The sequence below is a fragment of the Nelumbo lutea genome, chromosome 4 (genome assembly GCF_056320005.1).
Source record: "Nelumbo lutea isolate HS-2025 chromosome 4, American lotus-T2T, whole genome shotgun sequence".
Classification (NCBI taxonomy): Eukaryota; Viridiplantae; Streptophyta; class Magnoliopsida; order Proteales; family Nelumbonaceae; genus Nelumbo; species Nelumbo lutea.
In genome coordinates this window covers 29,828,842-29,899,321 of record NC_142687.1, presented here as the reverse complement: position 1 = coordinate 29,899,321, position 70,480 = coordinate 29,828,842, and the positions used below count along the sequence as shown (strand labels likewise).

The following is a 70,480-nucleotide window of genomic DNA, read 5'->3' as shown; positions in this document are numbered from 1 at the left end:
TGAGTGTTTTCGAGAGTCATCCCAAGATCTCTCTTAGAAGCGGCCATACTTCACACTCACTTAGGATAGTTATTAGTGTGCACTGCTCACACTATTCCTAATTAATTAAGAGCCTCATGCTCAACCTCCTCAATCTGCAGTGAGCACTATCTTACCTCGGCATCTTAAATGGGACACAAATGATAGTGCTTTCCCAAGTCATCTAACCACTCGTTTTTATCCATTCAACATAATTCTAGGGATCGCCTTTCACATAGGTTGGATGTCCATCACTAATGACTTCATAACAGGCTTCAGCCCCATTCCTACCGATGCCTCATAAACCACCTTAGAAATTTGTGGTTTGGTTAACGAATCTGCAAGGTTCCTTTCAGACCTTACAAAATCCAGAGCGATCGTACCTTCGTTGAGGTATTGTCTTACCAGGTTATGCCTTAAGCAGGATGTGCCTTCTTTTATCGTTGTACATCTTGTTCTTGGCTCTGGCTATTGCTGTTTGGCTATCACAATGGAGAGATATGGACGGAACCGATCGCGGCCAAAGTAGTATATCTGCTAGCAAGTTCCTTAGCCACTCTACCTCGGACCCTGCCAATTCTAGTGCAATGAACTCGGCCTCCATTGTTGAACTTGTATTGCATGACTGCTTTACCAATTTTCACGATAATGCTCCTTCACGTAGAGTAAATACATATTCACTGGTGGAAGTACTATCTTTTGAAACTGAAATCCAATTTGCATTAGTAAAGCCTTCTAAAATAGGAGGAAAACCTGAGTAATGTAATCCAAAATTTATGGTTCCTTTTAAATATTTTAATAATCTTACTAAAGCCTTCCAATGTTCATTTTCGGGATTATGAGTATGCTAACTTAATTTTCCCACAGCTATAGTTATGTCTAGTCTTGTACAGTTCATTAAGTAGGATACAGATCCAATTATACTTGCATACTCCTTTTGTGAAACAAGTTCTCCTACATGTTTCTTTAAGTGAATACTACAACCAAGAGGTGTTTTCACCGGTTTACAGTCATAGTGTCCAAATTTCCTAAGAATACTTTCTACATAATGTGATTAGGAGATAACAAAGTTTCCTTATTCTTTATGGATTTTAATCCCCAAGATTACATCAGCCTCACCCAAGTCATTGGTATCAAATTTGGACATTAGAAAGTGTTTTGCTTCTTTTACTACCTTTAGACTAGTTTCCATTATTAGCATATCATCAACATATAGACAGATCATGACTCCTTTATTATTTTCAAATTTGCTATAGACACATCTATCAGAATCATTTCTGCTATATTCATTAGTTACTAACACATTATCAAATTTTTCATGCCATTGTTTGGGAGCTTGTTTTAAGCCATACAGAGACTTAATTAGTTTACATACTTTATTTTCTTGTCCTGGCATTATGAAGCCTTCAGGTTGCCTAATGTAAATCTCTTCCTCTAATTCCCCTTTAAGAAAGTTGTTTTCACATCCATTTGACGAACTATCAGTTTGTAAATGGATGCTATAGCAAACAAAACCCTAATTGTTGTTAATCTTGCAACCGGGGAGTAGGTGTCAAAGAAGTCTATACCTTTCTTTTGTTTGAACCCCTTAGCAACTAACCTGGCCTTGAATTTATCTATCGTATCATCTGGTTTTAGTTTTTTTTTTTTAAATCCACTTACAATCTACTGCCTTAGTTCTCGGTGTGAGATTTACAAGTTCCCAAGTGTGATTAGTGACTAAGGAGTCTATTTCACTTTTTATGGATTCTTTCCAAAATACTGCATCAGGTGACGTTATAGCTTCCTGATAGGTTACTGGGTCCTATCAGGTTCTTCTTTGTCTTTTACTTCTCCTTAAGTTTGGATCTTGCCTAAGTGAAATACTAGTTTCTTGAGCATTCACTAATTCTTGGTTTCTAACTTGGTTTTGGGAAGGTTCCCTATTTAATGTTTCTTTCCTCCAAGGGAAGATATGCTCAAAGAACTCTACATCTCAGGACTCTATTATTGTGTTACTTTCGACAACATTTCCAATTGTTTTAATTACAAGGAATCGATAAATCGCACTGTTTTGTGCATAACCTATGAACACACAGTCACAGGTTTTTTGTCCTAATTTCTTTCTTTTAGGTTCAGGTATTCCAACCTTTTCTAAGCAGCCCCAAACCCTTAGATAGTTCAAACTAGGTTTTCTGTTATGCCAAAGTTCAAAGGGAATCTGTCATTTCTTCTTAGGTGGTATTCTATTATATAAGTGACAAGACGTTAGAATTGCTTCCCCCCACAAATTCAGAGGTGCACCTAAACTAATTAGCATTGCATTCATCATTTATGTTAGTGTTCTGTTAAGTCTTTCTACAACTCCATTAGATTTAGGTTGATTGGGAGTTGTGGTTTCATGTATAATTCCATTTTCTTCAAAGAATTTTCTAATGGTTTGTCCATCATACTCAGTTCCTCTATCTGTTCTAAGTCTTTTTATTTTCTTTCCTAATTGATTTTCTACTTCAGTTTTGTAGTTTATAAAAACTTGATCAACCTCATATTTTGATCTAAGTAGAACTACTTTTGCATATCTAGAGAAGTCATTTGTAAATGTTATATATTATCTTTTTTCTCCTCTAGCTTCATGACATTTAAGGTCTCCTAGATCACTATGTATAAGTTGTACCAATTTAGTTTCTCCTTGTACACTTTTATGAAGTTTTTTAGTAAATTTTGCTTCTACACATACTTGGCATTTTTCATTTGTAAAATTAATAGGAAAATTCAAAACTCCTAATTTACATAAGCGTTTTAAATAAGGAGCACTACGATGTCCTAGTCTAGTATGCCAAATATCAAAAGATTCAACAATATAAGCAAAAGAATAAGCAATTTTATTCATAATAATATCAAAGATGTTCAGTACAAATAATCCACTAGCATTGTACCATTTTCCAATAAATACATTATTTTTAGTCAACACGGCCTTGTCTACTTCAAATGTGAGTTTTAGTCCTACTTTGTTGAGGAGTGTTCCCAATACCAAGTTCCATCGGATCTCCGGCACATGCAGTACATCATTCAGCATTAGGATTTTTCCTGAAGTTAGTTTCAAGGGCACCATTCCTTTGCCGATGACCTTCAAAGTTTGTGAATTTCCCATGAAGATTTGCTCTCCTTCAGATAGAGTTGTATACTCACAGAAGGAATTATGGTCTCCATAGATGTGCTTGGTAGCACCAGTGTCCAGTACCCACTCCTTCGGCTTATCAACTAAGTTTACCTCAGTTACCACTGCTGCGATAACATCCTCAGTCAAATTAGCTTTCGGTTTCCCAAAGTCCTTCCGGTACTGGCAGTCCTTTTTGTAATGTCCGGGTTTGCCACATACATAGTAGTTCCCTTTCTTTTGTTGTTTCTTGAATTTCTAATCATTTTTCACATTCAAGTTCTTTTTGAATTTTGTAATCTTTTCCTCCACCAGATTGGTTTTGGAAAACTGATCCTCGTCTTTCTTTCTGTTATTTTTTTCAATCTTAATTTGGACTACTACTTGGTCCAAAGTAGTGTCCTTCCTCTTATGTTTCATACTAGTCTTGAAATCATTCCATGTATGTGACAGTTTCTCTATGAGAGAACCGATAATGAATTCATCTGGCAGCACCATGCCTTTTTTTGCTAATTCCCCCACAAGAACCTGGAACTCATCTATTTGAGCGAACACATCCATGTCTTCTTTCATAGTGAAGTACAAGAAGTTGAAAATTACATATTTCTTGTTTCCAGCATTTCTATAGCATACTTAGTGTCCAAAGCAATCCAAATTTCATAGGCATAATTGTAGGAAGAATAAACAATATATAGTTCATCGGACAAGCAGTTTAAGATATGGTTGGTGCAGAGGTGGTCGGCTGTAGTCCAATGTTCTGCAACAATAGAATAGGCTGATTCCTCCATGTTTAATGGGTTTGGTTCAGTCAAAATGAAATCTATCCCTAACTGTTCTAAGGCAAACAACAGGTGTTGTCTCCAACGCTTGTAGTTGGTTCCATTGAAGGGTTCAATTTTAGAGAAATCAGGAACTGTTGATAGTATCCGGTTCCTCATGAAGGGGTTAACAGAGATAGGTTCTATAAATACGGTTCTAAGAATGTTGAAAAATAGTAAAGAGAGAGAAAATGGAACTCATCGGTAATCGCTTTCCTTCGTCAAAGTTGCAGTGATTTGAAGTTGTTGCAGGAACTCAAAACTGGAAATTGCAAGAAGATGGAGGGTTTAGTCGTGCCACTTGGTCACTCTCCTTAAAACCGTATTTTCCCCCTACGGTGTAGTCGGGTGATCACAAACTGGTCGCCAAGATAAAACAGCCCACAGGCCACTAGTAGGCGTGCACTCGCTTACCAGACCTCTGCGAACCACTAAAGATTGATGCTCAGATTTCTTAGAGAAAAGAAAGTCAAAAATGGTGTGTCTTCTTGATTGGGTCGGCCAACACTCCTTTTATAGAGTGCTCTTAGACCCGAATGGACACAAATGTGTCCTTTCAGACAGGAGCCTCTTCAGAATAGTACACCTGTTCGAAGAGGCACAAGGAGGAAGAAGAGACATGAAAAAAAGGAAAACAATTTATTTAAAAATTAATTTTGAATTTGAAGAGACGTTTTAAAATTGAAAATGTGTAATTCGGATAAAACTAATGATGCAGTGCATCTTGCGCGTACATGTACACGTACACGCGCACCCACGCCCCGGCTCGGCTCGGCTACCCATAGAGGGAGCAAAACTACAAATATACTCTACTTCCATTCCTTTCCCAAGCAATGTGGGACAATGAGTCATTCAAGGGAGGAAATGACAAAAATAAAAGAGGGATGAGAGAGATTCTTGTAAATTTGAATCTCCCTCCAACAATCCCCCACAAGATTCAATATTACAAGAAGATCGAACAATCTGAGCATCGCAATGAGAAAAGTATTCATGGTGATGTCTTTTGGACTTCAATCAACACTTAGGTATGATAGGTTATGTTACAGAGTATGGGTGGATTCAAACTCCTTCAACCTTTCCTCCTTATCGTAATTGGCTAACCAACCAACCAACCAACTCAACTCACCAGTTCTTTAGTGGTTCTTTCGTTTTGGAACATTTCGGCCTTATTCCCCTATTGGAATCATGAGTGTTTTCGAGAGTCGACCTTAGATCTCTCTTAGGAGTGGCCATACTTCACACTCACTTAGGTCAGTTATTAGTGTGCACTACTCACACTATTCCTAACTGATTAAGAGCCTCATGCTCAACCTCCTCAATCTGGAGTGAGCACTATCTTACCTCGGCATCTGAAATGGGACACAAATGATAGTGTTTTCCCAAATCATCTAGCGACTCGTTTTTACCTATTCAACCTAATTCTAGGGATCTTCTTTCACATAGGTTGGGTGTCCATTACTAATGACTTCGTAACAGGTAGGCATGTTCATGGGTCGGGCTGGATTGGGCTCGGGTTGGTCTTTTACTCTTCATTAATGGAAATATGTTAGGCCTGAGCCTGAAGCCCGACCTAATAAAAAAATTAGAATTTTTCTCTATTCAATAATCAATATAAATCAGAATTTATTTACATTAAAAAAAGAATATAAATTCAATATAAATTCGGAATTCAATAATTAATATAAATCAGAATTTATTTACATTAAAAAAGAATATAAATTCAATATAAATTCTAAATTCAATAATCAATATAAATCAGAATTTATTTACATTAAAAAAAAAGAATATAAATTCTGAATTCAATAATCAATATAAATCAGAATTTATTTACATTAAAAAATAATATAAATTCAATATAAATTATGAATTCAATAATCACTATAAATCAGAATTTATTTACATTAAAAAAAGAATATAAATTCTGAATTCAATAATCAATATAAATCATAATTTATTTACATTAAAAAATAATATAAATTTAATATAAATTTTGAATTCAATAATAAATATAAATCAGAATTTATTTACATTAAAAAAAGAATATAAAGAGGGGAAAGAGGATGTGAAGAAGAAGGATTTGGTAGGAAAAAGAAGGGAAAGAGGCAAAGAAGTTAAAAAAAGAGGGGTATTTGATTAGGGCTTTTAGGTTTAATTATAAGTCGGGCCGGACTACTTTGACAAATCCCGTGCCCAACTCGAATTTATTGTGGGTTGGGCTTTTTGGCCCGAGGTTAAGCTCGCGTGCCCATATACCTATTCATGCCCGTCCAGGGGCCGAGTTCCTACCAATGCCTCATAAACCACATTAGAAGTTTGTGGTTTGGTTAACGAATCTGTAAGGTTCCTTTCAGACCTTACAAAATCCAGAGCGATCGTACCTTCGCTGAGGGTCTCATATACTTCTGTATGTGATGCTGGTGGTGGTGCTTCTGAGTGAAGCACAACTCTCAGTGTCTGTTACCTGCAACTTTTTTGCAGTTGAGTCCATGCTCAAATGCACTCGTCAACAACAGCCCTCCCTCCAAGTTGTTATGTGATTAAGTTAAGGGAGCAGAGGCCATGCTTTTGCCAATACCTGAGAGATCCAAGCCTCGGTCAGTATGTTAACTCCCCAAATGCCAAGAAGGTAGTCAGCTCTTGTGGTGTTTCCATCCCCAACTGCTAGGTTCGATTTAGAGCTTCCATGCTAAGCTGGGTCAGAAAATAAAACAGTCCCTATGAAAGTATTTGCACTTAGTTTGCTTTTTACTTGTACTGTTTTGGTAGCTACATGGAATAACTGTGGGTCTGTGGCAGGCTAGAACCATGAACACCTGGTTTAAGGTCTGTGGCAGGTTAGAACCACTTAGTTTGCTTGTCCTCTCTCTTTCTCTCTTTCTCTAAGACTGTAAGATGGTTTGAATAAGATCACTATTTGGTGACTCCATGGTAGTAAATACTGCTTGCACCTCCTCAAATTTGTCTCCAAAAGAATATTTCCCACTAAATATTGAAAAGCAACAATGCCATGAACAAACAAACAAGTGAAGCTAGAGGGTAAAGATTGCTAACCGAATTAAGGATGACTTCAGCAAGTATATATATAGAAAAATATATTCATTGATAGAACAGAGAAAACAAGGAACAAAACAATACAACCAGCACGGGAAACACAAACAGAAGAAGAAGAAGAACAAAACAATACTTCACTCTCTACCTGCCGTGAATTGCTGCCACACATCTTTATACATCTCTCAATTCATAATAGAGATGTGTGGCTCCAATTCACTGTGGATAGAGAGGGTAGGAAAAGTGAGTAGGAAATCCCGAGTGCATTGTGCGATCAAGGCATTCCTTGACAAGATTAGACAAACCCATTTGTTACACTAGGCATAGATTGGCCCTTTGAAGCCCTGGTCCATCAGGTTGTAGGTGGCCATCAAATCACGCAAGTGCTGAAAATAAGAAGTTACAGGTGGCGTTTGATAAATTTTAAATCTGAAATCTGAAAAGTTAGAAAAGATATTATTTGAATTTGAAATGTAAAAAGAAGTATAAATTCTTTTCTATTTTCTAGAAGCTCTGAATAGATAAATTTATTTGTGTTGAATCAAACCTTCAACATCTAAAATTCTATGATTTTACTATTTTATCCATAGAATAAAATATTTGGTAAAAATTATAAAAATAAATAAAAAAATTTATTAAAATAAAAATAATATTGAAAAACATGAACAAGTTGTAATGAAAAGGTAATAAAATAGTTAATACTTAATAAAAAACAAAATATGTAACCAGCCTTGGCAATCTTTTAGTCAATTCCTTCTTCTTCCTCCCGATTACAGTTCCGCCATTAACCGGGTATCAAGTTCTGACAAGGAGAAAAACAGAGCTCCATGTTTGCGTCGGCTAGAGATACGTCAGCCGTCCAATTAGAATGATTTGCAATCGGTTCAACGACTGGGTCTTTTCCAATCTCTTCGTTATCATCTTCTATGGTTAAAGTGACACTAGGACTGATGGATTCAATGGCTAGCGAAGAAGCAACCTCCATTGTAGACTACAAATGCCAAGGTTGAAGATTTTGGTGGGCGGGACTAGGAGCATGTATGGATTTCAAAAGACTGCGACTTCGAGGCAAAATGAAAAGGTAGACTTCGAGGTTGATGACGTTCTCTGAGAATGCGATTTGTAAATGATCATAGTCTCAGAAGCTGCAAGATTTTTTGGCTTGCCTTGGAAGCAATGGCCCTTCGTAAAATGCAAATCACATTTTCAATCCATTCGAGTCTTGACATTTAGAGAGAGAGAGAGAGAGCAAAGAGGAAGAAGAAGAAGAGGAAAGAATATATATATATATATATATATATAGAGAGAGAGAGAGAGAGAGAAAGAAAGAAGGCCATAGGAGTCACTTGTTGTTGGTTTGTCGCTATATCAAGTGGAGAAGATGAACAACGGGAGGGAGAAATGCATGTCTTTAATTAAAGGTATTTTGGACTTTTAGCTAAGTCTAAACACGTTCAGTGCCTAGCCTGGATCATATTACTTCAGATCTAAAAATTCATTTCAGGCACAAATTAAGATACACTTCTAAACACCTCTAGATCTGAAAAGCAACACTTTCAAACTTTAGAGGCCTGACACTATCAAATGCCACCTTAGACTTTTTTTTTTTTTTTAAGTTTTACTCCAAGTGACTTTACAACAAGGGGTAGCCCATCCCATTAACCCCCAACCCAGGTGTAAGCGGGATACGATCCCAAGTATCTGCTATATTCAATAGGAGACCATGCCAACCAATTGGTTGGCACCTTGCAAAGAATTGCATTAAAGTCACCCATTACAAGGGTTGGAAAATGAGCATTAGGCTCCGTTTAGTTACGGTGCAATCTTATTTGCATTAGTAAAAATGCATGAGAGTGCAAATGAAAAGAATGCAAATTCTGGTCTAATTTTGTAATGGGTTTTAATTCATTCTATTTCATATCTTATTTTACTTCATTTATACTGCAATCAAACAAAAATATATCAGATTTTACTCCCAAATCTTTTGCACTACCATAATTTTAAATCAGTGCAATTTTATATGCACTACAACCAAATGCAACATTCGAGTTAAATTTGCAATTTCTTCAAAGACTTCTTGTCGTTTGTTAGCATCCGGGTGGCCATAGACACAATCAAATGAACATCAGAATTCTACATTAACCATAAACTGCCAGGCATACCAATGCTTTCAACTAGAAAGTAAGTGAAATTAGAAAATTTATTGAGAATTGAATCTCAACGACTTCTACCACAATGAGTTTTTGTAAGGAAACAAATATCAGTGACTCACACTACGCAGTAGTTTCCTTCCTGTTCGTTTACAAATTTCTTACTTAATTTGGTAAGTGCACTTACCCATGTAAATGCTTTTTGGGTAACATTTATCTGGGTAAGTTCACTAATCCATGTTCTTTTAATTCCAGGTAAGTGGTATAATGATTTTTTACTTGGGTTACCCAAGTAAATGTTTCTTGGGTAACATTAATTTGAATAAATTCATTTACCCATGTTCTTTTAATTCCCATGTAAGTGATATAATGATTTTTTACCTATTAAATACAAACGTTAAAATGGACAAACTTGTCCAGTTATGTTTTATAAATTTTTCTCTTAGGTGGAAAAGTTACTTACCCATTTAGGAGATGGATAAATTTTAACCGGGTAGATGAAGCTCCCTTTACCATGGGGCCCTACTACTAAATGCAAAAAGAACACTGTAAAGTTGGTCAATAGAAAAAAGATACCCGTTTATCAACTTTCCTCCTCTTATTTATAAGTAAACAAATGAGGACCAAGTGTCGAACTTTCATGGGACTGCCCCCTCCATAACAATTCCATGCTAGTAGCTTCATGGCAATTTTGGTGACTCTTTAGGCCTGCCACCTCGATCTCAATGGTGAAAGTAACGGGAACTGAATCTAGTAGGCACAACATGATAAATACGTACAATGATTGAAATCTCGATTGGGGAATCTTCAGGCAGCTCCCTCTCAGAAATTGAAATCTCGATTGGGGACTACGGAAATCAAAACCCATGCCACTCCCACCCAATCGAAATTTGTTTCGGCTCCTCCCCCCTCCCCCCTGTCAGTGTAACTTTAGTGTTATACCCGTTATACCCCTCTACGAAACATTAAACGTTATCATTAATCATCTTTTTCCCCATTTCAAACCTATAGCATTTCGAAGCTACAACATCTTCTCCATTTTTTCAAAGTTGTTAAACATCGGAGCAACAACTACAGTGTCTTCCAGGATGTCGTTAATGAATATTTGAATGTTGCTTAGTTCAGTGCTAATGAAAATGAAGTGTTTAATCTCCGAGTAGTTTGAAATATGATACTAAGTATTGCTATTGCAAACGGAAATGCATCATTCAAGTTTCAACAACTAGGAATAACCCACAGAAGTTGTTTTATAGCTGCCGATTAAAATCTAAAGTAATATTTTTAGTGGGACGATATTATTTGTTAGCATTGATATAAGGCATGTATATTGCTAGTGACATGTGTTGCACTTGTAGGAGTAGGTGTTGGATAGCCCGACTAAAAGCGGTTATGTTGGCGTTGCAAATTTTTTGAGTGAACGATTCCTCGAGATTGGTCAGATGAGGTTATAACGGGAAATAATCATGGCAATGTTCTAGAATGCTTTGAAAATGTGGAGAGAGTAGTTGATGCTTGCATAAGGCAGATTGAGTCTATGAAATCAATCCATGAGTTACCTATTGAAAGGATGGTTATAGTTAGGCGACTTGTTTTTCTTCTTTTTTGTTATTATTCTCCTTATACCGGTCTTGTGGAAATAGTTTATCATTATTGGTGAATACGTAGGTTTAGTGTTCTTACAATTGTGTTAAAAGACTCCCCCCTTACGTTCTCATGTTGGTGAACTATTTTGGCGTCTTATTGTAGTTATGTTAGACTTTTAAATATAAGTATATAAACATAAATTGCTAAAAAGATATTTTTTTGTTGACTAAGAAATATTTGTAAATTCATTGAAGATACCTTCTGGCAGGAGGCAGAAAAGCCCAAGCCCAAGCCCACGGGGAAGGCCGACGGAGCGGCCTCTGGGTGATTCTGCCATTTCTGGATGGTGTTGGGATGCTCGATGGGTGAGTGGCAAAAGGAGGGAGTGGTTTTGGTGGCCATTGAACCCCTACGCACCCACCGGAGCAGCCTTCGAGTGATTTTGCCTTTTTCGAAAAGCGGTCCCGGAGGGAAGTAAAGGGGTAGACAAGCAACAGAACCACCTCTGCGGGGTAGAGAGAGATCTCCTAGACGTCCCAAGAGGAGTAGGAGATGCCCCAGGCCAACGGGGAAGGCCGACGGTGGGAAATAGTGCTTTTGCAGAACCACCATTTCCCACTGTCAAGTTAATGGTTGACCGGAAGGTGTCGGGATGCTCAGTGGGTGACTGGCAATTGGAGGGAGTGGGTATGGTGGCCATCAAACCCCTCTACACCCACCGGAGCGGCCTTCGAATGATTTTACCATTTCTGAGAAGCGGTCCCGAAGGGGGGATACGGGGATAGATGGGGGGTGAAACCACCTCCATGGAGTGGGGAGAGATCTCCTAAACGTTCTAGAGGAGGGAGAGGCACCCTAGGACAATGGGGAAGGCCGACGTAGAACCACCGTTTCCCACCGTTTCCCACCGTCGACCCGGGCCATCGAACCGATGGGCAACCGAAATGTGTCGGGGTGCTCGATGGGTGAGTAGCAGTTGGAGGGAGTGGGTTTGGCAGTCATCGAACCCCTTCACATCGGCCGGAGTAGCCTCCGGGTGATTCTGCCATTTTTGTGAAGAGGTCCTGGAGGGGGGCGTGGGGTTAGATGGGCGGCGGAACTACCTCCACGGAATGGGGAGAGGTCTCTTGGACCTCCCCAGAGGAGGTAGAGACACCCCAGGCCAATGGGGAAGGCCGACAGTGGGAAGCGGTGCTTTTGCAGAACCATCATTTCACACTATCGGCTCAGGCCGTCAGGCCAATTGGCGATCGGAAGGTGTCGAGATGCTTGGTGGGTGAGTGGCAGTTGGAGGGAGTGGGTTTGGTGGCCATCAAACCCCTCTGCACCCGTCGAGAGGGGGGATGCGAGGGTAGACAGGGGGCAGAACCACCTCCACTGAGTGGGAAGAGGGATCCTGGACGTCCACAGAGGAGGCGGAGATGCCCCGAGGCAAGGGGGATGGCTGACGGTGGGAAACGGTGGTTCTACAAAAGCACTGTTTCCCACCGTCGATTGAATGACCAAGGCCAATGGGCGACCGGAAGGTTTCAGGATGCTAGGTGGGTGAGTGGCACTTAGAGGGAGTGGGTTTGGTGGCCATCGAACCTCTCTACACAAGCCGAAGTAGCCTCCGGGTGATTCTGTAATTTCTGAGAAGGGGTCCCGGAGGGGGGGTACAAGGGTAGACGGGCGGCGGAACCACCTCCACGGAGTGGAGAGACGTCTCCTAGACGTCCCTTAGAGGAGGCAGAGACACTCCGTTTCCCACCGCCAGTCTAGGCCGATGGGAAACCGTAAGGTGTTGGGATGATCTGTGGGTCATTTAGTGTAGATTGTCCATTGACTCATGAACTAATAGATAAATACATTTAGTTTCATTTGACGCCCCTGTAAAACCATCAACCCAAGTGTACGTGTAGTTGGGCCATTAGGGCATGGTACTAGCTTAAAAGAGTTCCACAAAAAAACTAAAAAAAGCAATGATAAAGGGAAATTTCCAACACTCTAGGCTTTCAACTTTGTTGGACCTATCCCTACTCAATGGGTGCCTTGCACGTGCTCCTATAGTGTCCTGTGTTACCACATCGCTTGCAATGAATCTCCTCTCAATAGGCTGGGACTCAATCCATTTGGTCCGGGGCCGGCCCGATGGTAGTTTGGTCTTCGGTGGGTGAAGTGTAGATTGATGTCTGCACTCATAGACAATGACATGGCTGTTGAAGGCAATTCATCGGACAACATAGGGTGTATCGGCTAAGAGTATATGACCCTATGTTTTTCAATCATGAAGGGTCAACAAATTCATACACATTCCACTCCGTGTACAATATGACCATGCATGCATGTGCACATGGGAGGCCACTCATTTGCCACTCCTTACAATGGCACATCTACGGGTCCAATCGAATGGTATACTGCCTTCCCCCTTCATGACCTCGAACTCATGAACAGACGCACTGATAACTTGGAACTGGATGTGTTGCGAATTGTCACATGCAACTTCTCTTTGGTCATTCTCCCGATCGGTGTTGTGCGGTCTCGGGATTCATAATGTCACCTCCAAAGAAGTTTCATCAATTTCAACCGAAATGTTTTCAGCATGGTCATCATAGGCTAATCACGAGTGTTTGACACCCATCCATTGAACATCTCTACAATATTTGACGAAATTTGGTCATACCGCATTCCTAGAAACTTGGAGTTTGCCTAATGCTCAGGTTTAGTGGCCTTTACCCTAATGCCAACGCGTTCATTCAATGTGAAAAGCCTCCCCATTAGTGACTCCTTCGATAAACAAACCTGGATTTTAAACATTACAACATTTATTGCATCATGCAACTCCTTCGATAAGCGAAGCCGTGTCATGTCAATTTTAGATTTTCCATGAGGTGTCGACAACAAAAGGCATGCAAATCTGGTTGAAAAATCTGCTAGACCGCACCCACCAAGCTATTGCCCTTATCTGAAACAATCACAGCATCTCTGTCATCACTGATTGCTGTTTTAAGATCCCCAATAAACCATGTGCAATCCTCAACAAACTAAGCGGGGACAACGGAAAATTCCATGGGAAACATCCCATTGTTGGCATCTATCGCGGTGGTGGCTAGTAGCTTCCCTTAGTATTTCCCATTTAAGAGCACCCCATCTACAAATAACAGTGGCCGACACCCATAGCAAAATCCATGGAGATATGCATGGAATGCTAAGAAGAGTCGCTTGAAACGGCCATCTTCATCGATACTATAAGTGACATACGAACCTGGATTAGACTCGACAATCTTCTCACAGAACCATGGAATACGTGAGTAAGAGTCATCATCGTTGTCATCAATTAGAACCTTTGAAACCTCTTTCCCTCTCCAAGCCTGTTGATACGTTAACTGCAAGGCATGGAGGTGGTTCCGCTACCTGTCTACCCCCGCACCCCCCCCCCCCTTTGGGAATGTTTCTTGGAAATGGTAGAATCACCTGGAGGCCGCTCCAACGGGTGCGGAGGGGTTCAATAGACACCAAACCCACTCCCTCCTACTGCCACTCACCCACCAAGCATCCCGACACCTTCTAGTCACCCAACAGCTCGATAGCTCGAACCGACGGTAGGAAACGGTGGTTTTGCAAAAGCATCGTTTCCCAATTGGTCTGGGGTGTCTCCACCTCCTCTGGGTATGTCCAAGAGACCTCACCCCATCCTGTGGAGGTGGTTTCGCCCCCCATCTACCCCCACACCCCCCTCTGGGACCGCTTCTCAGAAATGGTAGAATCACCCGAAGGCCGCTCCAACGAGTGTGGAAGGGATCGATAGCCACCCAACCCACTCTCCTACTGCCACTCACCCACCTTGCATCTCGACACCTTCTGGTCACCCATCGGCCCAATAACTTAAGCCGATAGTAGAAAACAGTGGTTCTACAAAAGCACTGTTTCCCACCGTCGGCCTTCCCCGTTAGCCCTAATGCATCTCCGCTTGTCTACCCTTGCACCCCCCCCTCTGGGACCACTTCTCAAAAATGGAAGAATAACTCGACCGGTGCGGAGGAGTTCGATGGCCACCAAACCCACTCCCTCCTACTACCACTCACTCACCGAGCATCCCAACGCCTTCTAGTTTCCCATCAGCTTGACGGTGGGAAACGATGGTTCTGCAAAAGCACTGTTTCCCACCGTTGGCCTTCCCCGTTGGCCCAGAACGTCTATGCCTCCTCTGGGGACGTCAAAGAGACCTCTCCCCACCCTGTGGAGGTGGTTCCGCTGCCCGTGTACCCCCGCACCCCCCTCCAGGACCGCTTTTTGAAAATGGCAGAATAACCCGAAGGCCGCTCTAGCGGGTTCAATGGCCACCAAACCCACTCCCCCTACTACTACTCACCCCCCGACTCCTTCCGGTCGCCCATCGGCCCGACGGTCAGAGTCGATGGTGGGAAATGGTGGTTCTACAAAAGCACTATTTCCCACCATTGGCCTTCCTTGTTTGGTCTCCACCTCCTCTGGGGTCGTCTAAGAGACCTCTCCCCACCCCGTGGAAGTGGTTCCGCCACCTGTCTACCCCTGGCCCCCCCTCTAGGACCACTTCTCGGGAATGGAAGAATCACGTGGAAACCGGTTGTAATTGTTACTTCACATTGCTTTGTGCCATTACATGTTGAGAGCAAAAATTTGATCATAAGTCACATCACACAATGGGACAATACTTCTATGGAAATAAGGTTTCGCCGGACAATATAAAAAAAAAAAAAATTTGTATTACTTTAAGCTATTCATCTGTAAATTTATATAGTTAGAGATGCTCAACCGTTAGCTTCGGTTTTCAATCATCCTCATAACATGTGCAATTAGCTTCGGTGATGAGACGGCTAGAAATTAGCTCCGATGATCAGATGATTAACGGCTCCGAGAAACGGCTTTGAAAAAAGGAGAAGAGATTGTAGTTTCGAAATGTTGTAGGTTCGAAATGAGGAAGAAGAAGATGAAAAGACGTTGTAGCTTTTTGTAGAGCTCCAGTGATCCAGTGATTAACAACTCTGTGAAACAGCTCTGATGGAAAAGAATATATTGTAGGTTCGGAATGAGAAAGAAGACGATGAAAAGACGTTGTAGCTTTTCGTATTGCTCCGGTGATGTGGTGGTTAACGGCTCTAAAAAACTGCTCTGAAAAATGAAAAAGAGGATGTTGTAGGTTCGAAATAACGAAGAAGACGAAAAAAAGACGGTGCAACACTTTTCGTAGAGGGGTATAATCGATATAACACTAAAATTACGCTGACGTGGGGAGGAACCGAAACAAATTTTGAATTTATTAGATGAGAGTGGCGTGTCCGTACGTATCCCAATCGGAATTTCCATTTCCAGGAGAAACTGCCTAAAGAAACCCAACATATTTTTTAACGTGCTTTCAATGCTGTGCCTACTCATCCGGAATGAGGAGGTAACATCAATTTCAGAATAATTAATCTGGAGAGTCCCGATAATCTCGATCTCTCTCTTTTTCAAATTAGTTCGGTTGCCAAATGAAATTTTTTTCTTTGTTAGGTGAAATGGTGAATCAAGATGTGGACAGTTTCATCCATTTTCTATCCGAAGTACTCAGCCTAGATTTCCACCTCGAGCCGGTTTTCATCTCAAGAGAAAATCATGATTTGAAATTATGTCTTTATAGTCTTAAGATGAAGATAGATTAGATAGGCTTATGAATTTATCCTGCAGCCGGGCTCACTGTTGGCTGACAATCAAGCCGTTAATAGCTTATATTTTATATTATTTTGTATGTATTTATTCTCTTCCATATTTATCCTCAAGTAAAACTTCAAACATGTATATGAAAATATTTCTGTACTAGATTCCGACTGTTTTTTTTGGTACTGAACTCGAGACTTGAAAGAGACGTTAACTGTGTTCTTTGGTTTGCTTACGTCTATAAATTGCCAATAAATCCGAGCCAAATGCACCATACCATCTCCTCAGTTTTTGTTTGCGAAGCTAGCCTTTCTCTTGGTTATTTGCCTTTATTTTAGCCTTTCTATTTTTCTTTCTGTGAGTGAAGAGCTGAAGATGAAGGTCTCATATACTGCTGTGTGTGTGGTGCTGGTGGTGCTGCTTCTGAGTGAAGCACAGCTCTCAGTGTCTGTTACCTGCAACTTTTCGCAGTTGAGTCCATGCTCAAATGCACTCGTCAACAACAGCCCTCCCTCCAAGTTGTGCTGTGATAAGTTAAGGGAGCAAAGGCCATGCTTTTGCCAATACCTGAGAGATCCAAGCCTCGGTCAGTATGTTAACTCCCCGAATGCCAAGAAGGTAGTCAGCTCTTGTGGTGTTTCCATCCCCAACTGCTAGGTTCGATTTAGAGCTTCCATACTAAGCTGGGTCAGAAAATAAAACGGTCCCTATGAAAGTATTTGCACTTAGTTTGCTTTTTACTCGTACTGTTTTAGTAGCTGCATGGAATAACTGTGGGTCTGTGGCAGGCTAGAACCATGAACACATGGTTTAAGGTCTGTGGCAGGTTAGAACCACTTAGTTTGCTAGTCCTCTCTCTTTCTCTAGAACTGTAAAATGGTTTGAATAAGATCACTATTTGGTGACTCCATGGTAGTAAATACTGCTTGCACCTCCTCAAATTTGTCTCCAAAAGAATATTTCCCACTAAAAATTGAAAAGCAACAATGACATGAACAAACAAACAAGTGAAGCTAGAGGGTAACGATTGCTAACCGAATTAAGGATGACTTCAGTATATTTGCACCAACAACCTTTTAATTAGGGAAGCTAATACTCTGATCAGTTTTGCTAGTGCATATATATGTTGAAAACTATATTCATTGATAGAACAGAGATAACAAGCAACAACACAAAGAGCTCCATATTCCACTTAACAAGAGATTCAAAAAGGATTTGCAACCACCTGCCAACAGAGGGACACCCTCTTCCTTGTTCTGACTGTAGGGGTGTAGGCCCACACTTGAAACTAACCAAATACATCTCACATTATCACACAACAAAGAACATGAAAAGCATCTTCATCTTCTCTTCTACACCTTTCACAGATTGGAGAAGATACAAACCCTCTCTTAGGCTATGTTTGGTTTGCTGAAAAATGCAGGGAAAGATAGGAAAACCCTTACAAACGTTTACAAACATAGCCTTAAGAGATTATCTCTAGGTACTACAACCCCATTCACACATCACCACCAATCCAAATAAAGTGTTTAACTTTAAGCTCCACCTAAATCTCTCACAAAAAAGAGGCTCCACCATTTTGTTTCCAAATTAGATGTATTCAGCCTATCATTATCAATCACCGACAGATTGTAAGCTAGTGCATGTATATACCATTTGTCAAATGGATCTAATATTCTTCAATGGGATATCCAAATTTGAAACTGATCTAATATTTGAGCCTGTTTTTCATTTAGGTGGCATTTGACAAAATTGTGGAGGGGACCATTTTGGCATTCAATAATGTGTAAATATCGTGGAGGAGACCATTTTAGTCCTGTCCACAGTAAGATATGGTGTTATGTTATGTGTGGACAATCTCCATCCTCAAAATAGCATGGACAGGGATGGGCCACACCCCAATTTATCATCCATAGTATTTTCTCGTAGATAGTGTGGACTTCAAAGTATCGCACCTCCATTACATTGATTCAATTACTCTCATTTTGTTCAATCTTTTAATACTTTTTAAATTTTTAATTTTTAATATTTTATCAATAAAATAATAAATTTTAATATTAATTCTAACACAAGTTTGACCGTTCTCCTCAACTTTTTTTTTCATTATTTAAATATAATTTTTTTAATATTTTTATCAATAAAATAATATTTAAAATATTAATTTTTTATTTTTTTAATATTTAAAATAATATTTTTTAATTATTTAAAAATACAATTAATATCCACATATTGATGCCTTTTCAATTCATTTACCATATAAATTGCAAAAATTAGACATTTATGATCGAATGTATAGATCTCCCATAAAATGTATGAGATACATGGAATCAAAAAGTGTGGTATGGACGACTCCACACCACACCTACAACGCCACCGTGGGTGTGGATTAGTCCGGTCCACACAATTTATCCACACTCACCACAGGGTGTGGTGTGGATCAATCCACACCCACCAATTTCTCATCCACACTACAAAGCACCCTCCAGCAAAATTCTTTTTATATATAAATTCAGTATCTGAAAATAGCATATCTGGCTCTTTTGCTTTAAGAGTCATTGTAATATTAAAAAAAAACGAAGGCATTTTACCCACCATGAACCATCTAAAACTAAATCAGAGGTATGGTTTAGACGTTAAGACAAATGAACCCGCTCAGTAACTACATCAAAATTAATACTACAGCTGAGGTAGCGAGGGATGTCAATGGACTAGTTTTGGGTTAGACCCCATCCAAATCAAAATCAATTTGGATGGATTGGATGAACCAATCCAGACTGAATGGTCCAATGTATTTATTGGGTTTGAATGGACATGGCCCATCCTTGATGAATTTATATTGGATTGGATTGAGCCAATATCTGGTCCATTGATAAAATTCAGGTAGCAATTGACAATGATAGGGATAATTTCATTTGGGCCATGTTTGGTGCTATATATATATATATATATATATATATATATATATATATATATATATATATATATGAGGCTTGCTAGGAACCTATCGCTAAATCTTATCTGCCTCTCAAGAGTGATGCCCAATCAGTTTAAGGTACTCAATGTAAAAGGTAATGTTTGTACGATTTAAATTTAAATTATAAATTTTGAACCATATAATGATAATCTACATATTAAGTTACTCAATTTAATCGATAAAGATAATATATATTATATTTATTAAAAAACATGATTTTAAAGAACATACTTCTTTCTTTAAGGAGGGAGTAAAAAATAAAAATAAACAGATTCCACATGTAGACCCTGAAACTAACCCCGTAACGACCAAAACCAGAACCGACCCCTACATGCTAAGTTTCAGGTTCTGTCAGGAAACCGAATCAAACCACTAGTAATAGGGAGCGTATCCTTTATAACACCTCATGAACAAGACACATCAATACCAAGAGATATCCTTTGCAACCATTGCATATCAGAAAAATTACTTAATGCTTTTATCTCTGCGTGTGTGTTTTTGGACAAATACCCAAACCTCTACGTTTTCACTTTCTTCTCTACAAAAACCTCCCTGTTAAGTTTCAAATAAATATGCAAACTCTGTTAATTCCTGATGATAAATAAATGTTAACCCAATTGTGAAGAATTTCTTTATATTCCACAATACTCCCCCCCCCCCCTCCCCGAAAGTCCTGAGGTGCGTGCCCCACAATGGAGATTTATTAGATCAACACCTGGCTGAAATAACGACTGCAACTGTAATTTTGCTGCTGCTAATTAAGAATTTAAGATGGTGAAAAATCATAAGATCTTGCCGGTTGCCTTTCATCAAGATAAGAACTCCATTTAGTGTATTTCTGTTTAGGCCTGGGTAACGAATGCTGAAACAAACCCAACCCAAGTTGCATTACTAAGTCAAGAGTGAAGACTGCTTTGTCATATTATACTAGGGTCTCCAGTATAACAAACAATTAGAACTGAATTCCTCTTGATTGATGGAACAAACCAACGTATAAGCAGCCAAAAGTCAAAACAGCTCATGAGAATCTCTATATGTTCCGTTTCTCCCCATTCCCATATCCAAGGGCAAGCATTAAGAAAACTTGTCGACTGAATAGAGAGGTAAATTACGGTGACCATGGGGTTAGTGGCAACTAGCCCACCTTAACTTTCATTTGCTAATAGAATCTACATCTCTATCTCTTCCCTTCTCCCCATAATATCCAAGGCAAACGGCTTACAGCCTTTTGTCAACAGCAAATTAGGGGGACCATGGAGTCGGTGACAATTGCCCCGAGTTTTTATCAAGTGCATGAATGCTCGTCTCGTGATGCCAAAGTAACCCGACCAACCAATAATATGGATCAAGGAAGCCAACCCATGCCATAAAATAGTAACTTTATAAGAAAAAGACGATTATAAATAAAATTTCTTTAAGATACATAATATTTGTATATCTTCCTTACATAGGTCGTCAATAAGGACCGCTTGATTGATCGAATCATAATCTCGCACACAAAACTTGGAGCCTTACTTGATCAGACGATGATCATTGCTGGCACAAACAAAATGGAAAGGAATAAAGAACCCCCAGAACTCTCTGCTTTGGCTTTATAGTTTCAAATCAAATCTTTTGGAACTTCGCTGCTCATTTGCTGTTCGTGGGGGTGCAAACCACCTTCATTCTGGTGCTTCTGCCATCCACCGGTGTCAGCCCTGGCGTGGGCCCAGTAATACATGATGGATCCCAGTAAAGACAACAACGTAAGAGCGGCCGCAGCGCCAAACACGCCCTTCCGGAGAGTGGCGCACGAGAAGTCTTGTGCGCCGAAGTATCCTCTGTACTTGGTGTGATACGCATTTCTGGCCGACCCCGCCACTAAACACGCCTCTGCCCCCAAAAAGCTAGCCCTATAAAAATGTTTTTGGTTTAAGTTTAATTAAATCAAATTGTCAGTTTTAAACTTTTAATTAATTGTCACAAGTTACATTCAAATGGTCACCATCACGAATAATGTACTCCACAGAGCACCGAAAGCATCAAATAAATCTGACATCGCGTGCAAATCAAAATCTTCTGATCACCCTGATTCAGGCATTAATATTGTATTGCTGGATGGGGCCATCCGATGGTTAGAGACTTATTAGAGGTTTGTCAATCTCGGCAATTAGTGGAGTGGACCCTACGCCCTTGCAACAAAAGAAAGGAGCCCAGGCCCAAAACCCAAGATACTACTCAAATCAAATCAAAGCGTTCACGCTCCACTCGTGGGCGTGACTCGAGTCGAGTAGCGCAAAAAGCCATAGCCACAAAGCCAGTCCCCGGCAGAAGGCAGACGCCGCACCCACCGCACCTCTCCTTTGGGAGTGGTGTTTCAGACTTTCAGTTCAGAATGGAGCGAGAACGGTGTCTTCTTGCCGATTTGGGGTGCAGCGGCTCGAGCTACACGCACGACTATATGCCGCGAAAAAAAAAAAAAAAACTCACTATGAAAACGACGAGTCTGCCGGGAAATGGATCGATTCAACTCAAGCAGTGAAGTGGCAGAAAAGGAAGATTTGGTGGGATGGGAGACTCACCAGGAAAATACAAAGAAGAATATGGCACAGGCGGTGGAGCTCCTCCCGCTCATGAGCCCTCTCCCGAAGCAGAGGCATTTCGTAATGCAGTTAACCAAAAATTGACTAATCAACAAAAGACCAAACGCCGTCAATCCGTACACCGTCGACACATCCGAATCGTATACGCAGAACGTGCGTTCGTCGTACTCATCCGGTTGCACCTTACCCTTCAGACAGAGAGAAAAAGGGGAAAGGGGGGGTCAATTAGCTCACTGTACGTTCTGTAAAAAATCAGGAAATAAGAGAAGAGAGTAGGTTGTTACTGTGCTCCGACGACGTTCGGCGCCTACAGCGAGGACGAAGGCGACGAGATGGAGGGACGTGACGACGGCCAAAACTGAGACGGAGACCGCCATCGCTGGCTCTCCTCTTCTCTCTCGATCGATCGATGGATCGGCTTAGTGAGATGAACGGCGGGATCTGCTTTTGTTGATGAGATGACCTTCGTTTTCACTCGCTTCCTGCTTTTCGCCTTTTTCTGCAGTTTTGCTTTTTCTTTTGGGAGCATTGCGCTGCGCGGGTTTTATTTTGATTTTTGTTAGTAAGGCGGGGGGGTGGGGCCATGGTGATTGGTGATGATATGAGAGAGAGATCAGAGAAGTGGGGCCCAGCACTAGTGACCCTGAATCGACAAGATGATGGAGTGGACTAGTCTAGTCTGAGGTCTGAACATATAGCTGGACTGCGGTTGTGTTGTCGGATTGCCAATTGCCAATTCCCCCGGTGTGGTTACCGGCTTTAGCAGGTTGTTCATCTGCTACTCATCAACCACGCCCGTCTATTTGTCGCCTTGTCGGTATGTTACTATGCTCTATGAGAGTGTGAGAGAAAGTGGAGCTTGAATCACCTGCCAACGAGATAAGATCATTTGATACAACGACACATTTCATACATGTCCCACTTTTTATAATAGACCCCAGTAGATATGCGGTATCAGATCAATTTGGTAGGGTGTAAGAATTTATTTTGTCGGCAGGAAATCCCAATTCGAGAAAATGGGCCTGTGACCTACTAATTACTGGCCTCTCTGTCTTCTAGTACAGTCCCTCCTGCCCGTGATTGAATTTGTATCCGCTGAAAGAATTTGGATTAAGTGGGATGGGGGCCCATTTTCTGAAGTATCCAAATTGGGCCAGCCACGGCCTGGGATTAAAATACTAGCCTAGTGCAGTCCCCTGTGGGCTGTGGAGGCCAGGCCGAGGCGGAACCACCAAGGCTAAAGATATAACACAGTAGACCTGGCAATCGGGTTGTGTGGTTCGGATTCGGGTTGGGTGAAGGTATTTCGGGTTGAGTTGTCAGATGCTAGACCCTAATCCTAAATGTCCGGGTTAGGGTTGACCCATGGGTCAATTCAGGTCATCTCAAAAAATAATTTAAATTTTAAAAAATAAAGAAATTTGTCAAAATTAAAAGAATTAATTTTAAAATTTCAAATATAAAATAAAAACTTATTTAACAATTTAAAGAGTAAACAATAAAAAGTAAAGACTAAATAGAAAAAATTAAAGAGTGAAAACTTCTAACAATGCATAAATAATCCCAATTAGACTTGACAATCGAGTCAGCGGGTTGACCCATGACCCAACCCAATCCAACCCAGTTCTTTCGGGTTGCCAAGTATAATGTATAGGAAACATCTCTAGTGCTTGTACTTGTCATGGGAGATGTTCGTAATACACATCTGGGATATGCTGTGGTGTGCGCTCAGTGGGCCACTGATGTGAATTCATAAGGTATGTAAAAAAAGTGTACCAGAAATCATAGTTTTTGGCAATACATGTGAAGTAGAGGTTTCTATGTCATACTTCATTCCCATTTATATCTATATCTATACAACTATTAAAAGTGTGAATGGATTTATTAAAATACTTTTATTTTTTAAATTTGGTCTCCCTATATTATCAAAGCAAAAAATATATTTGAAACTACTACTTTTTATTAAATTCATTATATCATTGTCATTAAGTCTTATATTTAAGGTATTAACTTCTATTTTCTTCCATTAAATCTTATATTTAAAGCACATCAAATAAATGAGCTTTGTGGGATTTTCTTGACTAAAACACCCATATTTATGAATTTAGTCCCTCTTTGATTGTATGGGCAAAAAAGATAATTTCAAGTAGTATTACTTTCCACTTCGTTAAATTCTCTATCATTAAGGTATTACCTCTCATTCTCTCTCATTAAAAATTTCATTTGTAGTATTTTTGTTTCTCACCAATAAACTCTACAAATTAAATCTATGTCCAATATTTTTAATAATGCAAAACACATGTTCAAAACTAACATGAAAATTAATTAAATAAACCACACTTTTGTCTAAGTGGCAAGCAAATAGTTCAACCATTTGTGTCCAATGGGTCAACCAATGTTCTCATAGTTAAATAATAAAATTTTAAAAATAAATATAAATATTACAAAAATTATAAAATATTTGTAGAAAGTTTTAGGTACATCTCAAATATTATCTATTTATCATATTAAATAACAATAAACATGCTAAATAAAAGTATTTTTATTTGATTGAAATAAATTACAAGATTTAAAATTGACCAAAAAACAAAACCATTTTCCTATTCAAGTGGTGGGTCAATGGTTCAACCTTTTAGGTCAGATGGGTAAACCCATGATATCAAAAAATAAATAATAAAATTTTTAAAATAGATAGAGACACAAAATTATTAAAAACATAGAAATTCTCCAATAAAAAACAAGGCGCATCTTTAATATTTTGTATTCATCATATTAAACAAAAACAAGTGTGATAGATAAGTGTTATTTTTATTAATGAACTATATGATTAAAAAGTAAACTAATTTAAAAAGAAATTTATTTTTACATCTAATTGAAGGTCAATGGTTCATAAGGAGGCAAATTAGGTGGGCTTAACTCAAACTCAAATTGACCTAGCTTGTAATTTTATATAGACTAGCTTCAATTTTTAGTCCTCAACCCAGGCCTAAGCCTAGACTCAAAAGTTTGGGCATTTTTATTTTTTAGGTTGGGCCCAAGCCTAGCCCTTAGGTAGCCAAAGTTAGGCCTAGTTATATACATACAATCATAAAAACTCAAAAAACAGATAGAAATAAAAAAAAAAAAAAATAGGTGTAGTTTGGCAAGTCTTTTTGTGAAAGATCTTCTGGAAGCTCTGATAGCCAAAAGACAGTGAAATTTTTACAAAAGATTTTGACAGCCACATACCATTTGGTTGGAAGTGTGCCTTTCTATGCAAAGATAAGATGAAAAAAGCCGAAAAGCTTTAATTAGAACTTCCCAAATTTAGCCCAAAATTGGCTTCTCTTATCTTTTTGGGAAACAATCATTCACCAGCTAAATCTACTCCCAACCAAAAAGGAAAAGACAAAAACACGGGTTGCCATGCTTCTAAACAATTGATACCCCACATGGAAATATGTGCCAAACAAGGCCATAGAAAAACAAAAAAAAAATGTCTATAAAATCTGTGCACATCTCTAATATTATATATTTATCATATTAAACAAAAGCAAATGTGATAAATAAAAAGTATTTTTACTAACAATGAAAATGAAATATAAATATAAATCCACTAGCACACCATGCTTTAATTACTTATCCTTTTTAAATGGTTCTAATAAGAATATTGAACTTATTAATGTTATCTAAAATTGCCACGTGCAATACGCGTGCATATTTACTAGTATGATAAAGTTCCACACATTAATTAGCATTTTACCATAAAAATGTCCATGTGAAGCTGATGTGGCATATCATGATTGGCCCAATATCCCCTTTTCTTGTAGGTTTGAGCTATTCAACAACATTTCCACCTTTAGCCCAAGATGTCAAAACATATCCGTGATTTTCCCCATTCAGTAATTAATTGGAAACTTCAACATATGCAATTACTAGGGGCCAAGGTGTGTGGTGTTCTTTTGGTAAACAACAAATTAAAATTCACTAGAACCGATAAGGTTACCAAGATTAATATAATTTGATTTTCATCCTTGGGGCAGTTGTTATAGTAAGGTTGTAGATCTGATTGATCATGCTTCTCATTCATGGAATTCTAGGTTCCTGAGAACTATATATGTAATGGTCCTCGGCTTGGCCAATTACTGATTCTTCATTTGTCCACATGTCAGCCCAACTTGAGACCAATGTACAATCTCATCACCAACTAGTTCAACCATGCCTTGTGTTATATGCACGGATATAGTGGAGACCCTTCCCTTGGGGACGGGTGTAGTAGATCTCCTGGGGTGCTTTTTTTTTTTGACAAATTTCTTAAATTATCCTTAAGGTTTAAAAAATTAACTAACTATACCCTTACTGTTTTAATATTATCTTAAAGTACCCTACCATTTCTGACAATTGTCACACAATTCCCTTCCCGTTAAGTCTCCATTCTAGACCGTTTACATGTGAATTCATGTGTCTGATTTAATTTTATAGTATACCCAAAATATCCCTTTTTGCAAAGATCATTGTTTTCTCTACTCAAACAACAACTGCGACTAACCTTCCATCCTCCTCTCTCTCTCTCTCTCTCTCTCTCTCTCTCCTTCCCTATTTTTCCCTTTTTCCTTTCTATCTTTCTTTTCTTCCATTTTCTTCCACGAGACCAACGAATCCTCAACGGTGATCTTCTCTTAGTCTTCCCTGTCATCACCACCGGCAAGCATTGATAAGGTTTGGTTAGATCAATAGAGGATTCCCTGGGATCCGTTGTATCCGCATAAACTATTATCGTATCCCCATCGGCAACAACTTTCGCATCCACCTAGGGTTCAATTGTATTGATTCTAGCATTAAATTGGAGACAAAAAATACTCACTTGAAAAATGAGTGAAATAATTATAGGAAGAGTTATGTGATTGTAAATACCCAAGACTCCAATCCTTGATTGAGGCCAGGACATTGCCTTTCCGTCTAAAGGATCGAGCCTGCTCCTTTGACCGGTTATAGGAGGAACCCTCTCTATCGTCGATCGTCATCGACATGACAAGAGCGCTTGTCTTTCACAAAGAGAACAATGAACCTAGCAGCAAAGGTGATTCTCATCGGTTCACTCTTGGACCTCATTTATCTCCCTCAGTTGAAGGAAACACTACAACGTCTAGCATCTTCTCTATACCGGTGTCCGAATTTTGACCATTAGACATCTTGAATTGGCATGGATTTGCAACAATCAACATGAGGTTCTCAAGCTCAGCAACAGATAGTTCACCAGTTCTTTCGTTCATATAGATGCCAGCTTTCTTGTATACAATATTGGCGAAACAACAACCAACACCCTTGATCGAAGACTAACTCTACCCTTACTCTTTGAAAATTGACTAAGTGTATCCTTACCCTTACTGTCAATTGACTAAGTGTACCCTTAACCGTTAAATGAACGGAAAAGATCTGACCTTTCCTTTTCTAGCTGTCAAATTTATTTTATTAATAGGCCACTTCAGAGAAAATATTTCAGAGTCAAGGTGATTTTTAAGTTTGGTGATCTATATTTATTTCCTGACATTACATGTAACAGGCACTGCACGAACTTCATTGGTTGTGACAATTGCCCCAATAACCAGTATGCCTGACCAGCACCCTGGAACATAGTTCAAGGACAAAGAGAGTGCAAACTAATCTATACCTATATTATATAGAGGAAAGAGGAAGGCAAAGAATTCTTTTACCTCAATGTTTGCAAGCACCTCTTCCTCTCCTTTCTCATACATGTGGTTTATTTATTTATAAATTAAAAATATAAAAAATCAATTAACTATTTTTATCAGTAACAGCATAAGTTTTATTAAAATTATGAAAAAGAGGAATTACAAACATGGATAGCTTCAGCTAGCCACAGTATCAATGCAATACATGAAGAGTAGGCAGTAGGTTGTACAATTACATCACCCCGAAACATATTTTCTCTTGTTGCCTTGCTTTGCCAATCCATCAACTATGCTGTTTGCCACTCTAGGAACAACTTAAGCTAATTTCCAACTGCCCCAGGATACATCTTATTTCACTTATTGCATGTCTGTAGTGCCATGATCCCTCCTAACTATTCTTCAGCCAATCCTGGAATCACCTTCAATGATGACATTTGAGCAGTTCAGAGTTTTAACCTTTCTTAAACCCGTTAGCATAGCCAAAAGTTCTGCTCGTGTGAGAGTCCCCTACCAATTGGTCCTGAAAAGAGAGCAGGTATATCTCCTGCACTGTTCCTAATCACTCCCCCAACACCTGAAAGCCATGGGTTGCCTAGACTAAAGCCATTGAAACTCAAGTCTTAACTATCTATAATATTATCTTTCTTAACACTCTTGCTTTCTCCAACTATCAATGTTTGTAACCTCTCCCCTCTCCCATTAAATCACTCTTTCTCTCATCTTAAATCTCTTTGAATGAATGAATTCCCCTACTCCTAATAAAGTAAGGGTATACATTGGATGGATTGGTAGAGTTAAGGACAGACCCAAGCGGCCAAGCCCATCCAGTCATCCCTAGACATCAACCTTGGGCCTGGCCATAGATTGAGGTCAAAGCCCATTTGCCAACTCAAGCCCCACCTAAGCTAAACCCACAACTTAGGATGCCTCAGAGTGATTTAGTAGGCCTTAAGCAGGTTGTTCAAATTTGAATGTCTTTTCTTTTCAATAAGTAACTTCAAATCTTATTAGGAAAAGTCAATATATACATAAGTACAAGCACCCCAAGGAGAGGTGTGAGATGCACTTCTCACATTACTCATAAGAGAACAGATTACAACTGAGCCCAATAAAAATGATCCCTGTTCACTCCTTTCTAAGCTAAGTTATCAGCCATCCAATTAGCCAATCTTCTCACCCATTGAATATTCAAGATCATACTGCTATTTAGCCATTTAAGCTACTTAATCTCATCCAATAAAAATATACCCATTGAATCTTCGACAATCAGCTTGTTCAAATTCCCCCTCAACGATCTCACTCATAGTCTTCTCACTAGGGATGAGCATTTCTAGACAAATAGTTAGTGTCAAGCAGAAATCTTTAACCTAAGTACTTCTAATCTTGAAAAAATCTTTAAAGTAAGAACCATTGTCTAAAGAAAGCAGAAATTACTAAAAATAGTAAATTGAAAATTTGCCACAAATAGTTAGTAACTAGGTGAATTGCATTAAATAGTTAATTTAATATTAATTTCGATTTTTTTACAAAGAATAGTAAATTTCTATACGGATGAAACTTAACCCTACAACCACCTCCATGGTTTCTCTTAATCTTAGCCCATGCAATGCTTCATTTGTGGCAACTCCTGATCAACATACTGCTGGTCGGAGGAAGGCTAAGACAAATTCCTCCACTATTCCTGAATTTTATGTGTTGTTTCTGTTCTCTATACAATCACCTAAGGTCCTAAACATGCCATCACAAATGCTTGAAGCAACAAATGTGGATATATTACTATAAAGGCATGTATTATAGTATTTCTAATATTTTGAAGTGAGAACAAACAAATCAATAAAACATATTTATTTTTTTTATCAATATCAATAAAACATCTTTATGATTGATATCTTGTAGTTAATCTGATAGAAGAGTCTGGGCAGGTGAGAGGTCAGGTTCCTTCTCTCAAGCTACAAGGTTATGTTACCACACCCAAGGGAGGATGTTCATTAGGGCTGGTTTAGGAAGGCCCAAGTCCTTGCCAAGGTGGCTTTCATCCTGTGGACTGTGGCGAGGGATAAAGTGCTGACAATGGATCATCTCCTGAGTAGAGGTTTGCTGGTGGAGAACTGTTGCAGTCACTGTAGGTCCAGCCCAGAACCATCTTGCTGCCAAAAGAAACCACATCTTGTATGGGTTACAATAAACATCTCATAGATAGAAGTATGGACCAACAGGTACTCAATCTCTAGGTAGGTTCACAGAGTTGCATGACATGTTTATTTATTTATTTCTCTGGGTCACAATAACCACTGATTCAGTGAGGCATTTGACACCTAAGAACCAAGCCAACTTTTTGCCTGCTTTCCAATCAATGTTAGACCAAATGACTTTGTACTGTATACAACCAACCATCTATCATTCCTTAGGCTGACTCTCTTTCTCCCTCTCAGAAAACTCTATAATGATACAATCTACATCAATGGAGAATTCAGTACTACTACTAACACTCCTCAACTAAAAATTTCCTTTCTAACCAACACACAACCATCACTAGGAACAACAACTTGTTGATGGATACATTAAGAGTTCTATTAATATTTGGAGAAACAGTAACTATTTGTATTCAAGTTCCTGCACCAGTAAGTGGGTTCTTTTAACCCAACTGAGCTTTTACTATCTAGCCAGGTTAGCATGCATATATGGTTAGTGGGTTCTGCAGATGTTAAGGATATTCTTATGCAGCTACCCCACAAAATAAAGGATAGTTATTACATAAGTTGTATGTGGCATTCCTTTTTTTCTGAGAAAATGTAAGGTAAATTTTATGAAAAAAGAGCAAAGTCCACATTACAAGAGAGCATTCCCGACCATAGGACTGTGGTGTTCAAACACCCTACAAACAGACACCAAAGAAACAACCTTCCCCACAGCAAACCTGACCAGGACATCAACTATATATTATTTAAGAATAATCTCGTGTTTCTTTCAGCCAAAATTGTTCCTAGATCAGCCTTCCAAAAACATTTGTCTTCACTGCCTAACCTCGGCAGTACCCAAGATGACAACAACCATGCACTGAGGCAGGTATAACCAAGCAAAGACTTGCAATTTCCTGTTACATTCCTTTTTCCTTCATTACATAGTCCAAAGGTTAAAGCACCCGGTTACAGTTTTGCATGGACTCAGACACAAGAACCAGAATCTGAAACATGTCTAGGTCCAAGCACCTGATTTAAATTTCACGTGGTTTCAAGCTTATTTGCATAATTATAACAACAAAGCAATAAGGAAAATAATTCGATAATTTATACTTAAAAAAACAGCAAAGCAATAAGAAAAATAACAGCAACAATTTATACATAAAAAATGTATAAATTCCATAATAATTCGAACACACAAATACCAAAAATACCAATAAGGAAAATAATGAAGAGACAAAAATTGTTCAAAACTTCAAATACCTTAATCGATGCTGCTTTGTTTTGATGCTTACAGGGATGATATTGGTGGTCAACCGAAAAGGTGAAAAACAGAGTAGGAGGAGGATATATACATCTTCTGTGCGCAGCTTGAAAAGGAGATGAAGAAGAAGAAGAAGAAGAAGAAGAGAGAGAGAGAGAGAGAGAGAGATTACCTTGGTTCGAGATCTTTGGATCGAACTTAGCTTTAGGACTTCAACAGATCGAGCCCACCATTACCTTGTACAGAGAGATAAAGAGTCGATTAGTTTTACCTTGTACAGACTTCAACAGATCGAGATATCTCAGCAGAGAGAGAGGGACGAGGGTTTACCTTGTACAGAAGAGAGAGAGAGAGAGTGACGAGGATTTACCTTGTACAGAAGAGAGAGAGAGAGAGAGAGAGAGAGAGAGAGAGAGGGACGAGGGTTCAGTGAGTTCAAGTCGAGAGGACTCGAGCTCGAACAAAAAAACAGAATTAGTAGGATGGGAAGAATGAATTATGCGACAAGAAATGAATATCCAAACACCTATATCTCATTCATTCTTGCTTATTCTTTTCTAGAATCGGCAAGAATTAAAAGAATGAGGTCACTGGAAGTGAATCAAACATGGCCTTATTTTCTCAATTCCGTCAATTGTGTTTGGTTACTAAGATCAATTATCCTACTAAATTTGCTTCATAGTGTTTAGTTGCTGAGAAAATTTTGCAAGATGGTTGGATTTATTCTACATTATCGAATGATGCATATAATCCCCAATTCGACAACACAAGACTTGTTTTTTGGATGACATGGCATAATAGTATTTAAACATTACCACGTGTCATGTTAATATGGCATAATTAAAAACTCGTATGTATTAAAGATATAGCCTACTTATAATAATTGACATAACAATTCCATAAAACACAAATGTCATAAGTTGGGTCACTAGCTTCATAACAACCAAATATTTACAACCATTATTTAAACAAGTATAAGATCAACATAACCATCAAACTGACTACTAACACAAGAATTACTAGTGATTGTGAATGGGGTTCTTTTGACGCTTTCACCTCTTTGTTGATATTCTCTACATGGATCCTAGAGGTGTTCCCAACTATTGGGTGTTGGGGTATTGGATACATATTGTGTTGGTACTATTGCAACTGAAATACCGCCTCTTTGTAGGTGCTATATATATGAGCAAAAAATAGCTCTACTAAATCTATGCACTTGGGCATTACATTCTGCCCACATGAAATAGATTCCTAGTTGATGGCCGTTGAACACAATGTAGCTTTTTGTCATATTAGTACCTATAAAGATGTAAATACATATTTCGTCAAACCTGTAACCAAGCAGCATCATACATTGACAAATAAATACCACCATGTCAAGTGATGAATAACAACCATGGGTTGCAGTGGATTAAATCCACTGTGTGGGTTGCCTGAGATGACCTGAAACACATTAAAAAATGCAAATTTGAGATCGAGTATTATTGACATAATAAAATGCTAAAAATGAAAATAAAAAATAAAACAACAGACCTTTAACAGAACAAATCTATAACTGGCCTAAAATTTATACCATGAGACAAAGCCCATCTATCCTTTAATGGTAGAAATTGAAAATGACAAACACCATATCAAAACAAGTCGGTAGAAACTGTAATGTTTTGGTATAAGGAAAACACCATATCTGGATGAGGCAAACACTTAAAGCCATATCTGGAGCTTCGACGTTCAAATGAACACCTTGAACTGCAGTTCAAATGTTTTTTGGCAATGGAGATTGATTTGGGCAAACAAGGATAGAGGTAGAGGACAGTGAGATTTGAATGGGAACTCATTCAACAAAGGAGATAAAAATGGTATAAAAGTGGACAAAAATCATGAGAGGGTTGAAAATCGGAGCTTACCTTCGAAAGAAGTCATCGGAGATGGCACCAGTGAGAAGACTATTGGACGATGTGTAAGAGGAAGACAACGCTCGAGGTTGGCACTTTCGACAAAATTTTCTCACTGATTGCTCATTGTTTCCTTTCTTAACGGGGACGCATAAAGAGTTTAGGGAACCCACGTCTCATACCTTTCTCGTCCCTTCCTAATTTTTTCTTCAAAACAAACACATGAAAATAAGAATATTCCTTAAAGATTCTTCTCATCCCATTCCATCTACTTCTCAGCAACCAAACGGACTATTATTGTTTTGTTGGCTCTAATTATGTGTTTCTCTATGTAGGGATGCAAATGGGTCAAATCGGATTTGAATTAGGGTATATTTGAATCATGATTCAAATCCGAACATTGTTCATGTCAGATTCAGTCAAATCTGATAGGACTCGATTTGAATTTGGATCCTATCGATAAATCAAATCTTTAATCCAACTTGTTTTCTTTAAAAATTAATAAATTATTAAAAGAAAATTAAAATATACTAATTTAAATAAAGAAAAAACAAAAGATACAAATACTTCTTAAATTATTTTCATTGTGTATATACATATTTTATAAAAAATAAATAATATAACAATTTTACAAAAATATAATATAAAAAGTATATTTATAAATAAATAAATGACATATATATGTATTATATATATTTATACTTATAATTATATAATATATCCGATCCGAATAGGGGTGATCCGAATTCGACCAAATAGGATCGGATCAAGTCATGATCCAATCCATTTGCACCCCTATCTCTAAGAACATTTTACATTGTTTTGGACTCATGCTTCATGTTAGGCCCATTCAAAATTTAGCAAAAGCTAAGCCCATCTTGGCCCATGATAAGTCCGTTAGAGACTGTTTAACCTATGGTAATGCCCCACGTCATCCATAAATTCAAAAAGAGGGACTTGAATGGTTATGGGGAATACACACTTAATTGGTGTGGATGCACCACAAGATATTGCATTTTCAAACACGCCACCCCAAAACCAGTGGTTCGGTTGCACTGTGGTGTAGACCAAACCACATTATATCATGGATCGGTCTACACCACAAGGAAAAATATCGTCCACAGTTATTTATCGTGGATAGTCCATTGCTATCGTGGATATTTATCTCCAATCTATTTCCATGCTTCCCACTACTTTATAGTGTGTCTTTCCATGCTTTGCACTACTCTCAACATATTACCATTACAGTTAGGGCTCACCATTGTGAAGCTCGTGTCTGCTACCTCTCTATCTCATGTCAGGCATTGTTGCTACTCTGAATATCATTGCATCATTGGGCTGTCAGATGTAAGTGATTCATCTCCTCTGTTTTCTACAATCGTTTTGCTTTTTTTTTTGTGCAATATTTCCCTCTTGTTGTTTGGTTTCATTGGTCATTACCAAGCTTGTCACTGCTAATCCGTTGTTGGGTAGAAGCTCGCCTTTAAGGATGCAAACGAATCATATCGGATTCGAATCAAGGTATATCTGAATCTGATCCAACCAGCTCTCCGGTGAGATACCCAGATCTCTGGGACAATTGAACGTGTCGAGAATCGATCTGTCATGTAACAATCTCGTCAGGGACGCGTCGATTTTGTTCAGGGAGAATGCATCAGCAACGTCGGTCAATCTATCTAATAACCAACTGGACTTTGATCTGTCGAGAGTGAGGTTTCAAAGAAGCATGAAATCTTTGGATTTGTCGCACAAGAAAGGTCATGGAAATCCTGGAGATGTTTAGTTTAGATGCAATAGCTCCAGTTGAGCAAGTTCAGAAGGTTAGGCAGTCAAAAGGTTTGTCAGATGAAGGAAAAATCCTGTAAAGGAACCTTAATGGTGTATGTGTCTGTGCATAAATATGAACAGAAATATTCCGAACGTTCTTCTTCTCAGACAATGAGAGAGGCAATAATCGACTGTTCTTCTCAGACAATGAGAAAAGCAGCGGCCGGTGAGAAGTTGCGGACTGTACTCCGACTGCTCTTCTTCTCAAACGATGGGAACAGTCTTCATGAGCATTCGACCGTTCTTCTTCTCAGACGAAGGTACGAGAGAAGCAGCGATCGATGAGAAATTGCGGATTGTTCTTCTTCTCAGACTGTTCTTCTCAGACGCATCTTATTCTTCTTCAAGTTCTCGAACGAAGGGGAAGCAGCAGCCAATAAAGGGTAAAATGATAAATTAAATTACCGTTATCTCACTGACATGGTGAATTTTGAACGTTTTGAAAAAATCGTTGTGATTTTTTGGACAATTTTCCATTAATTAATGATCTTTGTGGTCGATAGTCAGCCACCCGTACAGTTTCCGCACGTTTCTCTGAGTCAGATCCTGTATCAAGATTGTTTCAACCTCAACTAATGAGACTTCCAGTTCCAGAAAGCTCTTTCCCAACTCTCTCATTTATCCCTCCTCCATCGTAACGTCGTCGGTCGTCCTTCCTTCCTGCTGGTTTCTAGCCAAGTTTGACTCGTTTATTAGTTATATATTAAAAAAAAAAATGCACATGTGATAACACCAACATCACATAAGCGCATGCCTGTCAACCTCCATCTTAGAATAGAAAAACCCTATCCCGTGGAAATTCGTTAATCCGCGGCGCATAAACTTAGTGCATCTGGACTCTCTCTACCTTCTGGTTCCAAAGAATCAGTCAGCCCCGTTCAGAAAAATAGTAAACAAAATCATCTTCTAACTTAACAAACCTAAACCTTATCTTGCTAGCTAGATTTCTCTTTCTTATTTTTTTTAGTTGGACAGGCTGCCAGACGCAGAGACCAGAGAATATGCTTATAAGATCTTCGATCGTGTTATAAATCTGTGTAGCAAAGAAAATCTGAAAAGCATTATCTGTAGCAAAGAAAACTTGCAGTATCTCATCACAGCCATGGTTACCGATCTATCCAAGATCCTCCCTAGGGTTCTCATTGTCTCCAGACGAAGCGTTCGTAAGAATAAGTTCGTCGATTTCGTGGGTACGTTCTGTCTGTACATGAATTCTCACTCGTTTTTTTTTTTTTATTCTTATTTTTTGTTTGCTTTTGTGAATCGAAAGCCCAACTTTCTCAGAAAAACATGACAACCCAAGTTTTTAATCTGTGTAATAAGTTGAAAGAAATAAAAAAGCAGGACAAAATGGGTTTCATTCTCTAATAAATGAAAAGGATGTCTGCCTTTTTTGCACAGGTGAATACCATCTCGATCTCATAGTAGGCTATGGGGCGGTGCCGGTCATTGTTCCAAGAGTCACCGGAGTCCATATGTTATTGGACAGCTTCGAACCAATTCATGGTGTTCTCCTTTGCGAAGGCGAAGACATTGACCCATCTCTCTACGAACCTGAAACGTCGGGGCTTTCACCAGAGGAGCTTGAAGAAATAAAGCAATTGCATGCAAGTGATACCGCCATTGATCGAGAGAAGGATTCTATCGAACTACGGCTCGCAAAACTTTGTCTTGAGAGGAATATACCCTACATGGGGATCTGTAGGGGATCACAAGTCCTTAACGTCGCATGTGGGGGTACCCTTTATCAAGACATAGGGAAAGAGCTCTCAAAGAAATGCCAAGAGGGTCAGAGTGTGGCTCACATCGATTACGATAACTACGACGGGCATCGGCATGCCGCGAAGGTGGTGGAGAACACCCCCTTGCATGACTGGTTCAAGGATTCCCTGGACGAGGGGAAGATGGAGATTTATGTCAATAGCTATCATCATCAAGGTGTCAAGAGATTGGCACAACGATTTGTTCCAATGGCTTTCGCTCCTGATGGTCTGGTTGAAGGATTCTATGATCCTGATGCGTATAATCCTGAAGAGGGTAAGTTCATAATGGGCCTCCAATTTCATCCAGAACGAATGAGAAGATCAGACTCGGATGATTTCGATTATCCAGGTTGCCCATCTGCCTATCAGGTAATCAGAATCTCAAAATGGAATGATCTTTTAAGGATCTCTGTGACATTGGATTTTAAAATTTTGATATGGTGTGCTTGGGTTTGCCAACGTTCAGGAATTTGTGAAGGCGGTCATCGCATATCAGAAGAAGCTGAATAACGCAGCCAGTGTGCCTAATGCTCTAAAGCTCGATCTAGAAATGGAGAAGAAGAGAAAGATTATTGTCCGAAGCTTTTCCATTGCGAGAGACATGTATGATGCTAGACGGGAGACATCCCCATCAGGAGAATCTGATCTTGAAGCTGGAGCCGAGTTCCTGGAGGTATGATTGGTATAGACAATGTGGTGTTTGGTTTTGTCATTCAATTACTTTTGACAACTTTGTTAAAATCTCTGTTCTGTTAATGCAGTCGAACAAAGCTTTGAGTTTACAACAGGAGAAGAGACTGAAACAAATGGGAGCAACAGTTAGGAATGCCTCTTCGTATATGGAGAGGTTGAAGATGAATGAAGAGAGGGAGAGGGTAGCAAGGAATGTAATGGCGAAGATGTCAGTGGACCAGTTGTCTGATCTGATGTCCTTCTACCGCATGATGGGTCAGATTTGCTCGGAGGTGTTAGAGAGGAAGCTTCATGACCTTGTCAATGAAGTTGGCCACTGAGTTTCTCGTCTGCGGCAGGATTCCTTAAGAAGGATGCACTTGGATCTCAGGCCTCTCACATGGAACTGGCGTTGCCTCCCCTTCTAATTTGTGTATATATATATATATTTTTTTGTCTCTTCTTTTTTACGTCTTCTGTCTTGATTGATTCCTCATTAAGGTTGTATTATCAAAACAAAATATGAATTTCCTGCATTTTTAACCTTTATGGCAAGCGTTCAAAAGAAAATTAACCTATCATTTCATGGCTTCCAACTAAGAGAGGACCTGCATTATTTTCATAACTTTCAAAGAGTTCAACCAGAATTTTTGGCCACTATACAAATTATTTACTTCAAAGAGAACATCTTATTGCAAATTATGGGACCCCAAACTGGTTATGGGTTCTACGTCCTCAAGCCCATGTTTTTTTTCCATTGCAAACTATTTATATTTATATTGGACAATTTTGGACCTGGTACAGGTTTTCCAGAGATGTGTAAAAGAGCTCCTAAATTTGGTTAATCTCCCTTTTATCCTTTTAACTAGAAAATAAAAAAATTGTTTTGAAGCCAACATTTTGAGACTAACTATGGTGCATTTACCAATAGTTGCTGCACCTTAAATTAAGATTTTAACCAATCACTTAAAAATGTTATATGGTCTATTTGATTTTCATTGGTTCACGTTTTATAGGTGTATTTACCATCAAGACTAACGATGTTAAAAATGTCAGTTGTGATTATTCCTCGTTTTATCACTGGTTTAGTTTTTTTTATTCTTCACGGTGCAATCCTTGCACCATAAATCTTGCCCACTTTTAACTTCAAATTAAATAAAGTAGAAAACAATAAAAGGAAAGAATTTTGTCTTATTTTAGTGTTGATCCAAAAAAAACAAAAATACTATAAAAAGGACAAAACATTAAAACACGAGGTTTAACATGGTTCAGAAATTTGTGCTATATATATATATAGATAGATAAAATTTTATAAAACAGATCCTAAATATAATCTGTTTAAGCATAGTCAAAAGCACTAATTGCTTCTAATCCTTGGGGGAAAATACTTTTTAATTAGAAGATTTACAAAAGAAAAGGCATATTATATACATGTTTTTGCTGACCGCTCGTTTTTACATCAAAACTATATTATGAGAATATTAATATATATATATATATATATAGGCATTATCTCTAAGACAAAACTATTTATAATTCATGGACAGTTTCTGAATGGTTATAACTTATAAGTGGGTAGTTCCTGAACAGTTGTGAGTAGACAGTTTCTGAAGTGACAGTAAATAACACATATACCCTCTTTATGCCCATAAGTGCTTAAACAAAAGGGGTACAAAACGTCCAAAAAATTCCAGAAAAAGGAGAATTTGCTTATTTTAAATCAAAATCTCTTCAAAACCCTTTTGGACTAAATAATGAGGACGTCCACTCTTAAAGCTTCCATCTTTAGGCGTTGGTAGTTGAGTTTGATGTTATCAGTATCATCTTTTGCCTTCAGCCCTTCATGAATTGTGTGTGTTCAAAGTATGACAATGGCTTGTGGTCCACACAATGATTCACGGGGATAATGGAATTACGTAAGTAGTCAGTCAACAACCCACAGAATGACTGAACCACACAGCATTCTATCGTGGACTAAAATGTGTGATATTCCAATGATCGGAAAACATGTGGCATCCCTGTCTCTGATGTACACCTTGCAACCGATCAGTGAAGCTTCTAGTTTATCCAAAAGAAGAAAAAAAAAAAAAGAGGCAGTTCCAAAACCAACTAATCCACAGAGTATCCACAATATATGATCTCAAAGTGATGAATTTGCAAGAAACTACTTAAAGAATTTAGTGAAGTAGACGTCATCCCAGAAAAAGAAGTTTGAGCTTAGAGCTGTAATGGGAGCAGAGACCTTTTATTCGGTGCCTAAGATCCTCTGAAAGAGTTAGGGTTCAGAACTAGAATACGAGTTACATTTGCACAAAAAAAAAAAACAAAAAGAAAACTTACACTTGCAAACCTTCCATTTAGACGCCATTTTTTATCTAAGGTAACAGTTTTGTTATCATATATATATACTACTCTGCTTCAGAAAGAGGCTAATAGAAAGTTTTTTTGTTCAGTTTCTCTTAACAAATAATTCAATTAGAATTGTTCAGTCTCTCTTCCTCTTCCGCAGTTACTACAAGTGAAAGTGAGCATCTTTCTGAATCTTCTGGTACCATCGTGGTGGTAACAATACACTGGATGCCACACAATGAAAAGGTTTGGGTTAATTCAGTCCAGCCCCCTCCCCCAAATTGGGTGATGGCTTTTTATTTCCCTCTTTTGCATTTGATTAACTCTCTGCTGTGGCAGCAAGGTTGCCGAACTGGCATGTACCAACAGGCACTTAGGTTGTCATGCTAGTTTCAGTCCATCATCAGATTGTGTTATATTGTAAAGCTAACCCGTGTAACTCTTACCGTTGTATTTTTCATATTAGGGTTCAACCCAATAACAAGGTAGCATTGTGTGGCTGGACAAACCATGCATGTACCTAAATGTTGTAGTAATAACTAGTAACAAAACTAATAACTAGTAATAAATAATATATTTATTTATTTTCTAGTAATGTAAATTTGGTTACGGAAGAAAATTTCAGAAGGCATATAAAATGATGATTACTCAATGACTGCACAACGGACGTATCTTCTCAAGGAAAGAATAAATGAATCAAATAATTTTATGTAAAGAATGAGAATTACAAATTAGCTGGTGCACCATGCAGTTGAACCAGTTATATCGCATCATATTGCAGGAGAACAAATTCAATGTCTAGAAGAAAACCTCGAGATGTCATATATATACAAAAGATCTGCATTTGAAATTTGGAACCGTGCTACTTGTGGTTCTGAAAGGAACTGCAATAAATGCTAAGCTGCTTTCTTACAAATGTAGAAGGTTGGAAATTGGGTTCCAGCCCAATATCCATGGTCTTTTATCTGCTGGAAGTGCAAAATTGAGCTCAAACATCTCCTTGGAGACATTGCCACCTTCACAGAACCCTACCAACTTTGCCACTATCTCAGCACTCTCCTGTATATGTTTAACATCATGAGGATTAGTCCATAGTTTGTTTACAAATTGATGCTTCCTCTGCTTCCCATCAAGTGCAACATCCCATTTTATGTACAATACATCCCGTTCTTCTGCAGTCAATCTCGTCATTAACCTTTTTGCAAGGAATTCCCGTTCACGCTTCAATGCTCTGATACTGCACATATAAAAAATATGCCTATAACCATTAAAACAAAATGAATTATGCTAGTCGAGTTGGTGTGTGTGTGTGTGTGTGTGTGTGTGTGTGGAGAGAGAGAGAGAGAGAGAGAAAGTGACCTTGACGATAGAGAGATAGTAGGCTCATCTCCCAGGTGGGCTGGGCTTGCGTTTCCAAGTTCTGCCAAGTGTTGCTGCAACCATGTTAATCGACGAAGCTCCACTTCCATGTAAATCTGATCAGCTGGATCACCCTTAAATAACAAGTAGAATTGTGTCCTATGTATAATTGACACATGACATAAATCCCATAACTCAATGATCTGCTGCCTCCATTCACAAAATGTGACATTCCACGGTATAGTTGGTTGTTCTTGTTCAGTTGCACCCTCATCATTTTCCAAGTCATATCCAGCAGCTTCATTTGCTTCTAGCTCCAACACCTGATGAATTAAAAATAAGGAAAGTTATGCACAACAGATTAAGAATTGAAATACTAACCAGAACTTAAATGCAGAAAAGCCAAGGCTATACCTGGCAAACAAGTAGCTGCTTTTGGTACTGCAGTTTTGCTACACGTTCTTTCAGTTCTGTAACATATGCCCTTATGCTTCTCACATTCTCCTCAGCTGCTTTTTGAAACATCTTTTGCATTTTTTTCATGTTAACGGAACTCGAACGGTGATAACAAGGTGTACCTTCCCTTGATGAGATATCTCCACCATCTTCACTCTTTGTTGGAGTCACTTTCTCAGATCCTGGCAAAGTCTCATTGGGTTTGTTGTCATCACCCTCTGGAGCCTTGTTCTCAAGCTCAGACTCTAGTACATCTCGAGTTGAAGACAGAGGTGAACAGGGAGATCTTATAAGGTTCTGTCGGTTAGCACTATTGCTTGAGGACAAAGGAAGCATCTTTTTCTTCTTCACTTGACTCTTAGATTTTGTAGGAACATCATCAGACTGCTCATTATTACTTGGAAGAGAGAGCACCAACTTGTCTATAGACTTTTGAACATTTTCTAGCTGCTCCTCAAGATTGGCTATGGTGCTTCCTTGTGAATGAAGCCTAGAAATCTCTTCTTTGAGATTAGCACTGACACTTTTGTTGACAGCAACCACATCTCCAACTTCAATCTGTTTCACTACAGATTTCACTGCACGCATTTCCCTTATTTCTACTTGAAGTTTGGCAATGGTCTCAGCTGCATCTTGGTTTCCTAGCCTATGACAAGCAACCTCCTTCTGTAGAACTTCCAGAGCTCTCTGTGCTTCATCACCAAGCTGCTCCTGGAGCTGTTCAAGTTTGCGAATTTCATGCATGAGTGTGAATGGAGCAGTTGAAGATTGCCTCAAGGTCTGCCTTCCCATCGTATTTCTTGTTCTATCAACTTGGGGAGGTTCTTTTCCATCAAGCTTATCAAGCTTTGATGACAAGGGACCAGAAAAAGTTAGGCATTTTGCCACAGGACGAGGTGACTCAAATGGGTTCAAAACCTGAATTTAAAATGCAAATATAGAGAAATGAGTAACCCAACCAAATGGAGAGAGAGAGAGAGGGGGGGAGAGGGGGAAGGAAAGAGGTCCATACTGGTCGCTCCTGCATTTGCCTACGTAATTCATCTACTTGTGATTGTGCAAGATCTCTTTGGCGCTTCAGTTCTTCAATTTCCATTTTCATCTGCATATATCATTAGACAACAAGAAAATAAATATTAAGAATATTGACAAAACCCAAAGACAGACATCAGATGTACATTTTGTACCTGTTGAATTTTCATATCTTTTTCCCTTGACAAAGCATCTGGATCTGGGGTGCGCAACTCTGCTTCAAGTCGGGCCACTTCCTTCTGCAAATGTTTCACCAGTTGCTTGTCTGAAATAACCTGATTAAGAAAAAGCAATTATCCCCAATATTTTGTTTAAATACCAGTTATTCACCAGAAAACCATTTTGATGATGCAAACAAATAAATCCTGCTTCCAAAGAAAAAAATTCCAAGCAAGGGGGAAACAAAGATCAATACCATGTTTACTTGGGCAGTATTTGTGACCTCCTTCGCACGGGTAGCAAAGGAGAGAGTGTTTCGAGATTGTTCCACATGGCTCAATGCTGGACTCAGTGTGCATATGATAGCAGTACGGGCATTCCCACCAAGAGAGTGCTGCAATATGCGGGTGAGCTTTGAATCTCTGTAAGGTATATGACCACTTCTTTTCCCAACACTGCTAACAGAAACAATCATTAACAAAATACTTTTATTCAATCTCAAGATATATGCAATACTTAAAAAAATGGAAATTCCTAACCCAAATAAAAAAGAAAAAATAAATAACTAATTTGGGCCTCTCCTCTTCTCTATCCTCATATACTCCTCATTCCCTTTCCGTTTTTCCATCCCAAACTCATAATTCCTGAATTCCCTTTCAAATTCCACCCAAAAACAAGGATTGCAAAAAATAAAGAAAGAAAATAAAAGACCCAAGCTTTTTCCACCTCATTGCGGAAATTAAAATTCTTGCCAGAATACCATCCAGCCCCAACATACAACAATACCATCCTTAAGCTAAAATATGACAGTCACTTAAAATCTTGCCACTGGCATCCTTGAATCTCACTAAAACCAAGGCAACAACAACCATTGTATTCATCTGTCTTCCTTGTATGAGCATAAATTAATTCAACTGTCTTCTGATATCTCTATATTCAGACTTTGAAATTAGTTTGCTTGATCTGCTGGTTGCATCTCATAAAATTAGGACATATCCATATTTACTAGTATTTCATTTTATAACTATCTAAGGCACCATTTTAAATTTGCCTTGATGCTTAGTACAAGAACACTTCCAACCAGTTCTATTTAGCCATTTATCATCTAATTCTGAACTCAGTCACTCACTTTTACATAACCTATCTTCTGGCACCTCTATATTCAGACTTTGAAATTAGTTTGCACTTTGCAGTATATGTTGAGTGCTTTTCATATTAGGGATGATCTGTATAGAGGATTTATTGCTTATATATTTCATTCTATAACTATACTGATTCATCACCTTAAACTCAACCCTTAGTATATCTAATTCTGAACTCAGTCACTCACTTTTACATAACCTATCTTCTGGCACCTCTATATTCAGACTTTGAAATTAGTTTGCACTTTGCAGTATATGTTGAGTGCTTTTCATATTAGGGATAATCTGTATAGAGGATTTATTGCTTATATATTTCATTCTATAACTATACTGATTCATCACCTTAAACTCGACCCTTAGTACATATACACCAGCAAGGCCTGTTTGACCATTTATCATCTTAGTTCTGACTTCATTCATTTGCACATTTACACATTTAACTTACTTCCACTTCAGGAACATATTTTTTATACTCAAATGTCAATTTTTTTTGCATTTTCTTTCATATCCTTACCACGAACTTTGATAGTTCACCATATTTCAGATTCATTTTTCTTTTACTATTTGATTTCCTTCTTCTGCTTATTTATGTATTTTACATATTGGTGTAAAAGGTCATTATGAAATTGTCAATGTTGGTCCAAGCTATCTGTGGAGGTCGGAGGGTGTCTTGGAAGAGATGGAATGGATAAGGACACTGACCTTTGGAAAATCTTAAACATGGTTATATGAAATTGCCAAAACCACAAACCACTATTCATAAGAAAATGAATTTTCTTCTCACCTGAGCTTCCTGATTACAGTTGTGAGAGTCATCAAGCTAAGATTAATATGGCATCCTTCCCTGAGCCTAGCACCATCTGCATTTGTTTGTGAAGCTCTTTCACTGCCAGCAAGGTCCACAAAGTTCTGCAGAATTACCAACAACCAATATTAATATGAACAAAGAATATATACTCCATAAAATCCCAAATGAGAAATTGTGGATGAATTTACCAAGCTCGCCACAAAGGACTTCACACAACCTGAATTTTCACGAAGAGTGCTCTCTATAGTCTGCATTGGCAACATTAAATAACAACAGTGTCCTTCAAATGTTAAATAAATATAAAAGCACATGGTTCTAAAGAAAATCAAAAGCCGTCAGACTTACCAGCCTTATTATCTGGTGTGATCGTGAGCTGGTATCATTTAGGGCAGTTTCACCCACCTGCCTTTGAGCTGCAAAGATACAGAATACCAATTCATAAAGGTGGCATTATACTTTAATCAACACATACTTGGAGTAGAATTTAGGAAAAGAATTCGTTTACCTTCACAAATACTAATCAGATGTCTCAAATGCTGGTCATTGCTCACTGTTTCTTCTACCAGTTTCTCAACCACAACTCCTTTCTGCATGCATAAATTAAAGCAAGTCCAACTGAAAAATAAGCTACATAAAGAAAAACAGAGCAATTCTTTTTGATAAGGTTTGTTCATAAGAGTACCTCTGGATCATCCAAAAGCTTAAGATTGCGACCAGAGTCTACATTTAACAGGTCCCTGACATTCTCATTATAAATTTCCAGTCCAGAAATCTTAATGGTAAAATCTCTCTCTGGAGTCTGTCAGATGAGGTGAAAATAACAACATAATATCAGTTTGGCAACTACAGAAGTTCCATGGAACTCTTTTTCAACTAATACCCTAATTTACTGACACAATATGAACCATGAGATAACAAATACAAAAAAACTTACATTCATTATATGATTATATATATCTTTTACAGCCTTCTCTGTTATTCCTCTCATTGTATATGTCTTTCCACTGCTGGTTTGCCCATAAGCAAATATAGTCGCTACAAAAGAAAGGATTAAGAATCTGTTAAACTTGATGTAACTCTTTACATTAGAATTACCAAGAAAATAACTATTTAGACATCATATTCCTTACCATTTATGCCCATCAATGCAGACAAAGCAACATTCTTCACTCCTTCATATACTGCCTCAGTTAAAGAAACAGGTCCAAAGACTTTATCTAAAAGAAGTTTCAAGAGTCAAACAAAATGGCAGACAAGTCTCTGACTCTTCTGAGAAATGAAAATGTAGGAAAAAGAAACAAAAAGTCATGTTTCATACCAAAGGTATAAGAGGCTGATGTGATTGAACGCTCCTGAGATGGTGGCTTGTACACAATAGTATGATCATCTATACATTCCCATGCTACTTGGTCTTTCAATGATTGCTCCCTTTTGCTAAGAGGTCGTAACCTTACAGTCACTACAATTTTCTCTTCTTTAACTTTTGGGCCGCCTGGGGTAGACACTGGTGTCCTGTCTATCTTTGAAGCTGGTGTAGCTGGGGTTTTAACCGTCATCTTATTTAGATAAGCTTCTATAACTCTAAACAGATAAATTTAGAGTAAGACCAGGAGCAGGGCCTCTCTAGAGAGAGGCTGAAATAATGTCCTTTAGGCTCTGCTAGACCCAGTAATGTATCTGCTTAAACCATTTACTAGTCAGTTTTGGTCGGTGAAAAACTGCCACTAGAAAAGTCAAATTGGGATTTAAAATTTTCAATAAAAGTAATTTCTGAAGAAATTCACTGGTCAACTAATGAAAATAATCACACACTAAAATACAAAAGATCCTAGGTTAATCACTTTCCATAAGAATTACCACCAGAAAAAAAGTGACAGCAGAAAATTCTTGAATTCGTGAAGAAGAAACATTCAGGAGCAGGACAACAGTGGGCATATTTCATTCTTTTCTCTCTTTTCTACCATTCAGGAGGTATTCCAAAACATTTCAAGATACCGATTTTAAATCATCGTGATAAATCAAATTCAAAAAAAGTCCAGTTAAATTAAGTTGTAACTTTCTACAATTGAAATAGGTAACACTAGCAAAGTAGCAAGAAATTTAAAAAAAAAAAAAAAAAACAAAGAAGAAAAAGGGCGGAGGACCTTTTGCATCTTTTGTTCTATGAGAAACATTTAAGTGGGCATACATGTTTCTTCGTCCAATCAAGTTTCCATCGTTTCTTTTGTTTTATAAACATTTAGACATAAATTACACTGAATATATTCTTAAAATACCCAGCATTAAGAGACTTCAATTCTATTTCGGAGAGAGAGAGAGAGAGAGAGAGTTCGGCAGAACCATTTGGGAGTTTTCTTCTTAAGTTGCATCTCTTTCTTTCTACTTAAAGAACTCCTTATTTTCATGCATAAACCTCTAAATGTCGAACAAAATAAGACGGCACGAAAGAAACAATCTATTTTAAGCTTTTCTACACAAACAAATCTAATTTAACTAAATCCTTCTATCAAAACCTTCCTGAAAGGAACCTGAAAAATTTGTACCTCAAAATAAGAAAAGAAAGAAATACTCACATAAATGGAAGAGCTGCTTGAAGTGCTAGATTTCACAACAGAGAGATAAATCAATGTTTTACAAACCAAACAAACGAACAACGGTTTAACATTCAACAAAGATTTGGGCAAGCCAACCAGTTGGAGAAGAAGATTCCGAAGAAACCAGGGATTCTTGAGTTCTTCCTTCAAATCGAAATGCAGAGAAAAAAAATGAGTGACAGTAAACGACAGAAAAACAGAGGAACGTTACAAGAGATAGCGCTTCGATTTCTAGGGTTTTATTTAAGAGTTGTTACAACCGATAAAATAAAAATTAAAAAAAAAAGCCACCGTACCCAAATTGTTTGAATTCGTCGAGGTCCCAACGGCTAGTTCCTTTTCCCAATTTCCGCTTCAATATTTCGCCAATTTCATGGGTAAATGGTGTTCATTTTATGCATATAATCCCAAATAAGCGGCACATGGACACTTGCCACGTGGACCCACATTTCTGAAAAAGTATCAGATGGGACACATGGAGAACATGCAGCATGACATTCTCAGACAATACAAGTTGTTGTCCCACCTGAGGCCTGAGGGTATGTCCAGATGCTGTGATCGTCAACTGTGATGGCTTCGACTTCTCGACCTCACTCACATACCGTGTGCCATCATCGCACTGGATAAAAATAAAAACGAAGATTGACGTCATGTGGCCTAGCAATAATGCATTATTGACAAATGACAAAAAAACATGACTCATCTTTACGAAACGGATACTCAAGGTCACGGTCACGGACAAGGACTGGATTTCACAAATGCTTTACTTTCTGTGTGTGAGATGAATTTCGAAGTTCGATTTGATTTGCCACCTGGCAACTGCAATTTTGCCCCTTTCATGTTCATTAGTAATTGGCTTAAAATAGAGGTCGAATCCTTTCTTCCTCGCTACTACGTTGAGTCCTTGCGAATTACGACCTGTAATTGTATTATATGGATTATGGAATTCCTAACATTTTCATAGTTTCATTTCAATATAATTTGCCAATTAAGATTTTTTTTTAATTTTAGAAAGTTTGAGTAAAAATAATTCGTTAATAAAATAATTATTGATTATTTGCCTCAGAGAGAGTGGTGAAGCATATGGATTCGAATGGTAGTTAAAGGAGTTTAACTACAGTGCATTCATTAATATTGGCTATGTATGTTAAATTTTGGTCTCAATCAATCGGGTTAAAGTCTTTATATTTCTTTTTTTCATTTAGAAAAAGGGAAATTTCATTAATTTAAAAACAACAGATACGGTCCGATGGGTTTTCTTTCCATATACAATAATACAAGTCTGGTTAACGCTTCATTGCTTCTTACACAAAATATATTTTCACTTTTAACAAGATATATTTACCATCACATTCAACCAATCATGTTTTTTGTTGCTAGAGATTCTTGCCATATTAAATATGTATAATTATGTATTTTCTAACACTAGTAAATAACAATAACAATTTTAATATCCTTGTGATAACCTAATAAAAAAAATATGTAGGTATGTTGGTGAATTTAAATTTTGTAATTTATTTTCAATTTTAATAAAATTACTTTTTATTTGTCATATTTATTATTGTTAATATGATAAACATATAATATTAGAGATGTGCAAATTTTTTGACAAATTTGTATATTCTTTTTATAATTTTTTTCTTTCTTTCTCTTTTTAAGTTTTTATTATATAATTATGACATCATATGTTGATCTATTTGACTAAAGAGAAAACAATCTCATTTTTGAGAAATTTTAATTTTTTATTTCATTTCCATAAATCATTCTTGTTCATCACATGTATCTTTGTTTAATATGACAAATTTATATTATTTTAGATATGCCAAATTTTCTATATTTTGTCTTTGTAGTTCTGTCTATTTTTTATTTTTTATTATTTGATTATGATATCATTAGTTGACTCATTTTACCTAAATGATTGGACCATTAATAGTGGTGGAGCTAGGATTTTTTTTTTTTTTTTTTGGGGTAAGATGTATAATTATGTATTTTTTTAACACTAGTAAATAACAATAATAATTTCAATATCCTTGTGAGAACCTAATAAAAAAAATATGTAGGTATGTTGGTGAATTTAAATTTTGTAATTTATTTTCAATTTTAATAAAATTACTTTTTATTTGTCATATTTATTATTGTTAATATGATAAACATATAATATTAGAGATGTGCAAATTTTTTGACAAATTTGTATATTCTTTTTATAATTTTTTCTTTCTTTCTCTTTTTAAGTTTTTATTATATAATTATGACATCATATGTTGATCTATTTGACTAAAGAGAAAACAATTTCATTTTTGAGAAATTTTAATTTGTTATTCCATTTCCATAAATCATTCTTGTTCATCACATGTATCTTTGTTTAATATGACAAATTTATATTATTTTAGATATGCCAAATTTTCTATATTTTGTCTTTGTAGTTCTGTCTATTTTTTATTTTCTATTATTTGATTATGATATCATTAGTTGACTCATTTTTCCTAAATGATTGGACCATTAATAGTGGTGGAGCTAGGATTTTTTTTTTTTTTTGGGGGGGGGGAGTTAATTAAAGATGTATAATTATGTATTTTTTAACACTGGTAAATAACAATAATAATTTCAATACCCTTGTGAGAACCTAATAAAAAAATATGTAGGTATGTTGGTGAATTTAAATTTTGTAATTTATTTTCAATTTTAATAAAATTACTTTTTATTTGTCATATTTATTATTGTTAATATGATAAACATATAATATTAGAGATGTGCAAATTTTTTGACAAATTTGTATATTCTTTTTATAATTTTTTCTTTCTTTCTCTTTTTAAGTTTTTATTATATAATTATGACATCATATGTTGATCTATTTGACTAAAGAGAAAACAATCTCATTTTTGAGAAATTTTAATTTTTTATTCCATTTCCATAAATCATTCTTGTTCATCACACGTATCTTTGTTTAATATGACAAATTTATATTATTTTAGATATGCCAAATTTTCTATATTTTGTTTTTGTAGTTCTGTCTATTTTTTATTTTTATTATTTGATTATGATATCATTAGTTGACTCATTTTACCTAAAAGATTGGACCATTAATAGTGGTGGAGAGATTAAATGGGGCAAAAAGGTTTGGGTCTATTACAGATTATTTTTTACAAAAAAAAATAAATAAACATTTTTTTTTTATTTTTATTTTGGGAGTTGGAATGTTACAGACTGAGCCTCACTATAAAAGATACAGGCCCGATATATTTAAATACTGGCATAAAATCTTACCATTGGTTCCACAGCCCGCTGAACAGCTAAAGCGTTCAGCTAAACCTTAACCTTAAAGTTTGGCTAAATTTAAAGCTTTTCTAGCCTTTTTTTTTTTTTACTGCGTTTCTAGCAAATAGGTGTGCAGCACTTTGGCTGTTCAACTAACCAAAGAAACTTAGACAAAAGGCGTATAAGGATATGCTTATGCAGTTAGCAATAACGGTTCTAATTAGGCAGAAGCACCACGGTGGTTCGAACTTCGAAGAAGCCCACCAGCAATTGGACAAGAATGAATGTATTGCCTTCAAAACTAACTGATTGTAGTGAGTAGTTACAGCTCCAAAGCAAACCTAAACCTACGAAGGAAGCGCCTCAGCTTCAACCGGAGTACAAGATAGAAAGCGGAATCGCCCTTGAGAATATGCTTTCCAAGTTCATCCCAATATACTTCATACAGTTAACTTTCTGATATCAACTACCATATATATACAGAGAGAGAGAGATTAAGTTTGACCAAATTAACAATTTTACCTGCAAGTTCCTAGTTCTCATGGCCTAACCATCCTGTGGTCCAAGTACAATACTGTTGAATGTATGGACGATATCACGGTAATACATTTCTGAACCATTCTGCAACGTCTAAATTTCTAATAAACCACGGAGACAAAACTCCATTTGTTTAAAAATTCAAAATACCTGGTGGCATGAATTTCGGTTGGAGGCAAAGTTCAAAATATCAATATGTCCAATACGCCGGTAGGGGCATATTGGGCGATAATAGTGTTTTCGACCCTTTTTTTAATTTTTTTTCAAAAACGATTCAGGGGGGCTACACCCCCCCTGTAGGGGCATATGGGAAAGCCACCAGCACGATATCAATACTTTTAACCTTGGTTTGAGGCCTTAGCGTGTCCATATGTTTATTTATTGCATTTGGATGGTTCGGGCCTTTTAAGTACAGTCCAAAAATGGAGGTGGCTGCAGGGAGATTCAAGTCCATGACCATCAAACTGTCAATTACAGCTGCCGAACTGCGGTACTACGTTGGTGAGGGAGCTTGGAGCCTCTGTTTTCATATCCAACATTACAGAATTTGCAGCAAGGCACCTGTACATATGGAATGTATAGATGCAACTAACGTGGTTTATATTGCCCAACAGAGATGCAATGGCAAAGGATTCAATCAAGTGCAAGTGACTGCACGCCATGAGTATGAAACCAGAAGTCCCGAAGCACCTCCTCTCTACTCTCCGGTGGGGACTACCGCTGCCAGTGATCACGAATGGTGAGCAGTCGAGTTTGTGATCCTAAGCAGGGCGACCGGAGGCGGACAGCTTTTCTGAGAGGAACTTCCCTCAGCCTCAGGACTAAAACCCATGATGGAATCTGCTAAAGAGAACAAGTTCAAACCATCCACTTGCCTCCGTCCGTCCGTTTGGACAAAGACAAAGCAGTGGGGTGGGGGCGGGACAGCAACGCTAGGAACGAATAAGTGCCCAACAGCTTGAACACGATAGAAATAGAATCCATAGATGATAGATCAAGCCCCAGAAGGGAAAATGCTAGTAAATGTGACGTTACCCACATAGCAAAGGCAATATTCAGAGTTCAAAGGCCAAATGATCGTGCGTTATACAACAAGGAGGCAGGAAGGCAGCCAAAGAAAGAAAATATAAAAAGAGAATAAACACCACAAAGCAGATATGTTTCTAAACATCAGTTCTTCATTAATATAAGCACGTTCTTAACATCACAAGTTCTACAAAATTTTCTTTCCTGTCTTTCTTTTTCTCGGGGGCCGCCAAACGTCCAAAAACAAGTTAGTCTAGAAGACATAGCAATAAATACCAGAAGGGCAACTCAAATTAAGCCCTTTTATCGCCAACATCAAAATCCCCTTAAAAACTAGATCTCGACAAAACATGAAACACTCGCTGGTTTTCAGGACAAACTAAAAAGGCCTGTTTCTTCTCATAATTTAATAATATAGATATAATTTATATATAATAATATAAAGCTATAAGCCATTAAACGAGAAGAAACATACCCACTGTACCAACATAACATGCACATACTCTTCTCTTCGCCCAATAGGCTATAGCTTAGCTCATATAGCTTCATCTATGTCTACTTGTTCTTTTCTCCTTTTTTCCCTTTTCCCTTTTTTCTCCCTACTTCTGGAGGGCCTTATTATGCTTCTTTCCTTCCATTGCATGCCATTTTTGGTCTTTTGGATTTTTTTCTTGATTTTTTCACCTTGCTCCTTTTCTTAACAGCTGGAAGATGAAGTGATATGATCCCCCCCCCCAAAAAAAAAAAAAGAAAAAAAAAATTAATTGTATCTCTACCTCCACAAGGCTCTACCTCTATGTCCGCTTATGATTCGACCAGTAGGCATAACTTGGCCCTTGTTGCGGAATGATAAACTGAATGAGTTGGGCAAGTTTCCCCATATTGGTTATCTGCGGCATGTCCCATGTGAAACGAAGAACTGGAAATCAGGGTGATTGACCTGAAGAAGTCTTAACCAGTTATCTGCAGCTTGCAAGAGAGAGTTTGCCAATTGACGCTCAGAACCCCCATTTGGAATCCACATGGATCCTTTTAACTTATATGAAGCCAGACCAAAAACTGGTAGAGATATCTTGGGAATACCATCCATTCCATTCGGATAGGCCACTAATGGAGTCGGTGCATTTCTACCACCTTTAAGAAAGAATAAAAGAATATTGGGTTAAGAACTAAAAAAGATACGCCAATACATGTGTATCTCTATGGGTGGGTTGGAGGGGTGGAGAAGGAGTAGAGGCACATAGGAGTTTTCCTATTTCAAGTAATTGAAACTATAGAAGAAAAAAGAAATTTTCTGTTACCTTGCATGGGTGTAGAAAGAGAATGGAATGTCAAAAAACAAGCATCCAAATCTCTTAGTGTTGGTCCTGTGGGTATTCTGTATATGGGGTACCTACAACAATTCCATGTGAACCGATAAGTAACTGAACTTGCATGTGAAGAAACAGATATACCATTATGAACTTACCATGCCACAGAAACCCAACTGGTTGGTAGCAAATCACAACTTCTTAGTGTCTTCAGCTCAGGAAAGCGGCTAGCAAGATCAGATATCTGTGACAGGAAAAAAAATCATCAGAAGTATTAAGGACAGATTACAGCATACAATATTAAACATCAGAAGAAAAAGAAAAAGACTTGCCTTATCAGCTAGAGGTTCACGACTGTACGGGGGATCTCGCTCAAGAAACTCAAAGAGCAGGCAGCCACATGAATTGCCAGACTCACCATCATCACTAGAAAAGCCCTCTTGAAGTGCAATCTCCTTCTCTCTCAAAGACAATCTTTCCATTCTAAGAGAGGTCTCGCTTGGTAGATGGTAGTGATTCCACTGTTCCCTTGGGAATTTCCCACCTCTTTCCAGTTCACAATCACTGCTTCCATCACTACTTGAATCTCTGTAATAGTCACCATCACTGTCCTCCCCAAGTTGCCTATCAAATAGGAAAACAGTCAAGCTCAGATAGAGGAAATAAACCTGCAACTCTCATTAAAATATAATTGTATTCACAACTTCAAAATACAAAACATGATATAGGACAGGATAGGGTCTTACATTTCAAATATGGTGGTGGGCTTTGCAGGGTGGGAAGGTGATTTTTGTGACAAGGATGAAGAATATGGAAAGAAAGGCAAATAGAGAGATTGTTACCCACCAAAGAATGAGCAAAAGATTATAGGAATGGCCTTATGGATTCTTTCCTTGCTTCCTTATATGCATCACAGTAAATATCCAAGCTTGGAATGCATGCATACCGGTGCATGTTTCAAAACAGATTAGAGGAATGGCCTTCTTGCCAAATTCACCTTGGACAAATCAGTTAAATTAACACAAGCAATAGAGCAGACCTCAATCAAGTCAAATCATTTTCTTCTATTGATAATTTGATATCATAATGTTCCGGCAAAAAACACAAAACAAGAGGTGAATTAATGGCATGCCACAGGCCTAGTAAGATACATGCACTATTGATTCCAATCAAACACCTCAGTTCCAGGGAATTTGCAAAGGCATCAAAGCATCAGGACAACCACCTGAAGCAGCTAGATACTCCATTTTCTGGCCCCATAAGAGAAGGAAATTCCCCAAGGGCTAAGCTTTAATTCAAGGCCAGAAACAATTGAGCATAAATGGCATTAAGGATGTGGAAATAGATGGAAACTGCCAAACCGTGATGGCTTGGATGCAGAAACATGGAGAGACTGCCAAACTGAAGCTATTTGCATTGCAAGTTGACATCTCAGACCATCCATATGTTGTTTTATGTTTCAAATTATTAGTTATACCCAATCTACAAGTTCTATAAGAAAACAAATGACACAAATTAAATATGAATATTTTTAGTACCACAAGAGAACATATATCCCCATGCAAAATTTTAATTATCAAGGAAATTTTTTATGCTTCAAAATTGAGAAGTTCAATGAAAATCCTTCAGGAAGTTTTTGAATATTATAAATATTTTCAAATTAATAGAAGCATTACAAAGAAGAATATATATTGGATTAGGGCTAGAGAAAATTTTAACCTTCATATTAATAAATTCTCTGTTATTCATAAAAAAAAATAACCTTCACATTGTTAAAGCTGTACGACTAAAATACTACAAAAATCAATAATAACATATAATGAGCACAACAAGATTTATGAGCAATAGTACCTCTTCCGGTCATGCAGGGTATATTGGCATGCAAGAAGTACTCTAGTTAATGTGATTCACTGAAGACTTTCTCTATTTTCCAGCAGCATTCAACAAGCTTATAAAGCAACTTATCAATTGATATGGACTATTTTAGCAGAGAAATTAGTCATCTTTTTTTAAGTTATGTAATTAAGGAAACCAAAATGATATATTTGCAGTCTTGGAAGGGGTAGAGTCAACTGGATACAGTACTAACTTTTTTTTTTCACAAAGTGACTGCTCTCAGACTTAAACCATCATTTTCACATTTTCCAGTCCGAGATTCACACCAAGTGATGGTTGACCTCTCATGAACCTCTCAAAAACCCCAAAATATCCAACTGTAGGATTGCCCAAATGAGGAATGCAAATAGCATTTTGTGGCTCGGAATCAGGTATTACATATAAGAGCCAATGGCAGAATTGGTATTCACTCACTTAAGACTTATGAACAAGGCTCACATTGGAAAGTGGTTGTGGAGGTTTAAGATAGAGAAGAACCTTTGAGAAGGGTTGTGTGCAGCAAATATGACCAAACTTCAATGGACAGAAAATCTTTATGGACTTCACCCATTCATAATTTGTATGTGTCTGCAGTTCAAGGTGTAGGGGGAAAGCATTGGGTCCCTTGAGGGGGTTTTGGGTATTGACAGTGAGGTTGTTTTAATCTCTTAAGGACTAAGAAAAGGAAAAAGATTGTATTTTAAGGGGCATGGGGGGTTTTGGGTTTGAGTTTCTTCTCCTTTATTTTGTGTGTAACCTTGTCACCTTTTTTATCTTTTGTATTTTCCCTTCTTTCAATAAGATTTTTTCTTTTTTATTTATTACCAAAAAACAAATAATTCATACAGGTCTAGTTTGTAAAAGGGAGTTATGAAGCTGAGAGGATTCTTCCAATACATCACTTTCAAACCAGGTACAGGAGAGCAATTTATTTCTGGAAGGATGCTTGGCAGAGATAGCTTCTTGTGTTTGGCTTACCCAGACCTGTTTTGCCTTGCACAAATTCAGAAGGCTACAGCATGGGACATGGAACAAAATCAAACGATGTATGGAAACATAGTTTGTGTGCCGGTTGCAGAACAATGTGCGATCATTAAAATCTCTTCAGGGAAATCTTAGTAGAATTATTGATAAAAAAAAATCTTAGTAGAATTCAGATCCAGGCAGGTATTAGTGATGCCATTTTTTGCCAAACTGTCAGCTACTGAATTGTGTTCTCTTGATACCCTTCTCAAAGAAGCATTCACAGAAAGAGTTAGGTTTCTAGCTTCAACAAAGAAGTGGTTTAGTCTCCAAAGGCCTCCATGACTCCTTCCTAACAAGTTAAAGTGTTAACAGAATAACCAGCCACTACTAAAGGAGAAAAATGTGATCCTTTGCTATTCTCAGAGAAACCACCACCTCTGCCTTAGTCAAAATAGCCTCCCCTAAAGGACTACTGTAAGCCCATATCACATTGCCTTGCCAAGTGATAAACACTCCTGCCAGCCCAGGATTTCCCATTGAAGTTCCACCAAAATGTCTTGGAATGGTTAAGTTACCTGAGACCAAGCGATAACCAGGATTCCACATATTCAAAAGGTCTTTATTTTTCGTTTCTTTTAAAAGTTAAATAGATCATTACTAGTGTACAAACACCACTAAAAGGTAGTTTAAAAGTTAATAGACTTATTGATAAAAAATAAAAATCAATAGACTATAATAAAGGCGGAAAACATACAAAAAAACATATAGCAAAAGTAACCAAAAAAGCTAACTTAAAAAATCCACATGCATTAAAAAAGCACCCGAGTTGAAGTACATGCTTTAAATGAGCCTCAGTTGTGCACCTATGTGTACTTAAGGCACACCTTCTAAAACACTAAGCTAATTAAATTTTAGAATGACCTTAGTTTCCTCCTTATCTCTAAAAGACCTGCTTTATTATAACATTTATTGCCCAATCTTATCCAGCTGTTGAACTGAGGCACATGCTTTAAATGAGCCTCAGTTGTGCACCTATGTGTACTTAAGGCACACCTTCTGAAACACTAAGCTATTAAATTTTAGAATGACCTTAGTTTCCTCCTTATCTCTAAAAGACCTGCTTTCTTGTAACATTTATTGCCCAATCTTATCCATCTGTTTTATGGTGCTTATCCACAAGCTAATCCACATGCATTAAAAAAGCACCCAGGTTGAAGTAAGGAACATGCTTTAAATGAGCCTCAGTTGTGCACCTAGGTGTACTTAAGGCACGCCTTCTAAAACACTAAGCTAATTAAATTTTAGAATGACCTTAGTTTCCTCCTTATCTCTAAAAGACCTGCTTTCTTGTAACGTTTATTGCCCAATCTTATCCAGCAGTTTTATTGTGCTTATCCACAAGCTAGAAGCTCTGGGCTAAGCTACACCAAATGCTGCCAAAAACAGGAAATGAGTACTACAATTTAGCAGCATGGACAGCTAAAAAACAATGATTTAATCAGCTAGCTGTTCTGTTAATGGCTTAACGCATATGCCTCATTCACAAGTTTCTCAAACATTCAGAATACGAAATGTCAACAAGGACACAGTATGACACAATGTTTTGAAAATCGTAATCGTATTGTAAATCATAGAGAAAGTTGAATTGAATTGAATCGTGAATCATATCGTAAATCGTAAGATTATTTCTATTTTTTATAAACTTGTCAAAAAATTAATTATAGATATATTAAAAGGTCAAATATATATAGGAAAGTGACTTTCCCTTATTTTTAATCTATATATACCATATATGTACCTAAAATAATAGAATTTACCACTATAAACAATAGAAACCTGAGATCATATAATCAAGTTTGACTTGAAAACCAAACAAATCCACATATAATGGCTCTTTAACCTACATATGATGGAAAATAAACTCAATTTCTAGTGTTAAATAACGTGAATAAATCATTTTCTAGCAAGGCCTTTAAAAAAAACCCTTGACAAAACTATATATAAACAAAAACATAACAAAGTAGAGAACTATTTCTTAAATTCAATTTATTTGAATCGTAGAAATTGCATAAATCGTAAGATTTATGAATCAAACCGTAGGATTCAAACAAAAATTGTAAGATTTTTGCAAAAAAGGATTCAGACATAAGATTTGAATCAAAACCCTTGGGATTCATGATTCAAATCGTGAATCATATCGTGAATCGTAAGATTTTGACAATATTGGTTGACAAGATATCAAATATTGAATTCACACTAGAAATTTAAGTATCCCAGACAATATATCACCCTTGCCTTACAGCACTGACCTGCTTATCACTCTACATATGCATGCCTTATTCACAACTTTCCTAAACGTTTAACATAAAAAAACTTCAATTCTGTGTTACCCAGGCATAGAGAGGACATGGTTTGACATGGTGTAAGATACGGATTTTAAACTAAAAAATGAGGCAAATACATGCCTCATTCACAAGTTACTGACTTCAAGATTCAACATATTAATACTCCAACTCTATGCAACCTAGGAGACATCTTAACAAGGTGCTAGACATGGATTTTACACTAAAAATTGAAGTATCCAAGACATCACCCTTGCACAGGTATACAGTTATCATAGTTCCAATTTAGTAGTTAAAAGAGAAAATTAAAAATAAAAAAGACAAAACCATGGCATGGGGGTCACATAGGGAATCATAAAAGTCTTACAGTGATCTTTCAGAACACAGCATTTTAGAAATATTACAATTTACTATTTACATCATTGCATTAACATTTCTCTCAAGCAAGGGGCTAAATTTCAGAAAATGAGTAGCTCTCTCTCAACTGAAACTGAATTTTTTTTTCTCAATTTTCATAAGAATTTTTGTAATCCAACAAAATACAATATAACTTTCTTACTTTTATAGGTCTATTTCAAGCTTTTCTTTCTATCTCATCCCTATGCCTACCTATCTATTTCCTAGTTCATCTCCTTGTATATGTATATCTCTATCAGATTCCCTATTTCACCTAGATCTCTTTAGACATCTGTTTCCATCCATACATTCTTGTAATCCTAGAAATGTGAAGTCGGGAACAAACAGTCATATTTTAGAAAATTTTGATAAAGATGAAAGCCCTTCCAAGATAGAATCATGCTACATCCTACATCTGTCAAAAGAGACACAAATTTAAAGTTGCACTACAGATTAAAACTGTTGAGGATTTTGGACATGATCAAAGAAAACAAAACCAAATGCAACACAAAAATAGTCTTGTACACAAAAAGATGATATTACAATGAGTAGCAGGAGTTTTCAAGCAATTTGAACCAATTAATGTCTTTAAACACCATATGAACAAAAAAATATTGCAAGAGCAAGGAACCATATTTATTACTTGTTCACGAACAAGAGTAGGCAATAATACAAATCAACAAAGCATTAAAACTTAAACCCCCAAAGTTCCAATAAAACAGTTAAAATTGTATTAATACTCCCATTAACCCAATCCAATGCATAAAACTACACACTAATTCTGAGAAGAAAACGACTAATAATAAATATGCGATCAAGTCAATAGTTGTGACACATTAAATCAATAGTAATACATTGCACGGACAAATACAGACACCAAAAGAATATTTTAAGAACAAAATTCAATGACATTAAGAAATCATTACCTTGTCTTACAGGACGACCTTGTGGATTCACCATATATTTGAATAGCCGACAAATATGGAACATAATACTGAACAACACAATCACTGCCATTTAGTATCAAAGGCACTCCTGCACCATATGCACTCCATTCCTTAAAAGATTCCCAAAGATCACCGAGATTGAAGTAAGGCTGGAACTCTACATCACAAGTCCTCCAACCCCTCATCCTCGTCTGCAACATTATCCAAAAAAAAAAAAACGATGATAACATAAGAAAAGAAACAAACAAATACAATATTTAAAATTTTTAAAGAAATTAACCAAATTCATAGCAAAATTAAATGAAATAAACCTTAGAGAGATACTGCGCAGGAACAGAAGGTGTTGTTGATTCCAGAAACTGATCAAGGTTGCTTGAAGGAACTACCGCTGGTTCGGAAGCCGGCATAGCTATAGGCTTTGATGGCTCTTCAGATTCCACCCGGTTCTCCAGCTCTCTATTCTCTGTAAGTAAGGCCTTACCATTCGTCCATGGAGCGGGGTTTGCAGCTCCATTATTCCTAGCTCTGTGAAGTTGTTGTTGTTGTTGTTGCTGCTGATGATGATTCCTCCTAGCTTTCACCGGATTGTAAAATCGATCCTCTCCATGGCCACGCCCAAACTGCAATCCCGTCCCCAACATCTCCACAGCCAAAAGGAAGAAGATGAGGAAACGAAGCTAATTTCCCCTTAAAACAACCAAACGGAATCGTCTTAAAAATCCCAATCAAAATAGCAGATACCAGAAACCAGAGATATTACAGAATTCGGCCTAAACCGAACAGAAACGAACCAATACCAGATCAAAAGGACTGGGAAATCAGAATCTATGAATTGCCCCAACGATTTCTGAAATCCGAATATCCAGAAACCCTAACGCGGATGAATCAGATCAAACCCTTTAATAAGGGCTGGAAAAAGAAAAGCAGATGAACAGTTGAAAGCAGTTGATAAGATAGCGAACAAAATGATTCGTTAGATCTGACAGAAACAGAGAATCAACGGGAGAGGAAGAGACCTGCTCGCCCTGAAACAAGAGAGAGAGAGAGAGAGAGAGAGAGAGAGAGGGGAGTTTGAACAAATACGAAGCAGAGGAGAAAGGAACGTCTATAACCAGGGTCGAATAAATGCGAGGAGCATCCGGTGAAGAAGATAATTATATTTCTTAATAACAATTATTTAAGTTAATAACGTAATTAAGGGAATTTATCACTAATTAGTTCGTTTTGATAAGTATCTTCCAAAATAAGATTAACTAAGGGCCTAAGCCTTGCTGTGATTGGTAGAATTTGGAGCATTCCGATCGTCAATGGATTGAGGGGAGGTAATCATACAGCGGAATGGAGTATGGGTGATACACGTGTATGAATGAGATCGAAAGATAGAGCAAGAATAAGAAGAGGATGTCTGGATGTTCCCAATGCAGGGTGGATGTAAAGTGAATTGAGGACTCCAGATCTCTTGCCCACGCTACCCACAATACGCTATCCTAAATTGGGAATATCTCCCCCTACATAATACTATGCAAAGGATGAGATATTCTCCATGTGTGACTATAATAAATGTAGGCAGGGTTAGGCCAGTCAATTGGGTTTTTATGGATGTTTTGGACTTTGGGCTGTAAGTGTGTAACAGCCACCACACTAGCTATTAAGATTTAGACACCAAATACTATATTGCTAACTCCCCAAGTCCAAGTGAATTGTAAATAACTTCATAATGTGCACATAAAGACGATGATGATGAGCCATATTGTCTAATTAAGTAAATGCATGTACTAGAATTCTTCAAAATTGAGAAAAGTATTTGATAAATAGTTTGTGAATAATTAGACACCATTAGGTGTTATATCAGTGGAACAGTAAATAAATGCTAAATTGTTGGGGAAGATTTCCTCCAATAGTTGGTGCGCACATAAATCAAAATCCACTTTTATGAATATCAATACATACAATGAATATGATAGAATAAATGCTGATTTGGTGATGTTATGGCAACATTATCACGAAACGCCCACAAAACAAAACACACACTATATTAGCATTCAAAAATTACTACTTTACTCCCATCTCTTACAAAATCTCACATGATCTCTTAAGTTCAGATGTAGATTCAACTTTTCTAACATAGACCTTATTTTTTTAGTATTTGTTTGTTTGATATTTTTATTGATTCTTTTAATACCAAAATAAGAAAATAAATGATTTATAGTGAGATTTCCCGAGAGATCAATCCTAATTTAACTAAAGTTAAATTAGATTCATAATTTCAATCCTAACCCTAACTCAATCATCAACCCGAATTCAATTAACCTGACCCAAGTTATATACTTAGTAGGAATTTGAATCATCTGTTAACAAAATATGTTCCAACACCTTATTCACATCATCTGACACCACACATCTCATGCATAGTGGGTCCCACTTTTTATGGTGAGCCCCAATTTCATAATAAGATGTATGATTACAGATCAAGTTAGGTAGGGTATTGGAATATATTTTATTGTCAGGGAGATCCTAGTAAAATAGTAGGTGGTAAGACTTTAAAAGTTTAGATCATAATCTTACAATGGGTGAAGTAAGACTAGTAGTTCAGTTTGGTTTATTTTCGATAATAAATTGGGGAAGACTTCTGTCGACATGATATCAACAAAAATTTCCAATTTTTTTAATGCAAGTTAGGCCAAAAAAAAGTTTCATAGTTCCTTTTCTTTTCCATTTCCACCGTCTCATGGTCATGGTCCAACAACCTCTCCACAATCCACATGTCGAAGCAAACCCCTGATTTGGAATTTGTCTTTGTTAGTTAAAAAATTGAAACTTCCAACCAACATAAATGGTCGGGATAAGATCCAAATAACAGGATGGGGTATGGAGGTGATCTGGACTAAGGTGTAAACACATGCCCATGTTCAAGATGGTCCCTTTCCTTCCTAACGTATTCATTAAGAGGGTATTTGGTACTATGAATATATCGTGGGCAGTACCATTTTGATTCTATCGTGTTTTGTTTTGTGTGGGTGGTCCCCATCTACAAAATAGCATGAACAGGGATAGGTTTACCTTAACTTATCCTTTATAGTATATTTTTTGTAGATGGGCCACATTATGGCATAGACAATTTATGGAAAGGATTCGTTGTAATACACTTGTGCTACATTGGTCCAACTACCTTCATTTTATTTAATTATTTAACATATTTTTTAATCTTTTAACATATTCAATAATATGTTTTAATTAATATATTTAATGATTTTTTAAATATTACACCATTTTAATTAATATATTTAATGATTTTTTAAATATTACACCATTTTAATTAATTTATTACCATTTTTTGTTAATCAAAATGGTTTTGTACTATTATACAAATTCATATTATATATATATATATATATATATATATATATATATATATTTATTTATCTTATATTTATTAGTAATTATGTATTGGTGTTTTATTGTATCCATTATTATTTTATATTATTATTTCATATTATTTTTAACTTAAATTATGATATTTTTTTCATTCATGATCAATTGTGTAAATTATCCACACCATGCCTGTGGGTGTAGAGAGTTTTTGCCCACAATTTAGAACAACTGTAAATAGTGGTGTGGTGTGGATTGATCATTACTAGAAAGTATGGTGTGAACTAGTCTATACCCATCAATTTCTCATCCACATTACAAAACACCCCCTAAATTGGTAATAAAATTGAAAGGGTTAAAGGCCCTATATGAGATCTAAAAATTACCTACAACCAATGTTTTAAAAGGCTAAAGGTGTAGTTGAGCTATAGTGATCCAAATAGGTGAGGCATAAGCCTCAAAAATTAAGAAAAAAATAATTAAAATTTATAAATGATAAAAATCACATGTAATATACCAAGTTAGAATGATGAAAGGTACAAATGTCCATAAAATATAAGTTTATAAGCAATAAACTTTAACTTTTAAGCATTAAATAAAATAACAATTAATCATCTACCAATATAAGCATTTAAAAATCACATGTAATATACCAAGTTAGAATGATGAAAGGTACAAATATCCATAAAATATAAGTTTATAAGCAATAAACTTTAACTTTTAAGCATTAAATAAAATAACAATTATTCATCTACCAATATAAGCATTTTACATTTTAATAATTTTATGTTTCAAAATGTAATCTTAGAAATTATTCATATGAAGAATCGTTTATATAATGGGCATTAGATTTACAGTCATCCAACAATTAGGAAGAAAAGAAACAATGTAGTTGATTTGATCTATGCAAAAAAAAAGAAAAATCAATAACAAAAAGTAAATCCATTAGGAAAAAAATGAAAAAAAAAAAACAAATTTGGGATGTTAAATTAGATTATTAAGAAAACAAATTCCACTTGATTTATCCAAGAGAAACTAATAACTTGATTGACCCTTTTATTACATTGAACTCTCTTAGGGTAAAATACTAATATAAACTAATAGAACTTGATTTTCCCTATCAGTTTTTCATTTTTACTCTTTTTTATTTGGCCCATAATTATTAAAGTGATTTTTCTATATATCTTGAACTATAACAAATACATAAAAATATGTATTTTTTGCATGAATCACTAAATAATGTTGACATTTGAGGCTTACGCCTTTTTACACCTCATGTTACGTTTCACGCCTTGAGACTTGAGGCTTACACCTTATTCTGACAAATGCTTAAGCCTCAAACCAAAGTTGTGAGGCTTAAGCTTTGAGGTAAAATCTTAACATTTCACCTCATGCTTCAAAGCTTAAGCCTTTTAAAACAATGCCTACAAGGAACTTAATTCCAGAGTTGGATAGATATGAATGCAAGATGGGAATTGAATGAAGCCGCATGATATTACAACTTTCTACTTCTGCTACTATCTCCTCTACTAATTGATAGACAAGGGTAGTTGTTGTCAAGGCTCAAGATCAAAACCGAGTTTACATTCTGTGAACCCATGGGTTCACAGGAAGCATGAGCACACCAACACGTGTTGAACACGTCACCAGTAATGGCTTAACAGGTAGACTAACGAGAACTACCGGAGTTATCCTGTTAATGGTTGTTTCATTGGTTGGAACATCTCTCAATGATGTATTAGAACCGACGACATCATCGGGAGATGTTCTCAATTCACGGTAGGGATGTGCTGTGGGGCGTTGTAGGGCGGCCCCTTGTGGGGTGAAGATTTGAACTCGGCCAGATCATCTCAATTCACGGTAGGATGTGATGTGGGGCATTGTAGGGCGGCCCCTTGTGGGGTGAGGATTTGAACTCGACCAAATCACCGACGTTTGATGAAGTTATTCTAGCAAAAACCAACAAACTTCCGTCGGCAACAACAAAAAATTAGACACTCTAATGCTAGAGCTGGTTTCATTTAGTATCTACTTTTCTCAACTTGATTAGGAGACTAATGGTGCTGATTTGAAGCTTTAGTCATTTCAGAGTAGAGGTTCCTTCCGATTTGAAGCTTCGGTTGTTTGAGAGCGGAAGGAGGTAGGGTACCTTTGGTTTATAAATCATTCAAAAGCAAAAGAAAAAATAATAATAATGATTATAAGAGCTCAATTTATAGGGAAAGAAGAAGCGATAGGAGGAATCGAGGCTGATCTAATCCGATGATCAACAATGGAGGGCATGACTGTGGGCAAGGGGATTTGTCATTGAAGTTGCAGCAGTGGTAACGTCGTTGGAGGAAATAGGGGATGGTGGAAAGAGAGAAAGAAAGGGAGGGAATAATTATGAGAGAGAGGGAGAGAGAATGAAAGAGAGGAAATTGATATGAAAGAGGAGAGACTGAAAGAGAGAGAGATTGGAGAGGAGGGAGATCTGTAGTTGTTGTTATACCTCTATTTAGTGTTGTTGTCGAGAAGAAGAAGAAGAAGGGAGAGTTCGTTTTTCACTAGAATGACATTGTCAGATGTCGGTTGCCCTATATACATCATCGATGATCTGATTTGGCTAGAGTTTAGATGAGAGGGGGGTTTGGGATTTTCGTTCATTTGGATATGAAATTTTTTTTTTTTTTTTTGTCTTTTAGTGACTGGTCCAGCCAATGAACGACTGTTAACAGAGGATAACTCCATTGGTTCCCGTTAGATTGTTTGATAAGCCATTATTGGTAACGTGTTCAACACGTATTGGTGGGTTCACACTTTCTGTGAATGTAAACCCACGGGTTTCACAAAATGTGAACTGGAGACCCATTGGAATCTGGATTCAGTGGACCCTTGAGTTTACGGGAAGAGTGCACCCTCCAATAGGAGGCATGCACGTCACCCACTTCAAACTCATCTTAACGTTAACGGGCTTTCAGGCATTAGTCAATTGAATCCGGTTGAACCGGACAAAAACAAGACAAAAAATGCAAAAAAAATCATTCTTTTGAATTATTTGGGATTTGGGAGTTCATTTCCCTCCCATTTTCTCCTCCAAGCCCTAACCCAGAAGCAAACCATCGGCGATTTCATTGTACCGCCGATGCCCGTGAGCGTGAAGTAGACCGGTGGTCATTAGTCATCAGAACGAAGGTCCACCAAGGAAATGGGTACTCTTGCTAATTAGATCCAGTCTCAGAGTTTTGTACTGCATTGGCTGGCTTACCATCATGATCTTGTACAACAGAAACAGCCTCAAGCAAAGTTTCATTTATTCGGGGTTGCCTTCATGAATGCAATATCTGGGTAAACTCTATGAAAGATCATGATTCATGTCTGTTACACTGAGTAATCATCTTTGCCATGGCTTTGTTGTGTGCTGGTGGCAACAGCCACTTGTTCCTTCATGGTTTGATTATCTTCTTCAATGTCTATAGTCCAATACTTACCGGCCGGCGTGGATCACATAAATGAAATTATCTTTTTTATTGGTACTTTTGTGGCATCACTTCTTGGGTTACTTGTAGTACAGAGGGCCATAGTGAAATATGGTAGGGCCTCCATTGTATTCTCAGTCTGTACAGTTATGGCTATAAGTACTGTTCTGATTACTAGCTTTGGAGCCTTTGGATTTCATGGAGTATAAATCCATTGTTTGATTTTGTTGGGGATTTGAATGAAGCTGCCTCCCCCCTCCCCCTACTCTCTCTCTTCTCTGTCTCTAGATTCTACTCTTGTTCCTATGCCCTGTTCCTATTTTCTCAATAAGTTATAAATATGTTAGCTCTATGAGGTTTCTTTGTATTTACACTACCATAATGAATTTGTGTGTAAGTTAAATGCCTACAATGCAACTTGTAACGCACTAATGCTTCAAAAAAAAATAATAATAATAATACCCCTTATTTATAAGATTTGGCTAATCATAAAACATATCTTCTCTGTACATATCGGGTATATCAGACTGAATGGTCATGGCCCAATGCCGATATAATCGGCCTCCTACGAAGATTCAAAATCATTTGTGAGGGTGTTACCCATGTTCAAGAAAAAATGCCAATTGATAAAATACAACTGGAAACTTCATTCTGCACTTGCAGACATGGTGTAATGGAAAACCATGGGTTTGACCATGATACCCGAAAAACTTACATCCAATTGATAACTAGTAAAGTAGTATTCATTAAAATGAGAGCATTCAATTGATAACTAGATATGAGTTTCTCCGGAAAATGAGCGCATATCCTGCATGACAGTCCACAAATGATGAGGCAATGATCTGACATGACCAATGGCCAAGTGAAAATCGGGACCAATACAAAGTATTCATTCATCCTGTCATATGCTGCACAACAATGTCTATAGGACCTGTGCAAAAAACGGTTCTACCAAGTTTTGAATGTTAACTGTTAACATTCAACTTGGGCTCAAATTTTACAGGTGGCCTATCCAGAAAACAAGCTTCCATCTGAGCAGTTTTGTCTGCCTCTTGGCGTTCAGACAACACCACGCATGGGACAATAAAATTAACCCAAGGAACAGAATGATTCTGAAGTGAGCAACAATAGCATATGTAGATTAAACATCTAATGAATAACATTGATGTGCCAAACACACACAGACGAGAATCCAAAATAAATTACTTGGATCCGATTTTACAAATGAGCAACAATGCCGGGTTAACAAAATTACAAAATTCCGAATGTTTTTAACCCATCTAATCTTGTTATTTATGATTTCCAACTAAAATGAAGTCAACAAGGAAATTTTCCAAAAAAAAAAGATCAAAGACACTGAACATTTCTTTAGGAACATTAAGGCTAATCTATCACCAAGATCTTCCAGCTTAAGCAACCGGGGGGCAGAGAACATGATCTTGTGAGGCACCAATTGCAGCAGGTGGCATGAATTGCCACATGGCAATTCTAGGGTACCCAATGAATGGCACTAGCTTGTTTCCAGTAGCTTGGCCTTGTTTCCAGTACCCAGTATTTTGAACAGGCCAGCAGACAGAACTCTGCAATTGGAAAAGCAATGGTGTTAAACTTCCATAGAGAATGTGGAGCAACATCTAATGGAACTTCCTCCAAAAACTAAACTTCAGTAATGAAAATAGGTAAGGAAACACAAAATATAGCTCAGACTACTAACCTTCAACTCTTTGCACTTCTGTAAACAAACTAATGCATTGCTTGGTTTAATGTGGTAAAGCATACCTACCAAAATTAAGCACGGCCAAAGCAGTACTGATCTTCATGACAGGGAACTAGCACGTCTTGGGAAACCACCAATTTCTTGTAAGGAGCTAGCTTGAATTTCATAATCAAGAGTCAAGACTCAAGAGACCTGTAGCTTATATCAGTCACAATAGTTTTAGAAAATCATTTAAAAAAATCAAGCAACATGACACTGATGTAACTTCAAGTGCATTCACAGTGGGGGTGGGGGAAGTAATGTCCGTGATGTACCACTTTGGATAGAAGCTCTTCATGGACGTCGGTTGGTGTTGGTCGCCGACGATCTGGTAACAGGGTAGGGTTCGAATGATACGGTGGAGTACCTGTTCCCCTAGTGGACCTTCGTTCTGATGGCTGATGACCGTCGATGTCGGAATAACGAGATGAGAGAATTCGAAGAAGAAGAAGAAGACAAGCATACTTATCACCAATTGATTTCTTGCTACCGGTGTACTTCACACTCACGAACGTCAGCTGTACAGTGAAATCGCCGATAGTTTGATTCTAGGTTAGGGCTAGGAAAAAATGGGAGGGAGTTGAAATGATCTCCCAAATAATTCAAAAGAATTTTTCTATCCGGATCAATCGGATTCAATTGACTAACGCCCAAAACCTTGTTAACGTTAAGATGAGTTTGAAGTGAGTAACGTGCATGCCTCCTATTGGAGGGTGCACGCTTCCCGTGAACCCAAGGGTCCACTGAATCCGGACTCGACCCATTGCAACTTTGAGCAAATGGCCTTGTAGTTGGATTTAGGTATAGTGGTGGGATGGGATTTACCAAAATTAATTATTCCCAACTATCCTAGGAAATGCCAAGAGCCAGGCCCTGCCCTGACCTCAACCCAACCTTGACCCATGACCAGATCTCCTTCATTTATTTTTCTTGTACTTCCTAGCTAAGTTAATTAGTAACATTGAAATGGGTATGATAAAGTCAATTAGTCTCATCTCCATGGAGTTCACATCAGCCCCTCACAAGGGGGCACCCCACGATGTTCCACAATACATCTAAGCTAGACATATTCATGGGTCGAGTAGCCTAATGGCCCGGCCTAATCCAATCTAAATGAGGCTTGGACAAGATTTTAGGCCCATGGATTCATGCTCAGGCCTAAAATATTGAGCTTGACCTTTTTCTGGATCGGGTTCGGGCTTTTTTAAAAAAGTCGGGCCCGAACCTGAGTCCGACTTGATAATGTATTATATAATAAAAATATATTTTATAATATATATATATATATATATATATATATATATATATATATGTAATACTTTTTTTTATTATTCTTCATTTTCAAGTAATAGTGAGATCTTTCATTATTTTTTCAACTTTTAAGGTTTTTTAATATAAATAAAATAGTCTTTAATTGAATAAAAAAGAAAAAAAAAAACTTTTTTCCAAATTTCTAGTCGGGCTCGGGCTCGAGCTTTGTGCTTTATATGAGGGCCGGGCTCGGGCCTAAACATATTTTGTTAATGTAAATGCAAAGTTTGGCCTGGCCCGACTCGTGAACAAGTCTATCATGTATTAGGAACATCTCTAAATGATAAGTACAAGAAATGATGAGGTATCATCGGGAGATGTTCCCAATACACGACTGGGATGTGATGTGGGACATTGTGGGGCACCCCCATAGGGGCTGATGTGAACTCCCATGTGTTTTGTTCCATGGACATTTTGTGATAAGCGTTTATCAAAATACTACAATGTCATCGCCAAATCAACATTTTCCTCATCATGTTCATCCGTACGCATTGATATTCAAAAAAAGTGGGTTTTTAATTTATGTGCGCACTAATCGTTAGGGGAAATTTCATTTTAACGCTTCCTCCAATAGTTGAGCATTTATTCACTGTTACGCTGATATGGCGCCTAGTTGCCAATAAACGGTTTATTATGTACTTTTCTTGGTTTTGAAGACAAATCAAGTACAAACGTTTATTTAAACGGAAGCTATACCAAATACATACCTCATCTTTATGAGTCTTTACACATATCTATAATCAAACACTTGCCCAATTTTCTAGTATTTGTTTAGGCTTGGTTTGGAAGGAGTATAAA

General features: G+C 37.4%; 6 protein-coding genes and 1 long non-coding RNA gene across 11 annotated transcripts in view; 3 read left to right on the top strand and 4 right to left on the bottom strand.

The window, feature by feature from the left end:
• The window catches only part of LOC148854914 (uncharacterized), a 7,877-nt gene extending 1,240 nt beyond the window's left edge, over positions 1-6,637 (top strand). Inside the window, exons 2-4 of the mRNA XM_088984867.1 lie at positions 3,310-3,363; positions 6,313-6,376; positions 6,486-6,637. Coding sequence (XP_088840993.1) covers positions 3,310-3,363; positions 6,313-6,376; positions 6,486-6,637 — 270 coding nt within the window. The remainder of the gene's footprint in view (positions 1-3,309; positions 3,364-6,312; positions 6,377-6,485) is intronic.
• A 10,027-nt stretch (positions 6,638-16,664) lies between these two features.
• On the top strand, positions 16,665-17,350 carry LOC148854913 (non-specific lipid-transfer protein 2-like). Its single transcript, XM_088983365.1, has one exon. It carries the CDS (start codon positions 16,785-16,787, stop codon positions 17,064-17,066), a length of 282 nt encoding a protein of 93 aa, XP_088839491.1. The 5' UTR covers positions 16,665-16,784; the 3' UTR covers positions 17,067-17,350.
• Positions 17,351-20,745: 3,395 nt separating this feature from the next.
• Positions 20,746-33,153, bottom strand: LOC148854912 (aerobic coproporphyrinogen-III oxidase (DUF1218)). Of its 3 annotated transcripts, XM_088983363.1 has the most exons (6): positions 32,986-33,153; positions 32,413-32,524; positions 31,254-31,317; positions 22,250-22,833; positions 21,945-22,153; positions 20,746-21,275 (listed from the first exon to the last, which is right to left on the bottom strand). In XM_088983363.1, exons 4-6 carry the CDS (start codon positions 22,340-22,342, stop codon positions 20,984-20,986), a joined length of 594 nt encoding a protein of 197 aa, XP_088839489.1. In that variant the 5' UTR covers positions 22,343-22,833; positions 31,254-31,317; positions 32,413-32,524; positions 32,986-33,153; the 3' UTR covers positions 20,746-20,983. The 3 variants fall into 3 exon arrangements, with proteins under 3 accessions (XP_088839489.1, XP_088839488.1, XP_088839490.1); XM_088983362.1 differs by lacking the exons at positions 32,413-32,524; positions 32,986-33,153 and adding an exon at positions 31,412-31,813; XM_088983364.1 differs by lacking the exons at positions 32,413-32,524; positions 32,986-33,153 and adding an exon at positions 31,452-31,797.
• Positions 33,154-35,579: 2,426 nt separating this feature from the next.
• LOC148854911 (putative glutamine amidotransferase GAT1_2.1) lies at positions 35,580-37,784 on the top strand. Its single transcript, XM_088983361.1, has 4 exons — positions 35,580-35,990; positions 36,202-36,932; positions 37,030-37,236; positions 37,325-37,784. Exons 1-4 carry the CDS (start codon positions 35,903-35,905, stop codon positions 37,574-37,576), a joined length of 1,278 nt encoding a protein of 425 aa, XP_088839487.1. The 5' UTR covers positions 35,580-35,902; the 3' UTR covers positions 37,577-37,784.
• A 2,476-nt stretch (positions 37,785-40,260) lies between these two features.
• On the bottom strand, positions 40,261-47,509 carry HIK (ATP binding microtubule motor family protein). Of its 2 annotated transcripts, none has more exons than XM_088983359.1 (16): positions 47,431-47,509; positions 47,114-47,278; positions 45,859-46,217; positions 45,671-45,757; positions 45,475-45,575; positions 45,223-45,339; positions 45,046-45,127; positions 44,886-44,953; positions 44,729-44,788; positions 44,517-44,641; positions 42,847-43,048; positions 42,587-42,706; positions 42,412-42,501; positions 41,358-42,317; positions 40,944-41,266; positions 40,261-40,821 (listed from the first exon to the last, which is right to left on the bottom strand). In XM_088983359.1, the coding sequence occupies exons 3-16, from the start codon at positions 46,094-46,096 to the stop codon at positions 40,494-40,496; spliced, it is 2,901 nt and encodes a 966-aa protein (XP_088839485.1). In that variant the 5' UTR covers positions 46,097-46,217; positions 47,114-47,278; positions 47,431-47,509; the 3' UTR covers positions 40,261-40,493. The 2 variants fall into 2 exon arrangements, with proteins under 2 accessions (XP_088839485.1, XP_088839486.1); XM_088983360.1 differs by having other exon boundaries at positions 42,847-43,045.
• A 4,575-nt stretch (positions 47,510-52,084) lies between these two features.
• On the bottom strand, positions 52,085-60,917 carry LOC148854909 (uncharacterized). Of its 2 annotated transcripts, XM_088941404.1 has the most exons (7): positions 60,586-60,881; positions 60,100-60,475; positions 59,768-59,979; positions 53,595-53,886; positions 53,421-53,506; positions 53,254-53,345; positions 52,085-53,086 (listed from the first exon to the last, which is right to left on the bottom strand). In XM_088941404.1, the coding sequence occupies exons 2-7, from the start codon at positions 60,427-60,429 to the stop codon at positions 52,839-52,841; spliced, it is 1,260 nt and encodes a 419-aa protein (XP_088797530.1). In that variant the 5' UTR covers positions 60,430-60,475; positions 60,586-60,881; the 3' UTR covers positions 52,085-52,838. The 2 variants fall into 2 exon arrangements, with proteins under 2 accessions (XP_088797530.1, XP_088797529.1); XM_088941403.1 differs by having other exon boundaries at positions 60,100-60,917.
• A 6,873-nt stretch (positions 60,918-67,790) lies between these two features.
• LOC148854908 (uncharacterized) lies at positions 67,791-68,969 on the bottom strand. Its single transcript, XR_016112237.1, has 3 exons — positions 68,647-68,969; positions 68,395-68,524; positions 67,791-68,195 (listed from the first exon to the last, which is right to left on the bottom strand). It is a non-coding gene; the product is annotated as an uncharacterized LOC148854908 (long non-coding RNA).
• Positions 68,970-70,480: the final 1,511 nt, after the last annotated feature.

What these genes read in the sequence shown, in the direction of transcription:
- LOC148854913 (XM_088983365.1), top strand. Translation starts at nt 16,785, where the DNA reads ATGAAGGTCTCATATACTGCTGTGTGTGTGGTGCTGGTGGTGCTGCTT.
- LOC148854912 (XM_088983363.1), bottom strand. Translation starts at nt 22,342, where the DNA reads ATGGCGGTCTCCGTCTCAGTTTTGGCCGTCGTCACGTCCCTCCATCTC. An exon ending in CCGAACGTCGTCGGAGCACA is followed by an intron (nt 22,154 to 22,249) that starts GTAACAACCTAC and finishes CTCTGTCTGAAG; the next exon opens with GGTAAGGTGCAACCGGATGA. An exon ending in TTCTTCTTTGTATTTTCCTG is followed by an intron (nt 21,276 to 21,944) that starts GTGAGTCTCCCA and finishes ACATTTTTATAG; the next exon opens with GGCTAGCTTTTTGGGGGCAG.
- LOC148854911 (XM_088983361.1), top strand. Translation starts at nt 35,903, where the DNA reads ATGGTTACCGATCTATCCAAGATCCTCCCTAGGGTTCTCATTGTCTCC. An exon ending in TAAGTTCGTCGATTTCGTGG is followed by an intron (nt 35,991 to 36,201) that starts GTACGTTCTGTC and finishes TTTTTTGCACAG; the next exon opens with GTGAATACCATCTCGATCTC. An exon ending in GTTGCCCATCTGCCTATCAG is followed by an intron (nt 36,933 to 37,029) that starts GTAATCAGAATC and finishes GCCAACGTTCAG; the next exon opens with GAATTTGTGAAGGCGGTCAT.
- HIK (XM_088983359.1), bottom strand. Translation starts at nt 46,096, where the DNA reads ATGACGGTTAAAACCCCAGCTACACCAGCTTCAAAGATAGACAGGACA. An exon ending in ACTGTAATCAGGAAGCTCAG is followed by an intron (nt 43,049 to 44,516) that starts GTGAGAAGAAAA and finishes TGTTTCTGTTAG; the next exon opens with CAGTGTTGGGAAAAGAAGTG. An exon ending in GGCAAATGCAGGAGCGACCA is followed by an intron (nt 42,318 to 42,411) that starts GTATGGACCTCT and finishes TTTTAAATTCAG; the next exon opens with GTTTTGAACCCATTTGAGTC.
- LOC148854909 (XM_088941403.1), bottom strand. Translation starts at nt 60,429, where the DNA reads ATGTTGGGGACGGGATTGCAGTTTGGGCGTGGCCATGGAGAGGATCGA. An exon ending in CTGCGCAGTATCTCTCTAAG is followed by an intron (nt 59,980 to 60,099) that starts GTTTATTTCATT and finishes ATAATGTTGCAG; the next exon opens with ACGAGGATGAGGGGTTGGAG. An exon ending in AGGTCGTCCTGTAAGACAAG is followed by an intron (nt 53,887 to 59,767) that starts GTAATGATTTCT and finishes CCTATTTGATAG; the next exon opens with GCAACTTGGGGAGGACAGTG.